The sequence below is a fragment of the Malus domestica genome, chromosome 12, assembly GCF_042453785.1.
Source record: "Malus domestica chromosome 12, GDT2T_hap1".
NCBI classification, from domain to species: domain Eukaryota; kingdom Viridiplantae; phylum Streptophyta; class Magnoliopsida; order Rosales; family Rosaceae; genus Malus; species Malus domestica.
The window spans coordinates 26,439,237-26,509,856 of record NC_091672.1 but is presented as its reverse complement, the minus strand read 5'-3'; the positions used below and the strand labels follow the sequence as shown (position 1 = coordinate 26,509,856).

The window sequence follows — 70,620 nt, the reverse complement described above, 5'->3', positions numbered from 1 at the left end:
TCTGTGCTTCGTGGCAAGGTAGACTAGCAAACATGCCCAACCTTTACTCACATTCGAGAAAACACTCCCAACAAGATTGCTTGCTCCAAAATCGAAGAGGCACCGCCCTCCGAATCTCGAGAGCCACTCTCCCAACATGATTACTTTCTCAAAAATCGAAGAGACACTGCTCCCCGAATCTCGAGAGCCAGACCCCCAGCATGATTGCTTTCTCAAAAATCGGTTAGGCACCGTTCTCCGAATCAATCGAAGAGGCGCTCGCTTTCTCAAAAGCTGGGCTGCTCAGAGACCACGAGGGCCGATCTCAGAAATCGAAGAGGCACCTACTTTTCTAGCCTTGTCAGCACCTGTCACACGCACACTCAGCTTTGCAGAAATTATGGGCATTTTGTCGAAGACTTCTGGTGAAGTAGAAAGCACATGAATCTTACTGTTCAATCACCCACTTCCCACACGCAACAATAACTCATGGGTACCACAGATCACTTTGCCAAAGTTCTCTGCCAAAGTTGAGCACGTGAAGCTTGCAGCTCCCACTACATCGCTCTGACCAAGAAAGGTAAAAGAATAGCAAAGAAACAGCACTAACAAAGTTTAGACACATAAATTTTGAAGGTCTAGCTACCATATTATTACCCACAAGGGTAAAGGAACAGTACCACTGCTGGATAATTGGAAAGTCCCTGTGTGTCAACCTCTGTGCTTCGTGGCAAGGTAGACTAGCAAACATGCCCAACCTTTACTCACATTCGAGAAAACAGTCCCAACAAGATTGCTTGCTCCAAAATCGAAGAGGCACCGTCCTCCGAATCTCGAGAGCCAGACTCCCAACATGACTACTTTCTCAAAATCGAAGAGAGGGTAAAGGAACAGTACCATTGCTGGATAATTGGAAAGTCCCTGTGTGTCAACCTTTGTGCTTCGTGGCAAGGTAGACTAGCAAACATGTCCAACCTTTACTCACATTCGAGACAACACTCCCAACAAGATTGCTTGCTCCAAAATCGAAGAGGCACCGCCTTCCGAATCTCGAGAGCCAGACTCCCAACATGATTACTTCCTCAAAAATCGAAGAGACACTGCTTTCCGAATCTCGAGAGTCAGACCCCCAGCATGATTGCTTTCTCAAAAATCGAAGAGGCATCGCTCTCCGAATCTCGAGAGCCAGATACCACAGACCACTTTTTCAAAGTGCTCTGACAGAGTTAAAACATGTGAAACTGGCAGCTCCCACTACCGTGCTATGACCAAGCAGGGTAAAGGAATAGCATTACTACTTGTTGTTAGGGAGACTCCTATATATGTCGACCTCCATCCCCAACGGACAGGCAGACCTGCAAAAATGCTCAACCCTTCATCATATCTGAGAGGGCACTCCCAACAAAGCCTTTCGAAATATTCAGCTTTCTTTCCCCCCGATAATACCTCTGCAAACAAGCTATACTAGAGCAAGAATATCTCATATCATCAGGGTTAAAAGCAAGAGTATCCCATATCATGCTTTTTCCCTGTTTTTTCTTTTGGCCTTGTTTTTACCTGCAAGACAAGGAGAAAGAGAGCAATCAGTCAGTACTTGGAATCAAGCTTCCAGCCAGGAACTGACTGCCTGGAACCCCTTACCTGATTACTTACCTGGCATTGCTCTCGAGTACTCATCTTCATCATCTTATGTTTCCAGGGAAGATTCCGCATCTGCTTGAGGAACAGATATGGCAAGTGCGAAGGATACAAGGAAGCATGTGGAGACAAGCGTAACAGCACACGTGCCGATACATCCATTACTCTGTCAAAAGCAAAAGTATCCCATATCAGCAGGGTGGAACGTACTCTAGATTTGATGGACTTGTTTTGACCCTCAAATTCTTCAGTCGGCCTTATACTCTGGAGGAAACCAGAAAACCCTCCAGCTCAGTTCAAGAATAAGCCTGTGGAAAGTTACTTCTTCAAAAGCAAAAGTATCTCATATCATCTCTTCTCATTTTTCTTCTCTTTATCCTTCATGCTGCTGCAAGATGGGGAGAAGGTGAACAATCAGTCGGAGCTCTGATTGCTTACCTTGTCTGTCACCTCTTTCAGCAGACCCCCTAGCTCGGCGACTTGGGGGACTCCTACTACATGGTTTGTATCGCGCTTGACCAAGCCTGAAACTACAAGTAAGCTTCAAGTGAAATTGATACATTACCTTGTGCATCTCCACCAGTTAAAGATACCACCCCTGGATGGAGGAAGAGTACTTCCAGAGAAGATGTCACATCTACCTATGAGACAGATAAGGCAAGTCAAGACGACACCACACTCCGATACTTAGAAGTTTCGTGATTACGAGATCATTATCCCACAATATTTCCTAATGTCATTTGTACTAAATCATTCACTCGTACTCACTAAAGGAGAGCTTGAACCTATGTACTTGTGTAAACCCTTCACAATTAATGAGAACTCTTCTATTCCGTGGGCGTAGCCAATCTGGGTGAACCACGTACATCTTGTGTTTGCTTTCCTATCTCTATCCATTTATATACTTATCCACACTAATGACCGGAGCAATCTAGCGAAGATCACAAAAAGCGACCGTTTTCGTTACCTAGGATCTATCTTGCAAGAGAACGGAGAATTAGATGGAGATCTCAACCATAGAATACGAGCTGGATGGAAAGAGTGCATCCGGCGTGTTGTGTGACCGTCGTAGGCCACTGAAGCTCAAGGGAAAATTTTATAGGACGGCAATAAGGCCAGCGATGTTGTATGGCAGAGAATGTTGGGTGGTGAAGCATCAACACGTACACAAAATGGGTGTAGCGGAGATGAGGATGCTTCGTGGGATGTGTGGGCACACGAGAAAGGATAAGATTGGGAATGAGGATATCCGAGGTAAAGTAGGAGTAGCCGAAATTGTAGGAAAGATGAGAGAAAATCGGCTCTGGTGATTTGGACATGTGCAAAGAAGGCCGACTGACGCTCCGGTTCGAAGATGTGACTACGGGACAGAGGTTCAGGGCCGAAGGGGTAGAGGAAGACCTAGGAAAACTTTGGAAGAGACTCTAAGAAAAGACTTAGAGTACTTGGATCTAACGGAGGGCATGACACAAAACCGAGCGCAATGGCGTTCTAGGATTCATATAGCCGACCCCACTTAGTGGGAAAAGGCTTTGTTGTTGTTGTTGTTGTTGTTTCTTTTTTTGCAGGTTGATGAAATTGCCTGTAGATTTTGATTGTTTTTATACAAATTTTCAGTTAAAATAATTAAATAGTGCAATTTTCATGTCATCAATCACCATATCGAGTAAGACTTCCAAGAAATCTAAATGATACAACCCGCTGATAATATCCCATATTCCACTAACCAAGTTGCCAAACTAAACTATTTCTCGAAGAGCAGCTTCATGGCTCTTAAAACCAAAGTTTTAGTATGAAGAGTAAATTGTAGCTATGGTCCCTTAATTTTAACTTAATTGGAGCAATGATCTCTCAACTAAAAATTCATTACCATTGATCTCTCAACTCATCAAAACATGCAGCTATGGTCCCTCAACTAAAAATTCATTACCATTGGTTCCTCAACTTTAATTCAATTGAAAAAATGGTCTCTTAACTTTAACCCAATTGTAGCAATGATCCTTCCAACATAAGTCGTTTTGACAAAAATTTTGACGCAGTTGATGAAAAAGACCATAATTACACACTTCAATGAGTTGAGGGACCCTAATTATATAAATGGTTATTTCAACATAACTTATTTTGACAAAATTTTGACGAAATTGATGAAAATGACTATAGCTACACATTTTGATAAGTTGAGGGACCAATGATAATGAATTTTTAGTTGAGGGACCATTGCTCAAATTTGATTAAAGTTAAGAGATCATTGCTACAATTTACTCTAATATGAACTGCAGTTAGACGACACATGAACAAGACCATGCCTATTTCCGGTTTACATCTTCATCCTAGAAGATAGCAGTTGCATCGATCGTGGCAGTTTGGTGCATAAGCTCTTTGGAATACGATCTCGAGAAGCTGTCGATTGTTCTTTGAAGGATTGGTTGATGCGATGCGAATATTGGAGAGCAGAACAAAAAAAGAAAAGGATTTGATTCTTGTTATTCAATGGAGCTTATGGTGCAACAGGAACAATTTGCTGCTACATATATTTTAGAGTATCACCAAGCAAATGATTTTATCGGAAGCCTAGACAAAACGTTGACGAGGATATTGTTGTCTAAGTCCGTCGAGTTTGTGTTCTTGTTGCTGCATTGCCTTTGCCTCGTCCTCCTCTGTGAAGCAGCACATACAAATTCGAGACTCCTCTGTGAGATTGGCCATTTGTGGCAGAAGAGAAAAAAAAATATATATATATAGACACACACACATATATACATATATATAAGTACAATTCTCATGTGATTTCTTGTATCAAATGAGAATTCATATATTTCAGTCAAAAAGCAATAGTCACGAAGGGGAATTACATGAGGGGTAGCAGCTACATCAGCTAAATATAAAATATTCCACTACACAAAAGATCAAGACACATTTGCAACACATAATTAGGTTTGGATAAACAAGGCATCTACACCATAAAACAAATTAGAATTACAAACTATAAAATAGAGAGAACAAATTGGCACAAAAACTCAGAATGAATTGCTACAACTTATTCCGACTCATAACAAAAAAACTAAACCGAAAAAACAAGTTCCGCAATTAATTATAGGAAGCCATTGTACCTTATTTCTAGCAAGAACCTACTAATATCGCTCATATTTGCCCGTCTTAGATCAGATCCAAACTTGAGAGCCTAAATCGCTAAGAGCTTTACCTATATCGTTGCTAGCCTAGATCGCCTTAATTGTCGCGAGACTAAAATTTCTAGTAAAGAGTTTAACCGACGTAAGCAAACATAACCTATTTAACATAAAAATGGTAAGCTGACATTTTAGACGTTCATGGTTAACAATCCATAAAAATGTAATTTCACAATAGATAAGGAGAATTCTTAATGACACGTCAAAAAAATCATCATACTGTCTTCATACTCTCTTCGATAATAAAAGAATAAAGAAAAAAGGGTAAATCTCAGTTTACTACCCTCATATTTCGTGGTTTTCAATATTTAGTACATCAAATTTTTTTCATCATAAAGTCATACCTAAAGTGTAAATTTTGGGACAGTCTCATACATCCGTTAGTCAAACTGTTAAGTCTCCCGTTAAGTGATGACGTGGCTCTCTTGTGGACAATGACTGAGTGCCACGTGTCATTAAGGAGTCCACGTGGATTTTTTTTCCTTTTCTTCTTCTTTCTTACTTCTCTTCAAAGGAGGGGTTCATTTTTGAAAAAAAAATCAAATTAAATAGGGAAAAAAACCACAACTTTCTATTCCAAATCTACAAATTCAATTCCAAACAAACTTTGAATTCTAAATCTGCAAATTCATCATTTAAATTACCAACTACCAACAAAGTTTCAAGGGTTCACAACAAAGTTCAATTGTCAACAACTTTCAATTCACAACAAAGTTCAATATACACCCTCTAATTCACACTAAAGTATCAAAAGACCACAATTTTAACAACTAACGAGTCAAAGTGTTCTCCAAAAACCAAAAAAAGAGTACCAGAAATTCCAAAGATCTATCCAAAACACTAAACATCTATCGGAAAGTTGTTTAAAAAAAAAACTAAGGGCATATTCAACTATAACAAAATGAAACTTTAAACAACCTAAAGCATTAAAGCAGCATTATGGATTATTCCTCCTCCTTTTCTGACCTCTTACAATAGACTTTCAAGTGGTTTGAGAGGCTTGAGTTGGTTGAGATGCAGGTTGTGAAGCTTCCTGAGTGCATGGTTGTGATGTCTAAGAGGGTTGTGATGCCTTAGATGTTGAGGCCTAAGTAATGAACCCATATAGCATTAGCACTGACATATACTGCACTTCACAAATAACAAATTCACTTAAGAAATAAAAAATCAACAAAAAATATCAAAAGTATACCTCATTTTTCTTGCTTTTTCTTCCTTTTCTAGCAGCTGGAGGAGGATGAGTGGTTGGGCATCTGGCCTTGTTGTGTCCAGAGACCTTGCAAACCCTACACTTCACACTTTTTTGCCCTCTCTTGCTTAACTTGAATTCATTTTCATCACCATCCCTAAGTCTCCTCTTTTTTGGTCTCTCAGGCTGCCTTTTAAAAGTTGGAGGAAGAATGCATTTGTTTTCAGCTGGCTCCCAAAATTTCATACCTTGGACGGGTTGAATCAAGTTTTCATAATCTTTAAAGTACTTCTCCTTCTTGTACCAAGAGGAAACAAATTCTTCAGGCTATCTCCTTGCATAATAGATGGCCGAGCAACCATGTATGCAAGGAAAGCTTATCAAATCCCATCTTCTGCATGAGCAAGTGCACCCATTCAAATCCACCACAAATATATTGCCTCTGCCTTCATCCACTTCAAATTTTTCTCCTCCAAACCATGTAGCTATAGTGTGTGAGCTTTTCAGTTTGTACTCCTCCAACTTCTTCTGGATTTTTGGGAAATAGCTCATTTATCCTTCCTCATTGCATCTCTTCTCAACCATACCATCTTCATCAATAAAACTCTTATGGTTTCCAGCATGGTAATAATAGGCTTGTCCCTAGACCTTAGGATAAAAGAATTGAAGCTTTCACATAGGTTGTTTAAGAGAATGTCACACTGAGTGTGTGTCTCAAAATGTGACCTACTCCAATGCAAGGTTGGTCTCTTCACCAACCATTTATAAGCTTCGACATTCAACTTATTCACCTCAGCCATACTTTCTCTAAAATCAGCGATGGTTGTTGCCTTGGCAGCATTCCACAAAGCATCCTTTAATCTTTTCCCTTTAAACCCATCTGCCTTGTAGTTGGTGTATAAGTGCCTAACACATAACCAACGATTACAATTAGGTAGCACAGTCTCAAAAGCTGGTATTAAAGCTTTTTGTTTGTCAGAAATGAAAGTCCAAGCACGCTGGTTCACAATTTCCAAGTCAGCAGCTAGCAGTTCCAAAAACCAAACCTAACTGTCATTGTTCTCGAACTCTACTATGGCATATGCAATAACCCAAGTTTGGTTATTTGCATCCATTCACACCGCAGACAGTAACTAGCCTTTGAACACTCCCTTCAAGTGACAACCATCCAACCCTACAAGCTGCCTACATCCATTCTTAAATCCATTTTTGCAAGCCCCCAATCAAATATAAATCCTCTGAAATATCACATGAGCATCATCATAGGGCAACACCTTCATCTGAACTGTACTACCCGAGTTTGTCCTCCTAAGCTCACCACAGTACTCCCACAACTTTGTGTACTGATCCACGTTACTCCCCTCAAGGATTTTCAAACACTGAGCTCTCACTCTGTAGGTTGTCTTGAGGTGGATCTAAACCATTCTTTCCTCTTTCACTGTCTCAAAAAATGCAGTGATGGGCATGTTTGGGTTGAGTCTGAACTTGTCCACATTTCTCTTCACAAGCCATGCCATTTTGCAGTTAGGATTTTCTCTCTAAATCCTCGAACATTCATGTTTCCCAACATAGGTTTTCACTTGCATTGAATCTTCATTGTACATCCTGGAAGCATACAATCTCCATTGACAATTTTTCTCACACCTTGCACTAATCTTCCATTTCTCATTCCTTTTTAGCTTAATAGAAGGTGCACCATGCTTAATGGAGTGAGACCACACTGTCTCTCTCAACTGTGCAGCATCTCTGAACTTCAATCCATTTTCAAACTTTGGATCGTCCATGTTGGTTTCTTCATTGAACTTAGGGTAGATGACCTTCTCATCATATTCTGAACCTGAATCGTCCACACTGTGTAGGCCATCTAAGTCTTGGCTCTTATCCTCCAGGGGAACGTCTTCTACATCCCTTGCATCAATAACATCTTCTAGATGTTGGTTCCCAACCCCTTCACCCTATTCAGCATCTCCAATGACACTTTCTACAACTGTATCATCTACTGCATAACGATCATCATCTTCCAAACTGTAGTCATTATCCACAAACTCACTATCTGTACTGTCATCCTTTGCATTTACTGCCATAAACAATGCATATTTGTTAAAAACCTAAACTTTGCAAAAATAATTGAATAATGAAATTAAAATTGCAAAAATAAATGTTTCAAAAATTTTACCTTCATTAGCTTCTACTTCGGCCCCTTCATTAACTTCTTCAGTTTCGTGACCTTCTTCAATTTCATCACCTTCGTCATCTTCATCACCTTCATTATCAGCATTGAGAGAACCATCTTCAGCCTCATGTTCATCATCACCATTGTAGGCTATGCCATTCAAAAGACATAGTCGTTTTGCTAAGTGATCAGCACCCCATTTTGCTTTACCCTTCTTCAGTTTTGATCCACTTCCCTTTGTAATCGAAATCGCCACCCTCGATTCCTCAATATCTTCTATAATGACACCTTTTTTTAAAATGCCACTCTCATCTAGATTCATCAAAAGCTTATGTTTCAAGGCAGCTTGCTTCGGACTTAGATGTTCTAGGTAGATTTCTATTTCCCTAGTCCTTGGAACATACTTGCACATTTCACCCACATCTTGGTCCCCTTCAATAAGCCTTAATCCCTCCCTATAAGACATCCTAAGAATCCTATAGTGATACAATATAAACCCATCATATCCTAACTCCTTAACCATTTCATCAATCTCGAAAAAAGACATGAAGTCTTTGTCTACGTAATCAAACCAAGCCTCGAACCCTCCCGTATATGCATTTTCAGACTACTTCCCACCGTGGTTAATTTTAAGGCTAAATAATTCAGGCATACCTGCGAAGTCAAGGAAAAAGGTTTTAAAACCCAAAACGTTAACCCAAAATACTAGTAAGACGAATGAAGACAAGGTTTTTTAAAGGCTGCAATAGGGAACTAGGGACCATGAATACAGGGTTTTTTAAAGGCTGTAATTGGGAGCACGAATGAAGACAAAACCACGTGCACATTGAAAACAATTAACAATGCAGAAAACCCACTACAAAACACAATTCCATAAACCATAGAGAAAAAAATGGAATTGGTACTCACAAATCCCTAATCCCTAAAATTCAAAATTGAAAAATCGAAAAACCTAAACCCATATTATCTACACTTCAAAAAAGGTAGGTTACTTACAATAAACCCGTGTTTCAGCTATTTCAATCCTCCTTTTTTCCCACCCCATCGCTAGCGATGGCTTCACAACAACCTTGCCCAGAAACGGTGCCCCTTCTTTGATGTGCAAAGGTGTGTGCAACGTACAACTGCGTGCAAGGTCGAGCGACGGCGAGGTAGAGTGACAACGCATTGGTAAGGTTTCAAACGAAGATGGGGGATCGCGATTTCTAGGGGAGTGAAATGGTTTTCACTTTTCACTTTTAACTGTCCCCCTTCTCTGAATTTTGAATTTTGAATTTTTTTATTTTTTTTTATTTTTTATTTTTTTTAACTAAACCCCTTCTTTGAAAATAAGAAGAAAAAAAAATTCCACACATAGCGCCCATTCATTGTCCACATGAGCGCCATGCCATCACTTAATGGGAGACTTTACAGTTTGACTAACAGATGTATAAAACTGTCCCAAAATTTACACTTTAGGTATGACTCTGAGAATAAAAAAAACTTGATGTACTAAATGTTGAAAACCACGAAACATGAGAGTAGTAAACTGATATTTATCCAAGAAAAAAACAGTGCATGATGAATTTTTTAGGAGTGTTGGTAACCATTCCCTTGAATTTTTTTGAAAGTGTAGCAAACAATTCCCTTTTGAAGTGACAGTAACATACCTCACATGTTGAAAGAAATACAGGACTTACATGTAAACATTTTTTACAAAACCAAAAATCCAGTTCTATTGAAATCTACATTAGCAATTTGAAATCATTTTATGATACAATGCGAGAGCACTTTCAAGAAATCTAATGATACAAAGCCACTGACAATATCCCATATCCACTAACAAGCTAGGCTGCCAAACTAGACTATTTCTCTAACAGCAGCTTCATAGCCCTTGAAAGCTAAAAGATAACCTGAACTTCAGTTTGACCACACATGAACAAAACCATGCCTATTTCCTGTATATATCTCGTTGCGATCTTCATCATAGAAGAGAGCAGTTACGTCTTTCAAAGCATCAACGACGGTGCTGCTCACCACTGATGAGTTGCTTTGCTTCCTTGAGGAGCCAGCGTTGCCTTCACAGTTGTCGACCTTGGGACCACCATTGCTTGGATTTATTTTGGCCAGGCATTTTCCGGTTAAGATATTGCTAATATGAATAGATCCAGCTGCGAAAAAACAACCATATATGAGATGACAAAATAATATCCTCCTAACTTTTTTCATAACATCAATGCTTAGTCATCACAAGTAACCAAAGTGATTACTAAGTTCTTGCTTTATGGAGAGATTGGAACATGCAAGGACGGGTATGACTTCCAACAACTGTTAGCATTCATGAAAACAACCAGCTCAGCATATCAAATGAACAAACTTATGCTGTTAGAAAATGTCAACCATCATCTTTTGATCTATGAGCCGTGTGTACAGACGTCTGTATTTACTAGAAAGATGCCAGGGACAGTTGCTCGAGGGAAACATAAGGTAAAGAAGTTCATTATAGTTGCACAGAATATCAAGTTACAGTGTTTTTATGTCCATTTGAAAATAAACCAAATTAAGTTTTGATTTTCAGGTTTCACGGTGCTTTAACTTCATAAGCAGGAAGAGAACAAGGCCAACACTGTGCATAACTTCAAAAAATTAGACATGAAAAGGATGTTCTAGTTTACAATGTATAATTCCGTTATATTTGTTACTATCTAGACAGTGGACACACATGATCATTAAGCAAGATAGTTCTGAGCCCAGCCAAGAACTCTAAAATCACTAGTTGTACAAAAAACTGAAAAGGAAGTGGAAAGAGATACCATTTGCTTCTGACCAATGATCATCAGAATCAGCCTTGCAGTAAGATATGATAAGATCCTGATCGCTTGTTATATAAATGTTATTGGTATTGCAGTCAGGATGCCATAACAAGTGATCCTCAAATGCAGTTACAAGTTCTCCACGAAAGTTCCACACAGACACCAGTCGATTTCTGAACGTCAGGAATAACTGGTTCTCATACAGAAAAATAAATGCTGATGGAGTTATGAAGTCTGTTCTGTTAACTTCCATCATCTCAGCATTTCGAACCTGCAGAAGTTGATTAGGCATGAATAATCAAGGGTGCAAAAGAACTGTTGACATAATTGCTATATTTACTTACATCCAGAATCTGAAGGTTCTCATTTTCTTGCTTGACGAGAAGCTTTTCATTGAACTGTTCTATGAAGTCCACCTTCTTATTTCTATGAAGTAGATGATTGAAGTCTTTGAGAACTGTGCCATCTTCTATTGATAGAATCTTCAGAGGAACATGGCTAGTAGCTCTGTTATAAATCAACAGCATGATGCCTGGACTGTTACAAACAACAGAAATTATGGGGTACAGTGAATATAGAAGAATTGTTTTAAGAACTTAAGCATCATTATTGGTCAACAAACTATGCAAAGTAAGCACAACCGTTTCAAGAGGGGTAGGGAACAAGAAAGAGACATACCTGATTTTGATTTCTTGTACATGTTTGTCTGATATAGAGTACAGCATGGTATAGTTTTTAAGGTCAAACACCTTGTATATACTGCCCAGTACCACAAAAAAGGGATGTCCGTTAGTATCCTAATGGATTTGGTAATTGTATATTAGAAATGTTACACAATGAAAACATACCTATCCTGTGCTGAGTATGTCAGCACCTTGCCATTAACATCATCAAACTCTACAAACCCAGGCCACTTCAAAGACTCAGACTCGAAAAGAGCAAAGCCAGCTTCTGGCTGTCCCCTCCTTATATATCTAGCCAAAGAATAAACAATAACAGAACATAAGAAACAGATAACCAATGAAGGCAATGAAAAAGCTACACATAAATATTGAGTTCAATCTACCCACTCAATCCTTGTGGATCTGCATTTCAAAGAGCTGAAGTTGTCTGATGCATAAACCGAAACTGTGATGAGCGAATCGTTGTTCTTATTATAGAACAAGCTCCGAATGACTTCATCAGGACTAACATTCATGAAACAAATCCTCTCGTTTTTCTCTGCAATATGAATAGCCAACTGGGAATAAGTAAGATTCCATTCACCCACGATTGGGTCTTAATGCTTGGTCACCCAGTCTTGTTTCTACTTTTCTAGTCATTTTAAGTCCAATTATTATATATTGGATCTTCTTCTATTTAAAATGCGTATCTCCTCCTTCAATTGTTGTGATTTATCATTCAAATTGACTAACCTAACCTATTGTAATATTTACTAGACTGGAAATACGGAATATAAAGTTCTGCATTTGGTCAGTACAATATTCAATACCGTTCGGCATGTTATTACCTCTACTAAAAGCTGCGCAAACACCAGAGTGTGCAAGAGCAAAGACGATGTCACGTGCGGCAACTATCTCAATGACCTTTGTCCTTTTCATCAGAAAAGGCAATATGGCCGAAGAATGCCCCTTGGGGTCATGAGTATCATATTCCTCCTGAAGCAGAAATTAACTAATTAGGTACCCAAAAAAAAACAGCATGATATTGATAACCACCATGATATGCTTGACAGATAAAGTAAGGATTACCATGAATATCAACTTTACTGTTCGACAATAAAAGAAAAAATGTTGGGTCACATTTGGTGGAGGTTTTCAGTGTGACCGTCATACCCCCACATGTTACCAATGTTTTACCACTCTAATTGTTTACCCAACACTATGCCCTAGTCCCCTAATATATCAACCCCGTCACCCACTCATATCTTAACACATGGATTGGCAACATCACGTGACTGCCACAATAAAAATTTCTCCATAACTTGAGCTTCTAAGTTCTAATGCTCCGTATTTAGTAGGTAATTAATATGATCACAAGATTTATTCTAAGGCCAGCAGCAGAATCTACAGAAACAAACCCTGGGCAATCAAAAAGTACATAAACCGAGGCTACAATGATATGAGCCGGGTGGGAAACACCAGATCAAAACATCTCTAAAATGTTAGGATTATCACTAAATCCGAATTCGAATTCAGTTTCAAGTATCTTACTTTGCTTACAAGAATTGCTCTAAGTTGAATCCCCAGCAAAACATCAAGCACAAAACAATTTCAACAAACTTTCAGGCGAAAAAAAATTGAAAATTTTCAATTGCATTGGATTAATAATACTAATAGGAAATGAGATAAATGAAATGAAAACGAACCACGAGGTGCATGTTGCGGAACCTCTCCTGGGAATTGCTCATCCCAAAAGCTCTATCACGCTTCGAAGAAATCTCACGCCTCTGAAGCTTCTTCACGCTGTTTACGAACCCATCGGAGCTACCCCTCTTCTTCGCCACCACTCGCCGGACGGAGCACGGCCGAGGACTTGCCGATATTCTCCTTCCCACTTCCATTCTCAACTCTCAGATTCTGGTTTCATACACCACCCAATATATATTCAAATTCAAATTCAAAATACATATATATCCACACACCCAAATCCTCCCTTCCACAACGTTCCACAATTAGGTGAAATGGAAGCCCTTTTGGAATGGGATCACAAGAATCCCCACAAAACCCTAATTTTTGTGAAATTTCATCGTCTGGAAAGAGGGGTTGAAAATTGGGAGAGCTCTGAAAAAGTGTCAGAGCCAGCGATTAGAGAGGAAGAGGTAGAGAATTAATCAGAATAAAATAGCAGACATAATTATCAATAAATAAATAAATAAAAAGATAAAAGGATGGGCACGTTCCAGATATGTAATTATATTATTATTTTAATTTCTATTTCCAGATTCTCCTAAATTTTGAATGGCCCGCCAATCCGCTACCGCCGAATGCTAAGAGCAACTCCATCCTTGGTGGTTGATCGGGGGACAAGCAAAGGGAAAGGGCCCGAGGGCCGGTGGATAAGGCCCCAGTGTTGGGCAGCTCGATTGAAGGTGGGAGTCCGAGGGCTAGGTCCGTGGAGGATTGCCAGCCATGCAGCCCGAGGAGGGTGTGACGTCAGGCTGACGCCAGGCCTGGCGTCGGTCCTTTTTATATTTTTTTTGTGTCAGGCGCGTGCCCCACACTCGCGAGTGGGGGCGCGTCAGCCAACAGCTTTATAGGGCACAAGGCCCGCGCACCAATTTCAACAGGTGATTGTTGGGAAGCCACGTGGCTTCCCATGGTCCGTTTGATCTCAACGGCTCTTTAATATGAGCCGTCCGATTTGAAACAGTAATAAAAAAACTGATTTAATATCAACCGTTCGATCTGAGATCAACGGTTGATATTAATCTACTTTATAAATTAAAAAATAGTTTTAAAATTAAGAAAAGTTATCGTTGTGACAAGTAGCACAATCTGAAGTGTTCGAATTTAATTTTTTTTAAATCCAACGGTAGAGATTAATTATTTGAATAAAAAAAATTTTAAATTGCAAAAAATCAGAAAAAAAAATTTCTGAAAATTTTTAAAAAAATGTTTCTATTTTTCTATAAATACCTTCTCATTATCATCTACCCTACACAACAATTTCATATGTTCTTAACTACTTTCAATCACATTCCTATTTTTCTTTCAAAGTTTCAATCTAATTTTTTTCAACAAAATGACTACTGATGCAGATACGAATTGGACATCTCTTGAAGATGTTGCATTGTGTACTAGCTGGGTTGAAGTTACTTATAGTTCGCGTACGGGTAATGAGATGCAATTGCGAGAAATGTAGAGTCTTATTCATACCAATTATCTTGAGAAAATGGGTGGGAGTAGAACCAAAGAATCGATGTCTAGTCGTTGGAAATTACTTAGCCAATCGTTTACTATTTGGAGAGACGCCTTGGCACAAGCTAGTAGTAATCTTCGAAGTGGGGAAAATTACACGGATTATGTAACAATATATTATTTATTTGTTTGTACTATACCCAAATTTACATTCTAATTATTTGTTTGTATTATTTATTTGTTACCTACTTTAATTATAATTATTTGTTTGTATTATTTATTTGTTACCTACTTTGATTATACTTTTTTGTTTGTATTATTTATTTGTTACCTACTTTAATTATAATTATTTGTTTGTATTATTTATTTGTTACCTACTTTGATTATAATTTTTTGTTTGTATCATTTATTTGTTACCTACTTTAATTATAATTATTTGTTTGTATTATTTATTTGTTACCTACACTGATTATAATTATTTCTTCTCCCCCATTGTGTAGCTAATTCAAGCACAAGCTTGGTATGGTACCAAAACCAAAACCAAAAATAAATCATTTAACCGGTGGGAATGTTGGAATATTGTCAAAGATTGTCCTAAATTTCAGAGTTGTGCATGTCGGTCCAGAAGTTGTCATGAACAGCACCCCTCTACACTCTACACCTGATAATGGCTCGCATGAAGATGATGCAGAAGAAGTGCCCGAAACTCCCATTCCTGAACAAGCGTCGGGTTCGACCCGTTATCCAATTAGGCCTCAAGGTAAGAAGGCTTAAAGAGAAAAGGAAGTGCTTCCAAGCATGATTATGCAAAGTACATGGAAGAACTTACTCGCCATAGTGAATTGACTTTGGCGCGGGAAATGGCAAAATTTGAGGCTGATAAAGCTAGAGAGGAGGCAAAAGCTGCAACTGTTGAGAGAATTTCAAGCTAATGAGAGAGAAAGAGAGCTACTTAGGCAAGAAATGGAACTGGTTAGACAAGAAAGAATGGCTCAACGAGATCGTGAGATTATGAACACGCCTTTAAAAGGGAAGTCTCCAAATTCTAAATATTTTAAGTCGGAGAAAGAGGATGTGGTGCGTAAGAGGCGTGCAAGATAAGCGAGAGCAAGAAGAGATGGTCTTAGCACGACAAGAGAAAATCATCCTAGCACCACAAATTGGTTAAACAATTCTTCCTCTTCTTGATCGATTTCCCACATCATGCTTGAAGAATAAGACATTATAAGTAGAAACTATGAATAATGATAGAGATATTGAGAAAATTGGTGTGAGATTTAAAAGGATGGATGATGGATTATATGGAGGATTCTGAAATGATTAAGTTGTAGATAGTGCCACGTGGCATGCCGTCATTCGTTAAAAATCTGATCGAAATCTATCCTAAAGGATTCTGAAAAGATAACGACACGTGGCACGACGACATTGGATAAAAATCTTATCGAAATACATCACTAATAATTATCTTTTCGGATAATGACATGTGGTGCAACGAGAACGATTTAAAATTTGATCGAAATCTATCCTCAAAGATTCTGAAAAGATAACGACACGTGGCACGATGACATTGGATAAAAATCTTATCGAAATCTATGACTAATAATAGTCGTTTTGGGTACATGACACATGGCGCAACGAAAACGATTTAAAATATCTTATCAGAAATTACAAATAAATTTATTTAGTATTATTTTGTAAAAAAAAATTAATAATATTTTATTGCCTATTGTCAAGGCTATTCAAGTGCAACGGTGGAGATGCAAAAGGTAGTTACTGTTCATTAGGGCAGTTACTGTTCACAGGGTGGATTGAATAGTGGATTGCCTGGGGGGAGGGTTCCAAGGGTGGAGTTGCTCTAAGAGCACCTCCAGCGGGGGAGGTTGCTCGGGGGCCAGTGGGTCAAACAGTAGCAAATTGCTGAGGGGATGACCTCCAGCGTATGGAAGCCCGAGCGACAGGCGACGCCCGAGGAGCAGGCCCGTCGAGGATTGCCAGCCCGAGAGCCCGAGGGCTGCGTCAGGCGCGTGCGTTTCACGCGCGCGTGGGCGCGAGTCGTCCGACAAAAAAACAGGCCAGGGGCCCGCGATTTCAGTTTTGAAAAGTTACCGTTGGGGAAGCCACGTGGCTTCCCCATGTCCGTTTGATTGAAACGGTCCTATTTTATGGGCCGTTGGATTTCCAACGGTAAAAAACATTTAAAAATCTAATTTAATTTCATCCGTTTGATCTAAGATCAACGGTCCACGTTATTAGGCTTTGTAAATTAAAAAAAAAAGAAAAAACAGTTTAAAAATCTAAAATGTTACCGTTGTGACACGTGGCACAATCTGGAGTGTTGGAATTTAAATTTTTTTAAATCCAACGGCAGAGATTAATTAGGTGAATAAAAATTAAAAAAAAATGTAAAAAAATTCTTAAAAATCCGAAAAAAAATTATGAAAAATTATAAAAAATTTTGATTTCACTTCACCTATAAATACCTTCTCATTATCTTCTACCCTACACCACAATTTCATATTTTCTCAACTACTTTCAACCACATTCCTATCTTTCTTTCAAAGTTTCAATCCAATTTTTTTCCAACAAAATGACTACTCAACCAGGTACGAATTGGACGCTTCTTGAAGATGTTGCGTTGTGTACTAGTTGGGTTCAAGTTACTCATGATTCGATTACGGGTAATGAGATGCAGTTGCGAGAAATGTGGAGTCTTATTCATACCAATTATCTTGAGAAAATGGGTGGGCAAAGAACTAAGGAATCGATGTCCAGTCGTTGGAAATTACTTAGTCAATCGTTTAGTACGTGGAGAGACGCCTTGGCACAAGCTAGTGGTAATCTTCGAAGTGGGGAAAATTTAACGGATCAGGTAACAATATATTATTTATTTGTTAGCTACTTTCATTATATTTATTTGTTTGTATTATTTATTTGTTATCTTCTTTCATTATAATTATTTGTTAGCTACTTTCATTATATTTATTTGTTTGTATTATTTGTTACCTACTTTCATTATAATTATTTGTTAGCTACTTTCATTATAATTATTTGTTTGTATTATTTATTTGTTACCTACTTTCATTATAATTATTTGGTTGTATTATTTATTTGTTACCTACTTTCATTATAATTATTTGTTAGCTACTTTCATTATATTTATTTGTTTGTATTATTTATTTGTTACCTACTTTCATTATAATTATTTGTTAGCTACTTTCATTTATAATTATTTGTTTGTATTATTTATTTGTTACATACTTTCATTATAATTATTTATTTGTTACCTATTCTCATTATAATTATTTGTTTGTGTAGGAACTTCAAGCACAAGCTTGGTATGGTGCCAAAACCAAAAGCAAAAACAAAACATTCACCCGGTTTGAATGTTGGAATATTGTCAAAGATTGTCCTAAATTTAGAGTTGTGCATGTCGGTCCAGAAGTTTTCATGAACAGCACCCCTCTACACTCTACACCTGAGCATGCCTCGCATGATCATGATGAAGATGATGAAGAAGTGCCTGAAACGCCCCCCGTTGAACAAGCGTCGGGGTCGACCCGTTATCCAATTAGGCCTCAAGGTAAGAAGGCTTCAAAGAGAAAAGGTAATGCTTCCAAGAATGATTATGCAAAGTATATGGAAGATCTTGCCCGCCAAGGTGAATTGAATTTGGCCCGGGAAATGGCTAAATTTGAGGCTGATAAGGCTAGAGAGGATGCAAAAGCTGCAGCTTTTGAGAGAAAATTTGAAGCTGATGAGAGAGAAAGAGAACTACTTCGGCAAGAAAGGGAACATAGAAGAGAAGAAAGAATGGCTGAACGAGATCGTGACATTATGAAGGAGCCTTTAGAAGGGAAGTCTCCAGACTCTAAATATTTTTGGAAGTCAGAGAAAGCGGATGTGTTGCGAAGGAGGCGTGCAAGAGAAGCGAGAGCAAGAGGAGATGGTCCTAGCACCACAAGAGAAGATTATCCTAGCATGACAAGAGAAGATCATCCTAGCACCACAAATTGGTTAGGTGATGGTTATCATCCATTCACGAACCCATAATTTTCCAATCAATTCGGGTTGTAATTTCTTATTCGGGTTGTAATTTCTTATTCATTGAATAGAGTACTTTATGTTGTTTCCAATTTATTGAACTTAGTACTTTATTCAAAACACATTTAAACACACCAAATAAAATAACATCAACACACCAAATAAACACACCAAATAAAAACAAACACCAAAAAAAATAAAATTACATTTCAACTCACTAAATGAACTAAAAAAACACACCACATAAAATAAAATAAACACACCAAATAAAAACAAACACCAAATAAAATAAAATTACATTTCATCTCACTAAATGAACTAAAAAAACACACCACATAAAATAAAATAAACACACCAAATAAAATAAAATTACATTTCAACTCACTAAATGAACTAAAAAAACACACCACATAAAATAAAATAAACACACCAAATAAAAACAAACACCAAATAAAATAAAATTACATTTCAACTCACTAAATGAACTAAAAAAACACACCACATAAAATAAAATAAACACACCAAATAAAAACAAACACTAATGAACTTAAGTATCGTCGGCACCCCTCAATTCCCACTGGTGCTCTATCAAGTCAAGTTGGCGGGCATTGTGCATATTTGACCTTTGAAGTGCAGTATATCGTTGGATGATCCTTTCATTGTAACGTCCATCCCTTTCTAATGGCTCATGTTGCACGGGCTCATCGGTGGCGTCATGAGCACAATATATACGTGTTCTTGAATTGTTCATCGTGTCTGGCTCATATTCATCAACGGCTTCATAATCGTACTCATCTTCCACAATCATGTTGTGAAGAATGATGCACGTCATCATGATGGATCGAAGCGACTCTACATCAAACAATCTGGCAGCACCCCTGATGATCGCCCAGCGAGCTTGGAGGATACCGAAACAACGCTCCACATCCTTCCTGCACCCTTCTTGACATCTTGCAAAGTGTTTTTCCTTTGCACTGCGCGGACGTGGCACTGTTTTGACAAATGTTGACCACCTTGGGTAAATGCCATCAGCTAGGTAGTATGGCCCGTCGTACATACGTCCATTGACCTCATACGTGACTTTTGGTGCATTTCCTTGCAGGACATCGTTGAACACTGGGGATTGGGCAAGGACGTTGAGGTCATTTTGAGCTCCCGGAACCCCGAAAAAGGCGTGCCAAATCCATGTATCAAAAGATGCCACCGCCTCCAAAATGATACTTTTTGATCCTTTTATGTCCCCATAAGCGCCTTGCCATGCACTTGGACAGTTTTTCCAAGTCCAGTGCATACAATCAATGCTTCCAATCATCCCTGGAAAACCTCGCATCTCGCCTTTCTTCAGAAGCCTTTGCAAGTCCATATGAGTAGGTCTCCGGAGGTACTCTGCGGTGTAGATAGATTCGATTGCCGAACAAAACCTCATGAGGGACTCAAGAATGGTTGATTGTCCCATCCTCGTTATCTCGTCCACTTGGTATGCAGCTGCTCCATATGCAAGCATCCGCAAGGCAGCAGTAATTTTTTGCTGAGGCAGGAGACCCATAGCACCAAAAGCATCCGGCTTTTGCACAAAGTAAGAATCATGGTTGCAAACAGCGCCCATGATTTTGTTGAACAAATGTCGTTCCATTCTAAAACGACGTCGGAAGTATGTTTCAGGGAATACACTGTTACGGACAAAATAATCGTCCAAGAGCTCCTGACCTCGTCGTTGCCTGTTTCTATCAATGTTTACAGCACGGTTGGGCCTGCAGATATGAGCCACAGCTTGGACGACTCGACGGGATTGTGAGGCTCCTGCCATTCTTGATTCGTCATCTCTCCGTCTACGCTCGTCATCCTCTTCCATCTCATTTTGGGCCCAATCCCTAACATTGAACATTCCTTGTGATTGGTTAAACAATTATTCCTCTTCTTGCTCGATTTCCCACATCATCTTTGAAGAAGAAGAAGAAGACATTGTAAAAAGGAAGCAGAAACTATGAATAATGATAGGGATTTTGGTGAAGAAGGAAGCAAAAACTATGAATAATGATAGGGATTTTGGCGAAGAAGGAAGCAGAAACTATGAATAATGATAGAGATCTTGAGAAAATTGGTGTGAGATTTATGAGGATGGATGGGGGATTATATGGAGGATTTAGAAGGGATTAGGTTGTAGATAATGCCACGTGGCATGCCGTCATTCGTTAAAAATCTGGTGGAAATCTATCCTCAAAGATTGTAATCGGATTGTGACACGTGGCACGACGTGATTGGTTAAAAATCTTATCAGAAATCCATCACCAATAATTGTCTTTTCAGATAATGACACGTGCCTTGACACAACGATTAAAAATCTTATCGGAAATCCATCACCAATAATTTTCTTTGCGGATAATGACACGTGGCGCAACGAGAACGATTAAAAATCTTATCCGAAATAACAAATATAATTATTTTGAATTATTTTATAAATACAAAAATACAAAAATTTTATTGCTATTGGCTTTTCGGATAATGACACGTGGTGCAACGAGAACGATTAAAAATCTTATCCGAAATTACAAATAAAATTATTATGTATTATTTTATAAATAAAAAATATTAATATTTTATTGCCAATTGCCAGGGCTATTCAGTGCAGGGGTGGAGATGCAAAAGGCAATTGACAGGGGAATGCACTATTCATTAAGGGCAGTTACTGTTCACTAGGTGGATTAAATAGTGAATTGCCTGGGGGGAGGGCTCCTACACTGGAGTTGCTCTAAGAGTAGTGTCGACACAACATACGAAAGGTATTTCCTTAAACTCTTGGCGAGCACAAAAATGACCTGTATCAAATATTTGAACGGTCCTCGAAAGACTTTTATTTGTATATTGATCCTGGGACCATCTAAGTCCCAATATGCATCCGCCACTACCTGTGGTTACTTGCATGCGATGTAAGAAATTAAAATTCATAATCGAATAACTAATTTAAGAAATTGAATTAACTAGGGTTGTGAATCCAATTTCCTTTCCAGTTCTCTCATCTTGTCTTCCAAAATACAATTAGGTGGAGGGAGAGGGTTTGAATCCAAATAGGTTCAAAATCAACGAGAAAATATCACTATTCTGAAAATCCCCGCCTAACACATCCTAGACGCTAGACGGCTAGTCACCGTCTCGATTAATGTCTAGGAGTTAGAAAATTAAGAAATGGCATCTAGACCTACTGAGACGCTCGCCTAGACCGCTAGGCACCTACCTAGCCCTCTCAGACTTGCCTAGGCACTCGTTAGGTTGCAACTCACTTAGACAGAAAATAGATAACTTTCATTTGCATTTTATTTTTTTTCAATAAATTGTAAGAAACTTGTTGAATACTTAAATGAACACACATTATATGTTTGTTCTCCATATTTTCATCATGTTCCAATACTTCATAATATATATATATATATGTCATTCTATTTTTGTAGTTTATGATGAAATTATATATATTTTAAGTATAAACAAGCATTTATTTACACGAAATATAATAGATTTACTTAAATCTGTCTAGTTCGCCCGACTACCACCTAACATCTTTTAGGACCTTGAAAAATATGTGTATTTTTTTGTTTGGGACAACCACATTGTTATTCAAAATGGATTACGATGTTTAATTTTCTCACTTTGCGCTTCCGTGTTTTAAAATTCTATTAATTTTTTTCATTTTGGACGTTTGACTATTTTTTCATTTGTTAAATTGGCAACATGTTATACATGATGAGACCTTAAATTGACATGAAACCACAACCGCATAAACCAAAAATAATCGTCATAGAGTTTCGGTTCCTCTTTGTGGAATAAGGTTTTATTGTTGTTGTTGTTGTAGTGTTTCGGTTCCCCATCTATCGATGCTTCCAACCCAATACATAATCTAGTTGCACAAGCAATTGTCGAACGATTATGCACTTTGTAATTAGCTCTTTTATTTTATCATGTTCGATGCTCTTTTTTTCTTCCTTGTAAAAAGGTCTACATCTTGAAATGTGTTTGAATTCAGACTCAGTCCAGTACATTTACTACTAATTCGGCGGCAGATCCGACGGCCGAAGCCCCGCCTCTTTCGAGAAGCGAAAGGGCCAGTTCACATTCGTGCCACCCTCTCAGTCCGCCGGCCAATTTCCTCAACGTCTCCACCTTCACTTCTCGTATCCACACCGGAGCAAAGTTCACCATCAAACCCACCAAGCAAGAAACATAAGCTTTCCAAGTAGCTGGATGACAACCAAGCGATATGTTCCCCTCCAATGCCCCTGCCAGAAAGTCCATGTGGATCCCGACAACCCTCACTCGTCTTGAGAGTGCCCATGATGGCAAGTTGTCTCCGATGCCCCATTCGATTGAGCCTGACAGAATCACCAGATATGCCATCGCATACCCCTCCATTACATGGGACACAGCGTTTGCCTCCCCGAGTCTCTCATCCTTTGACGAGAGCAACCAGTTTGGGATGGTTTCCCGGTACAGTTCTTGAACCAGCTGGACTCCGCCTGTGACGCACAAGAGACTTGCACCAAGTGAGGCCACTTCCTTTGTCTTTGCAATGGCTAGGCACTGTGATACCTGACTAGAATTCAAGCGAGGGGAGTCCGTTCTTGCACATCTGGTGGCTAATTTCACAGCATACTCTGCCACTAGTCCTACAATCACATCATTCACAAGTTGGGCAACGTGTATTGTCCGGCAAGAGCGCAGGTATAGAAACCCAGGTGCCACGGAAGGACGAGCATTAATATCTGCGATGGTAAAACCCAACAGACCATTCACATTGCTTTGACTGGACAACGAAGAGGTTGAAGCATGGGGCGTGCCAAGAAATGAGGAGAAGCAACTTCTCAGAAGCTGTGCAACAGCATCTTTGTTTTGTCTAAATACGGAGCGAGAAGTTGATACAACAATGAAATTATGCCAGCGGCGGACCTTTTGAGCCCACAAACAGCCTACAATAGGCATGCTAGGCCAACAACAACCTGATGCACAGTTCTCCAAGGCCAGCCCAGCAACAGCATGGATGTATTCAAAGCTCTTCTCGAGTTTAAAAGTAATGGTTAAACTCACAAGAGCAGCCAGTGGAAGTGGGAGCATTGCGGTTGAAATCCCTGCAAGGCATTAAAAGGGTTTTAGTATTGGAAATGCAAAAGATATTCTTCGGTGAGTATGACATTATGTAAATTGAACAATCATTATCAATCTCTATGAGCATCTGTGAATTCTACTAAGAAGACGAAGACAAATGAAGTTTAGTTACCAGAGGTACAGCTCGGAACATTGACACCAACAGCACCGAGTATTTCTTTTATTTCAGACTCAACTGACTGAAGAATCACTGCTGGACTAGGCCAGTCTATTCCATTCATAGGCACGGGTTTCCATATACCACGAGTAACTTCTGCAGAGAAGTAACTAATAATGGCAGCAAGAGAAGCGGGCAGAAACTCAACGAGGTCTCTCAGGCCTGCAAAAGCATTGAAGGGATAATTAGAAGGAATTTCATCTAAAATTTAAAAAGTAAACTAAACACCCTAATTTTTTTTCCCAGTATCCATAAAGTTACATATTCATCAGCTGATGAAAGAAGCAGAGTTCAGAAACAAAAGCTAAAACCATATAATGAGCGTCAACTGACAAGTGCAGTAGCATTCGACTAACCTGTTGTCAGGTCCCGGGATGAAAGCCTGCCATGGGCACAAGCAGTTAAAATGGCATCAAGGACAAAAGGAATGGCTTCCAATACCTCCCAAGCGGGAAGCATTGGTCTCTGACACGAATCTTCTCCAGTATCTGCAGGGGAGCCACTAATACTGGCGCTTGATGGTCCAGAAGAGTTACTTGGTGGGGCCCCACTTCTAGTTATTTTCCAGTAAATCATACTTAATATCTTATTAGCAACTTCATGGACAGAATTTCCACTAGAGAGACTGGTAAGTGTTGAAGTCATACAAGATTTGTTTTGACGGTACCAGGCTTGTAATTTTGGATAAGAATCAATGTACATAGGTTCCATAGATGATGATTCAAGCTGATCCCCACTGCCGTTCGTCTCATTCCAGGCAGGTGCAATGTGGCCATTGCGCAATAACAAAAGATACTCCAACGTCAGCACACCTCCAACTGGTCCTCCCCTGTCCGTAATGTATTGCTCGAGAGGTGGTCTATAAAATTTCCATAACCGAAGTAGAAAAAGAAATGCCAAAGAAAAGACCATGTAAATGGAGGACTCATCACCCATGCTTGATTTGTTATTTGATGTAGGCTTAAGTGATCCAAAGACCTCACAAAGCGGGATTAAAGAAGCTGCAACTTCAGGGACCTGGATGAACAGAGTTTTTTTGGAGCCATAAGAACGCTGGAACTTCAACTTCATGTGAATTAATTGAATCAAATAGGAAGAAGAGCTTTACGAGAAGAAACGCGTGCCAAGTTTAAATAATTCTTTGATACCAATTTCTACACCATGAGACTATTTCACTCACCTTACCATGCAAAGAAAGAATGTGAACTGTATCAATATAGGAAGCTCCGAAAAGGAGGGCACTCAGCATTGACATATAATCAGTTAAGTGACTTCTTGGTCCAGTATAATTGGGAGGTACGGGAGGAGAAAGAAGCTTCACCACAAAGTGCACAACATGTTCCTGAAAGCAGCAAAGTTCAGGGATCCATATGTAATTCTCTTAATAATAATTTTCTTAAATACCATAACATTGTCAAAATTTGAAGAACGACATGAGATAAAAGGCACCATTAGGCTCTTCGAGAAACATAGGACTTGAAAAATAGTCAAATGTAAAATCTCCAGTATTACTGCATGGTTTTTCAACCTGAATGTTCCATCCACTTCTGAGAGATGCACCACATAGGATCTTTGCAGCAGCTGACTTCTCCTCCTCAGACCCATTTAGTGCAACATGATATAACTTCTCTATCTCTTCTAAACTTGAACAAGAGAAAAAGGAGAAAATAATCAGCTGAAGATCAGCTCGTATTACAACTAATTTCAGATGTTTTTCATTGTACCTTGAAGCTGGTGTCGTGATAAGGGAGTTTATTACGGAATCCCTCAGTGGTTCTCCTTCCATGAATGTTGACCAAGGGGATTTTTGAATTGGTAATGTGTCTGACGGTGACATCGTGGATGCAGACACATAACTGGGCCAATAATATGCTGATGTGTCAATTAAATTTCTTGCAATGCAAGCTTCCACAATAAGGTGCCTCATGTCACCACCTGAAAACATTTGAGCCAATTACAAAATTATTACCAGAACCAAATTCAGAGACAGTAGCAGGATGCATGTTTACACCTTTTCTTTAATATGAGATCCACGACTAAAATAAACATGCATTAATCATGATCAAATCAAAATGAGTGGTGAGACAGATTTCTAAAATAAACCTGCTTTGATACAGACGTCACCACCACTGCCTGCACCTGATGTATCCTTTTCATTCTTGGAATTATGTACAAAGCGAGCTGCTTTTGTTGCTGCAATATTAGCTGAATCCACGACCGATGAAGGAGGGCATAAGAGGCCAGAGAAATTTCCAAGGACCTGGAGAGATGAAATCAGGCCCTGTTTCCTTGAAGTATTAGCTTTACCATCCATTTGGTGTCCATATCCATTCTCCGTGTTCCCAGACACAGTATCTCCCTGAATAGAAGAGGAATCCAACTTGGTCTCATCCTTCAAAACGTTAGCAATGGCCAAGGGGACAATAGACAGAAGAACACAAAGACGGGACTCAAGATGCGGAATAGGGCCTTCAAGAGGGTCACGTTCCTGCAAAAGAAGAATGAAGGAGAAATTAACTATCCATGCTATTTTTTTTTTCCTTTCTAAAATATATGCTGACATGGAGTAGTCTCAACTCGTTGCACAAGTCGAAGAGCTGAGAGCCAGAGTGCTAGGAAGGTTTCTTGCCAGCTTGCCTGGTTAAATACTTGCAGCGTCATGATTCCTTCTGCGTTAGGTCAGTGAAATTAAGAATTAGTCGAATTTTTTGCGGTTTTCTTTTCTTTATTCAATCGGAACTAAAGTCAGACATGCATGCATGCATACATATATTCATTTGAGAGTCTTCAAAAGGACTATACCTGCAAGTATATCAACGACTGATTTAATAGAAAGTTGCTTTCCATCCATTGCATTTTCCATGTATATATCGAAACGAACCCAACAAGTGGAATGACCAAATCCTGGGTTGCAGTGGAATACTGGCTTCTGAGACCCACTATCAAGAAGCACCCCAATGAGCTTGTGCTTATTTAACTGGTATTTAAAACCTGAGACTCTTTGAATGTTGGCAGATAATCTTGCCAGCGGTTCCACTGCAGAACTCAAATCTGAGGACGCAAGTTGACGTCCTTCAAGAAATCGTAGCCTCTTCAGGAGGCCATTGAATATTTCAGGCCTATGAATAGAAATGGATTAGACAAAAAATTAATTATTAGTCTCTCGTTGACAATCAACATGCATCCTTTTTCATATAAATGTTTTTAGTGTACTGACAGAACAATTAAGAAAATTAATAAATAACATGAACTGTCAATATTGCATGGTTGGATTCTGACAGCATCAGCAAATTGAAGGTGAGAAATATTATGAATGAGAAGCTTACATATTCAAGTGAACAAGTCGAAGCAGAACCAAAGCTTTTCTGCTTTCAGTTAGTTTCGCCAGCACCTCTATGGCCAAAAAAGAATTCATTTTCCTTATCCGTTGATGATGTTCTTTAATTTTGAAATTCTTACTTTCCCTGGAATCAATTTCCATATCACTGTAGTCTGCACCTCCAAAATCTGATCTTGGCCTCTTTCGGGATGTCATTTTGAATCCCCAATCATCCAACGTACTGCCAATCAAGCAACTGATTACACTGAAAAAGAACAAGACCAATGCATGTCCAAACTCCACAACACGAACCTTATAAGTCTGAGAAAGGTCAAGGGCAACATCAATGGATTCCATTATCCTGAAAGACAGAAGAATTAAAGTTTCAGCACTTCATCCAATTGATTGAGTGCAAAAACCATGCTAACAATGTCGGTATTCCTTTTCCCAAACATTTTGACTCGTGTTCACAAAACCAAACTAAACCATCTAAACCAAGAAGCAAACTTTCCACCAAGTTCGAAAATGAATAGAGATTAAGCCATCTGAACCACAATAGCATTAGACAAACAGAAAGCTAATCAAAATAGAGCATAATAAAATGAAACAAAATTAAACCATCTAAGCCAAGACAGGAAATGTTGATCAAGTTTCGAAACTGCATAGAGATTAAACCATCTAAACCAACCATAACGCAAACACTTCCACCAAATCAAACCATCTAAACCACAACGGCGTTAGACAAACAAAAGTTAATCAAAACAGAGCATAATACAAAGAAACAAAACTAAACCGTCCAAATCAAGATTGAAAATTTCCAACAAATACGACAATGCATCGAGACTAAACATCTAAACCAACCAAGATGCAAACTTTTCCACCAACTAAAACCATCTAAAGTTCTAAACCACAATGGCATCAGGCAAACATGAAATTAATCAAAAATGGGCACAACATGAGATTCGTAAACTCACTTTTCTTTGGAAACATGACCAGAAAGTGGACCAAATGAAAATGCATATCTTCTCAGGAGTTCAAGATAGAGTCTATAAGCTTCTGGTTGAGACCATCTATTGGGAATCACACTGTGACACAAAAAATACACAAAATCATTCAATCAAACAAAACCATTGTCAATGTGTTAATTGGGTAGCGAATTTCAACCCCTTCAGCCGTCTTCGAGGCTAAAAGATGAGTGTCAAAATCGCGAAAATAATTTTAAAAAATGCAGTGAGTGGGGAAGTGTAGAGTACCTGGAAGACAAAATGGAGAGGACATGGGGAGGGGAGAGGAGGCCGGAGGAGAGAGCAATGTCAAGAAACTTCCAAAGGGAAGGTCGGTTGTGTTGGAAGCAGAGTTGGGATACCAACACTTCCCCCAACTCAATGCTCGGAGCTGCCTCGACCCATTTCCCCACTTTCACCGCCCACTCCACCGGGCTCTCCGTTCCCCTCTGCTTCCCCGCCGACACCAGCTCCGCCACCCGCCGCTGCAGTTCACTCCCCATTCCAATGGACCCCACCTGCAAAGTTCCACCCTTTCTTATCAAATCCATTTTGTTTTGGAGTTTCTCAAATTTATAATTAAAAATTGCCCATGTATACAGTCCTGCTGCTGCCGCTCACACAACATAACTGTGTGATTATTTTTGTGGGAAGGGAAGGGTTGTTAGGTGTTTATAATTTTGTATGTAGGAGCACCTACCACAACCACGCACTCCTCACCTCAAACTCAAATGTTCGTTGTGACGAAAATACAGTGCTAACAGGAAACGTTATCATACAAGAGCACTAGAAAAATTATTATTTTTAATTGTATAGTAATATGTGGTATACTAGCTGTGTTTAAGACATATTGAAAAATCTATCTTCTTCATATATGAAAAAGACTTTTATCTTGTCATTTTGTGTTGGTAATATAATATTTAAAATAAGGCTTTTAGCTAAATGGTTACTGAGATTGACATAATTTCTCACTTTAATCTTCACTTTAGTCCTTAATGGTCCCTGAGTTTGTCTACCATCAATTATTTTAGTCATTCCGTGAAAATCTCTATTAAATAAAGACCAAAATGACAAAAATATCCTTAATTTTTGTCAAATCATATTGGTTATTCCGTAAAAAAAAATATTTTAAATAAGAATCAAATGACAAAAATAGCCTTAATTTTGGTCAAATCATTTTGGTTCGTTGTTTATTATATTGAGAGTGTTTTTGTCATTTTGCTCTTTATTTAAGACAACTTTTCACGAAATGACTAAAATGATTGATGGTAAACAAATTCAATGATCCCTTCTATTGATTTTAAATATCAAAGACCAAGGTGAAGAGTTGTTCCAATTTCAAAGATCATTTTGACTAAAAAGTCTAAAATTTAATTTGTAGTCATAGATCATCGTATCATCAACATTAATTTGTAGTCATAAATCACCGTATCATCAACATAAAAATTAATTTGTAGTTATAGATCACCGTATCATCAACATAAAAGTTGCTCAAAAATGCATCATTTGATTCAATTTTCAAGCCCAAATGCCAATGAATCAAAAATTTCTCACCAATCTACTAAAAAAACTTCTTACCAATCTACTGCTACCAACTCTCTCTTTTGCTTTGCCTACTGCATCCAACGCTTCAACCTGCCCGCCATGAAAATTGAGAGCATCGAGATTTTGTTTTTGCCCAACTGCAATTAACTGAGCAAAATGCAAAGGTAATGGCATCGAGTTGAATGGAGAGTTCGAGAGGTCGGTGTCCTCATGGCTCCCGCGATGGAATAACGGTTGCAATTTGCGTTACATGTCGTGCATGTGTGTTGTTATGTGTCCTTGTCCTCTGTCGATGTCTTTATCTCTTTATGTGCAGGTAAGGGTTAGGTATCAACAGCAAAAGAAGCCTTGTAGTCCAGCAAATAGAAGCCCAAGAAAGACATGGGTTTTTTTGTTTCTATCCAATTAGGCCCAAAACGATCTAAAAGCATTTGAAAGTCCTTTATGAATAAGAGCATGTTGCATGTTGATAAAGTAGCTAAAAACACTTCTAGGAAATGAAAAACGTTTCTAATAACATTTGTCATAAGAAGTTGTGAGTATTTATTTCAAATTGTTTTTTTTTTTTTTTGGAAAAAGCATTTGAATTTTTAACCACGACAAGTGGGTCAATAGAAAAGTGCAAACAACAGCTTTCTAAAGAAAAAAAGCGAGAGGTCCTACGTTCAATACTTTGTAAGCTGTGAATGTGCTTGATTGTGGCCACATATAGGGTGAAATTCCCAACTAGCCTCCTATGTGCCCGGAAATGATTGATAACCGTGATTTGACACCAGTTGTCCTCCTTTTAATAAGGAAAAAAAACATTTGAATTTTCATTAATTTTTTGGACATTTTTAATAGAAGCACTTATGAACAGAGGTGATGCTCAATATATATTAAAAGTACTTCTAAACAAGTATTAAGGGTTGGTTTGAGATCGTAGTGATTTGGGGAAAAAAAACTTATTAAAAAATCTGGAACATTAAATGTGTGTGGTAAAAAAGTAAAAAAATAAAATAAAACTGCTATCAATGAAAGTAAAAAAACATAGAAAAGCATAAGCATGGTCTATCATGCTTCTAAAAAAAGTGTTTTTTTTTCTTCAAAACATAGTAATCAATGCTCATTTAATGAAATTTTCAAATGGTAAGCATACCCCCAGATCTTTTACAAAATTACAGCATTTGCCCTACATTATTGTCTTTAACAATTATTATATCACATTAAATACTATATCATTTTTAGTCATTTAACATATTCAAAGCAATTTATATAAAAGTTTACCAATCACTCTTTTTTTTTATCAAAAGTTATTAAAAGCACTTTTACAAAAAAAAAAAAAAAAAAGTTTACCAAACACTCAGTAACTTTATTTTACGGTTATTTATTCTCCCACCACAACCGAAGTAGTTTTTCTTAAAAAACACAGCAATACCAAACTAGTTCTTAAGTATTTTATATAATATTAAGAATTGTTGGTTAGGGTTTTAATCCTTTTTAAAATAGTTCAAAAGGAGGCATGACGAGTTAAACCACATATGCAAATCAGTGGTGGATCCAGGAAATATTATTAGGGGGGTTAGTAAGAATAGCGTGTGCAGCGTGCAAATTTTTTTTAACAGAAATAGCATGCATATCGTCATTTCATCAAGTCTTGATAGGCCTGAAGTCATTTGGAAATGCATACTACACACTTGTTAATGCCTCATTTGCGTGGATAACTAACATGTTCTAAAGCTGCTCCCATATGAATACTTAACAAAGAAACACACTTATTTTGAACACACTAACAATGTTTGATATCATTGCATCCCATTAATATGTTTGTCCAAAAATGATGATGTTTTGTTATTCTCTGAGATCATCATTTCATTTACTTTGCATTTTTGGATAGTTTTTTACTTGGTTCTTTTTTTTTCTGCCTACAATTGTAATCACAACCAACAAACAAGTCATAGGTAAATAATTATAGGACTAGACTGTAAAGGGGCAACACCTCTCTAATGCATTTTATCAAGCAGTTAAACAGCATATATGAAAGGCAACTCCAACCTTTAAAGGGGCAGCACCTAAGTCATCCGTGGACATTCACCGAAGTTCGGAAAGTCAACACACAAGTTATCCCTAGACATTTACTTAAATTCAGGGGGTCAGCTGACCCCCCATGCCCCTTAATGCATCCGTCAATGATGCAAATATCCCATTATCCCATGAAGTTGGTATTTTGGAAGCTTTCAGACAACAATGCATTGTGTGTGAATTGACAATTAACGAATGAAAAAAAAAAAAAACCACTGTTAGACACGCAACTTCAAGAAACAAATTTCGAGTGGAAATCTTTCATCTTGAAAAGCAATTTTGTTATTCTTCATATTTTTCAACAATGAATAAATCCCTTCAAATATGTGGTTTGCTTTATCTTATCTTCCGAAATATGGACATCTAAGCCGATGGTCAGGAACTAACAGTGGGTGTGTGGCGTTTTCACTGCTTGGTGGCATTACTAGTTGGTACAACCATTTTAAAGTGTTTTAGTGTAAGTGAATAGAATCGTTTACGTCAATAACTATGACCCAGAATATCAACACGATATGCAAAACCAACTCCTAGCAGTGAATGATTTTATATCGACATGACAGAGGCCACCAACAAATCTAATTGTTTCACTCAATTAAACAAAAACGATAATGAAAAGAAAAATCTAATTGTGTTATGTTGCAAATATAACCAAAATTTGAAGTTTAAACATGTTAGAGCCTACTCCGGATGGCCTACTCACATACTCTAAACATAAATATTAAGATCACGATCATGATATCATCCCCCTACTTACAAGTTAATGCATTGATACAAGTTAATCCTAGCTTCAATCGTTAAAGATATAGCTTTCAATCAGACAACGCTTTTACATAATATCTTCATAATTATTTATTTTATATTGAATAATTTGGTCTTGCACTTTGAGTCAACTTAATGTATTGCAAATTTCTATAATCTTTCTTTTTTTAAGATATGAAACAACGAATAACGAACATATCATCTCAAACGTAACCAAGAGGCCATATACATCAACAAATATATTCAAAAGAAAAAATAGCAAATACTAATTACGCAACATGAATCAAATAGGTTGTAATTGATTAATGCTTGAATGATTTAATTGATACATCCAATGACTTAAATAAAGAATTACAATAGCCTGGAACCACTCAAAGATTTTTGATAACTAAAACGACATTATTTGTCATTAATCGAACGGAAATTGAAAAGTCTGATTATATTACGTAGATTAAAACTGTGATTTGAAGGCTGAAACGACATCGAATGACTAAAATTCATTTTATATCACAACAAAATTGTGAGTTTGACCCGTAACGTCATTCATTTTCTAAAATTGTATAATGGACCCGACAATAAAATGAACTTAAACTAATGAAACCCAATTTATAAGCATTAACCAATTAGGCTAGGTGGCTCTGAAAGCGTCCCCAACCCCCCATTAACAAGTCTTGGAGCTATTGTGGGCTCCAACCGCTATATTAGTCGGCTCTCAAGACTGAAAGCATCATCCCCCAATCAACCCACCACCAAAAGCTTCCACCTTTAAACAAAAGACGATCACAAAAAGATCCTATCTTTTGGCAATCGAGCAATTTCAGAGAGATCAATGAAAGCCGCGTACGGCGGAGATGCCTCCCCACGCCGCCGGACGTGCAGAAACGTCTGCCTGGCGGCGACAGCTGCCGTCTTCGTCGCAACGATCGTACTCGTGATCCTCTGCCTGACGGTGTTCAAGGCAAAGAATCCCACGACGACGGTCAACTCCGCCGTTCTGAAGGACCTCGACGTGTCACTCAACATTCCACGTGTCAGCGTGGACATGAACTTGACCCTGGGCGTGGATCTATCCGTGAAAAATCCGAATAAAGTCGGGTTCAAGTACAAAAACAGCACCGCTTCTTTGAACTACAGGGGGACCCAGGTAGGCGAGGCCCAAATCGGGTCGGGCAAGATATCCGCGGACCAGACGAAGCCCATGAACGTGACGCTGACCATCATGGCGGATCGGCTGCTGGGGAAATCATCGGAGCTCTTTTCGGACGTGCGGGCCGGAACGCTGCCGTTGAATACTTTTACCAAAATCTCCGGGAAGGTCATCGTTTTGGGGATCTTTAAGATTCATGTCGTTTCGACCTCCTCCTGCGACTTCAGTATCGATGTCGGTAACCGCACTGTTGGACAGCAACGCTGCACACACAAGACGAAGTTATGATTTTTTTTTATTTGTTTTGCTTGCCGTATCGGATGTTCTTATTCACCGGAATTTTTATGGTTGTCTGCTTGTGCGAGGTTAATTTACTGATTTGCCCCTCACCGGTTGCTGCTACACCTATATTTTAGTGCACTTTGTAGTATGATTTTGAATTTATTCATAGTTTTTGGTACTAGGCTACATGATATTACTGATTACCGAATAAAATAATCCATTTCAATATCTTTCGAGAAATATTAGGATGAGTCGTGCACACGAGTGAGTTAATTCTAAGGAAAACTAATTAACACGAGTGAATTAATTAAAAGAGCTTGAAAACTTTGAATTTTAATGTTAAGGACAAAATAAAGGATAAAGTGAATAGTATCATGATTGACTTTTTAGTGTAAAAATATGATTTTTCGTTCAAACTATTTATGTTTGTGGAACTTATAAAATTCGTTCGAGTTATTCATGTTTGTAGAATTCATAAAGTATGAACAAGTATAAATGGTCAGGATCAACCTTGTTCGATTTGATACTCGCCCTTGCAATCTTTGCCGTTCCTTTAATTTCTTCGTGAGTCCGTTAAAAAATGAAACAAGTTGCTCAAAAATTGCTCATAAGAGTTGTGACCAGATTTGCCCTCTCTCTCTCTCTCTCTTGCTAAAAAATTGCTCATAAGAGTTGTAACCAGATTTGCCCTCTCTCTCTCTCTCTCTCTCTCTCTCTCTCTCTCTCTCTTCAAGTCTTAAACTTTACTTCCCGTTTTAAAAGGACCAAACATATCTTTACAAAATGAGATAATTATATGTGCTGACCCTAAATTATAAAAGTCTACATGGTACACATGTCGATTGACTATGAATTAATTACGTTATTTTTGTGAATGTGAGTGTGCCAACTCGCAACCGAACTTGGTTGGGCAAGTAGAATAGATGTGGTGGTGTTGGTGTTGTCGAATGTGTTGCTGAATTCTGCACTTGAGTGACTACGGGGAAGGAACACCTCTCAGCCTAGGGTTCTAGAACCTGAAGACTAAGTTGCTAGATATTGCAAAGTTTAATAAATTGTTCGGCTTTCAATGTGTTGCAAATGAAGTAACCTAGTAACACCTCACTTAGTTGGGAAGATAATTAATGAAGTGACCTTTTTAGGCAAAAGAAATAGAAACTCTTTGCTTGCCGAAACTTGGATAGATAACCAACTAAAACAAAAACAGTAATGTTAATCCAAACTGAAGATGTTTCTCGATCGCTTGATTCTAGGGTTCCAGTGTTAATCCAAACCAAAGATGTCGCCGGTTGTCAACACAGTGCTGTTAATCCAAACTGAATGTTGATGAGAAGGGAATGTTGATGAGAAGGTTAGGATGGTTAGTATTTTTCTCAGTGGTGTGAAATGGGTTTCGCGTAGAGCATTTTAGTTGTTTGTTGAGTTGAAGGGGCTCTCTACGTTGCTAACCCTCTTGTATTTATAGGGATGAATTTCGTGATGGTCAAATCTACCGAATAGTATAATTTTGATGATATTTCAATTCTTTGAAAATACTTAGAATTATTCTCAGCTTAAACTCTATCACCGTCAAGTCACGCCGTCTTTGATTAGGACTCTGAACCTAGATTGATTATACTATTGATTCAACTTTTATTCGAAAATCAGTCATGATCTTTAATATTTCTTTCATCCAACATCTTAAAGTATATGGGCCAAGTGCGTGCAAAATCGGGTCCAAACAATATGTAAGCTCAATCCTACATGAAAAGAAGTTGTGAGCTTTTGATAGCAAGTTCAGAAATTCTTTACCCTGCTGCATTGACACATCGAGCAGAACGATATTTACCCGTCTCTTCAATAATGTCTTCAAGCTCGATCGGAAGCATGCCGAATCCAAGATATCGTGGGATTTGAGAAATTAATGATAGAGGAAGAGGTTGGGCATGCCGAAATTAAGAAAGACATGCGAGCCAAATGAGAGAAAAGTATATAAGAAAAAGGTTGAAACCACATAAAAGTCGCTCTGAAAATATTGCAAGAACAAGAACAATGTATGGAGCTATCCAAGCTAAAAACGATGCTGAAACAAAAGCCGTTACTCGCCGCTGCCCTGGCAGTGCTCGGAGTTCTTCTGGCCATATTTTTTATAATGCTGATCCTAGGGCTTACGAAGTACAAGCCAAAGGACCCCATAACGCGTGTGGATGCAGTGGTCTTAAGAAACCTAGACATTTCTCACCAGGCGCCTAAACTCATCACTGTGGATATGTCTCTCTCCATCAAGAACCAGAACAAGGTGGTCTTCAAGCCCACCAAGGGCACTGCAGTCTTGTTCTACAAGGGCGTGAACGTCGGTGAGGCAGCCATAGAGATAGGAAAGATGGCGCCGGGAGCCACCATCAACACGAATGTTACATTCACCCCTTTGGCTGATCATTTTCAAAGAAACCCCGAGGTTAGTTTTGATCTGTTGGCGGGTAGGATGCCCTTCAACACTTTCACCAAAGTCCCCGGAAAAGTGAAGGTTTTTGGAATGGCTAAGGTTGGTATGATCTCCACCAGGTTGTGCGGTTTTGAAATCGATATCCGTAGCAAGACTATTGGGGACCATAGGTGCGCATAGCACACTTAAAAAGCTACAATTCTTTTTTATTGTTCTCCTGGGTTCAGAAAATGTGTTTAGTGTTCTAATTTGTTCTTTTTCTTCAAATTTGATAGAGAAATAATTGTAGTTTTCAGTTCTTGTCGCTCTTATCATTAAATAAGATTATAAGATCTAGAAATTATTACATCAAACACAACTTTTGCTCTTCTTTTTTATTTTATTTTTAAAAGTTCTTTTAAGCATATGAAATATGTTTTTGGAAAGAGCACTTTAAACAATGTTAAGTGCGGACACACTATTCTAACCAACTGACATAATCCACATATATGCTACAACAATGCGATTTAAGCATGCGGCATTATTCAAGCTACAGTTATAGTTGAACGATTTGATAACAATTAGCGAGAAAGGTTATGCAGAAGTTTAGGAAGACATGCAAGGCAAATGAGAGAAATTTAAGCATTTAAATTAAGCCGTCTTGTTCAAGATGAGTCTCCAACTAAAAATGTTCAACGTATAGTATGTAAGAAGTGATTGAAAAACAAAATGGTCCGACTCATAGAGAGAGACAATGCCCCGGCAGTGGGCTTAGTTCTTGTTCTAATATCAGCTACAATGCTGATCTTTTCATGACAGTGTACATGGAAACAGCCCTTAACCATGGTGGACTCCGTGGATTATGACATCTCGACATGTCGCACTATAACATTTCCAAGTTAGTCTCGATGTGAATCTATCCTTCATCAACCATAAGTTAACAATGTGGCCTTCAATTACGCCAACAGCACTTCATTGTTGGTGTACGAGAGCGTAGTGGTGGGAGAGGCTCTTATAGAGGGAGGAAGGTGTCGAGGGGTGTGAACAAATCCATGAAATATCTAAGCGAACTATAGTTCGTTCAGATGTGTTGGCTGGTACCTTGCCCTTCAACATGTACATCAAAATATGTGGCAGATTAAAACCTTTGCTCATCAAATTGTTCAAGTTTCATATGGATGTGGTCTCCATCTGCTCCTGCTATTTTAACATCAATGTTTACCTAAATGTATAATCTTCGAGTTTCTTAATATTTGTTCCTTTTGGAAAGATTCTGAATATATTTTGACATTGGCCTTGTGTGTCTTTGCTGCGTTACACAAGTTACAAGGAAAACATAATTCCAACACATAAGACAAAAGAGTGGAGGCATCGCAGTCCAACCAACACCGCAAGTAACACTAAACTTGTGTCAAGCGTCGTTTTTCACACTCCAACAAAATTCATTAGATTGGTTCAATTTGGGTTTTTTTTTTAATTTTTTTTTATCAAACGATATTATCTACACTAAGGGAAATGGGGGCTTAGCCTCACAATAAGCTAATAATAATGTGATTCAAATTTGTCTTTGGCGAGAATCGAACCTAAGATCTCTCACTTACAAGTGAAGAGAAATACCACTAAACCATAATACTAAGTGACTTGTGAATTGTGGTATGTCTGATGCACATCAGATGGCAAGTAGATCGACAATCAGATTGAAAGGCTTAAATTTGTCAGCAAAGTTTTGCAAATTTGGACTTTGGTGTCCGATTTGGTTACATGACATGTTGTTTCGAAGAGAACCGCGGCGTCATGAGCAAGACTCAGTGCTTTTCCCTAACACAAACATTTTTTGCCGAGTTACATTGTTTCTAGCTAAAAACAACATTTTAAGTTTTGAGGATATTTTCTTTTAAAATAAATAAATAACTTTGAGAATATCACTTTTATCGTTCATGATTTTTAATAAACAATTTTGAGATTTTCGTAAATTTTCTGATGGATTCTTGTTCTATATGCTTTAAAAACGTCATTTTCTTCTCTTTGTCACGCTACGTCAAAATCATCCATTTTGTAGAGCTGGCCACATTGTGTGATAACATAAACGATTTGATATCAATTGTTAAGATTCTATCAACTCAAATTGTCCCTACAAACCACCCTTTAAAAATGAGAGTTTTAACGAAAAACCCGCGATACTGTTCACTTTATTGAAAAATCAACCTGGTACTATTCATTTTACCCTTTATTTTGTCCTTATCGTTAAAACTCAAAGTTTTTCAAGCTATTTTCATTAGTTTTCCTTTTAAAAATAATGTTAAAGACTTTAAACCATCCTAAAATATGCTATTTTGGAACATCGGATATATATAGATGTCTAAATTGCTTAGGTGGACTTTGTTACAAAATTGCACACTCACCCCCCCCCCCCCCAAAAAAAAGTCCTCATTGCTTACGTGGTTTACATATTATGTAATGTGAACCAATGCATGACATGCACTTGTCGTTTTTTCATATCAAATAAGATCGTGTGAAGTTTTTTCACTTCTTTGCATTGCATTGCTCACAATCTTTACCCTTGTCTTTGAAATCGCCTTAAAATTCTTTAAGATATGCAATATGTGCTGCCGTTATAACCAATAACAGTTAGATTTCAGAAATTTAATAACAAATTAAGAGGCATTGCATGCACAATTTAAGGAAAACATGCGAAGCCTCTGAGATAAATTAAAGGGGCTTAACAAAATTGCAGAACAGAAAATTTGGTTTGTTGATGCAGATGTTGATTAGCTGGTTAGGTATGTTGGTCATAGACCTGCAACAAAAAATTTGGTTTGTTGACAAGATATCGGTTAGGCATGTTGGTCAAGACAAAGCACTATGTTCTCATTTTCATCTTAATATGAATCTCTATCTCCGTAAATTTAAAAAAAAATTGATAAGCCATTACATATGTTAGTCAAGATATAATTGTGCTGGCTCCGAGATTGAATTCCTCTTCCCATAAATTAAAGATGGGTGGTGCTATCCACATACTCATTTTCACCTTTCACACACCTCTTATTAATTTTTATCATTTGATTTTGTCCAAATTATTTGATCAGACAACAGAAAGTAAGATGTGTGTGGAAGGTAAAAGAGTTTGTGGATTGCAAACCCATTAAAAATATGGAACTTTAATGAAAAACACCTGGTACTGTTCACTCTACCGAAAAACCATATTTTTACACTAAAAAGTCAATCCTGGTACTATTCACTTTACCCTTTATTTTGTCTTTATCATTAAAACTCAAAGTTTTCAAGCCATTTTCATTAGTTTTCCTTTAAAAATATGATAAAAGTAAAACATAAGTTGTGTGGGGAAATGTCACTTAGTACTACGGTTTAATGATATTACTTTTTACTTATAAGTGAAAGATCTTAGGTTCGTTTTTTCATATTATTGCTAGTTCATTGTTAGGATAAACTCAAGGTGGTTTGTTAAAAAATAAAAAAGTTTGTGTGGGAAAGCGTTTAAAAGACGGTGACCTGAGGGAAGCTCAAGGTAGTTGTTAGATATACAATCAAATTGTGTTTAGCTGGCCGTTGGATTCGAGCATTAAATCAAGTCACCATCCCCAACTACCTTGAAACCCTAAATACTCCTCTCTATAAGTCACTCTCTCCCACTCTTACCGTCTCCTGATCTCTCTAGCTATCTCTCTCTTTTAAGAAATATCGAACACCATGATAGAAAATAGCAACCACAACAAACCCAACAAGCGAAAACGCTTATGTCTCATTACCATTGGTGTTATCCTGTTCGTGAACTTCCTACTCTTCCTCATCGCCCTGATTCTTGCCCTAACAGTTTTCAAGTCCAAACAGCCGAAAACTGAAATCCTCACCGCCTCCGTGGATGGCGTGGCTCCTCGCGTCACCTTCCCCGCTGTTCGGATCGAACTCAACATCACCGTCGACCTCACGATCAACGTCCAGAACCGAAACCACGCAAGCTTCAAGCACGGCGCGGGAAAGGCTTTGCTTCTTTACCGAGGCACACAGGTCGGGGATGTGGATTTGTACCCGGGTAACATTCCGGCGAGGGGCAACGCCACGCTGCCCTGCCGGCTTACTTTGCAGGTGGACCGGGTGGCGAACGACATAAGCAAATTGATCAGTGATGTGCTGGGGGGTGAGATTATGCTCCAAACGAAAACCCGGATTCCAGGTAGGGTTACGTTCTTGGGGTTCATCAAGAAGCATGCTGTCGCTGTATCGGCGTGCCAGTTGACGATTGGGTTTCCGAACATGAAGGTGAAAAAACAAGATTGCAAGACCAAGGCCAAGTTGTGATAGAACTTGTGAGTTGTGTGAATTTTTATTTCTTGTTTCTGCTTCTGAATGATTCATGAGAAGAAGGTGCAGATTGTAGCAAAATCACGGAGAGAATAGCATGTAAATGTTTAGATTTTTTATTAGGAGTTAATTGGGAGTGATTAGTATCGGATTATCTACAATTTTTAGAAGTTTCTCTCTTAATCATAGATTTTGATGTATGAAAACAGAATAAACCATATGGAAATTCGTATTTTGTTATAGGGGTGTGGTATCTACACACCCCATTTTACTTCTCACACACCCCTGATAATTTCTGTCTGTTGATTTTCTTCAATTCATCTGATCCGACGGCCGAAAATTAAAAAGGTGTATAAGAAGTAAAATGGGGTGTGTGGATATCACACCCCTTGTTATATTATATTTGATTTCCCAACTTAGACTTTTATTCCGGAAAAAAATGAGTGATACTAATATATTGAACTCATATATAAATCACGCTCTTCTAATATATTGGAAAATTTGAGTGTGATACTAATTTACTGAACTCATGTTTTCAATATATTAAATTCATAAGTTGAATAACTCATTAATGTGATACCTATTTTTTTATACAAGTTTCACTCCCACTCAAGTTCATGTGGAATGTGGTAGCAACTTCACGGGCACAATCTGCTGTGCCTACATGCTTACAGGCTTACAGCCGACAAACTTTCTAGTTTCTAAAGCTACCCACAGACAGATTTTTCTGTGTTGGAAACAGAATTCGGAACGCTCAGCGATGGTTAGATACTCGGAAAAAAAAAAAGTTCTAATCAATTATAATATAACGATGTATCAGTATGTAATTCCGGCACATTAAAAAAAAATTTCCTACCCACCGGCCTGAACATAAAACACTAGTGTGACCTTTTTTTGTCCACAACCTGATAAACTTATGCATGAGTTATTGGATTTGTGCATTAATGTATAAAACAGAAAGGGAACCGGGTATCCAAGGCGGTGGCGGTATCCAAGCCTATTACACGTCATCACATGCTATAATTTGCCCACATGACATCGCTTATTGATTTAGAATACCACTACCTTGACATCTCTGTCGACATTGGATTTGACTACCTTGACATCTCTGTCGACATTGGATTTGAGATGAAGATACTGATTTTAACCCAAATCCTTCATAGCAATCACTTATAATCATTCAAGTAACAGATTTTATTAATGCTGATAAAATTCTCCAAGATTTCATCAGAACGTGAGCAGAAAAGAATACATAAACTCAGATATGTTTCATTCGAAAGAACATTCGTTTTGTAACAGAGATTCGAAAAATAACAGTTGTGCTTTCTTTTGAGGAGAACAACCAGATTTAGGGCTGGTTTGGTATTGCTGTGCTTTGAAAAAAAACTGCTGTGAGAATAAGCGGCTGTGAAATAAAGCCAGTAGAGTGTTTGGTAAACTTTTTTGTGAAAGTGCTTTTGGAAAAAAAAAGCAGGATGATAGTGTGTCTTTTCATTAAAGGAGCACTGTAGCTCCGTGTGCTTTGAAAAAACTGGCTTTTTTTCAAAGCAGCAAATAGAAGCTTCAGCTTTTCCTTTGATTTTCAGCTTATTCTCACAGCAACTTCCAAAATAAGCCCTTTTTTTTCAGTTTACCAAACACAAAAAATGACCCTCAGCTTTTTTTCACAGTGGCTTTTTTTAAAATCACCTCAATTCCAAACGGGGCCTTATAAAGTCAAGTGAAAGCGGTGTCTCATAGAGGTTTGTTTCCATTCACATAAACTCAAATGCTGCAAACAAGAATCACAATTTAAGCCATGGGGAACAAATTCCTCATAATCTCTGTTACACTGGCCCTATGTAAAAGAATTCAAATCCTCTTCAAATCTTTGTTTCCAGAGCCAGCGGATCTAGAGAGCCGGACCGCTCATTTTAAATCCTATAGCCCCTATTAGCCTATCGTGTTGGCCCACCTTACACAAACCAAAGGTCCGGATCTTTCTCTCCCTCCTTTGAACACCCTGGATCTTAAGGTCCGCTTTCTCCAGACTTCAAGATCCGGAGAGGATCTAAATTCCATGTAAAAAGGCCATTTTATCATACTCCTCCATTTCACCTCTCCTGTTTTCTCCTTCCACGCTTCTCCCTTTGTTTATGTCCCTCAATTCTCCGTTGGTTTATTCAATCCAAAGGCTAGAAAGAAACAAGGGAGAGTGTGCAAGGGTGAAAAGGGGGTGCGACAATCAATTCTCCACGCGAAAATATACAGAGTAGCCTTGTTTATAGTTGGCATCCTCGATATATAACAAACTACCTGTTTCAGACTTCTATAAACTAAAATTACCAAGAAGAAAACAACTGCATTCAATCAGTTTCACCAATTCTTATCATCCAACAACATTCAAAGAAGTGCAAAATACACAGACAGACATTCCCAATCATCAAATTATATAGCTCCAAATCGTAAAGTGCAGAGAGTTCACGCATATGGAAATTTGATAAAATAGCCATTGAACATGAATAAGTTCAGTACATGATCAACGAGGTTGGAAGAATTTACTATTTCATTTCTTCCCTGTCTCTAAAATTCTGACTAAAACCAAAAGAGCACTAGCCGATGCTAACTTAAGATAAAAAACGATGTCTTTCGCTGTGTCTAAAAGCATAAATAATGTCAACAACTACTATACAATGCTAGCACTACTGTGTCTAATCTAGGTCACCTGTTGGAAAGAAGTACCGGAGTTCTAGCAAATTCACCGCACATAACCCGCATGAGTCAACTGGAATTAGAACTCGAGCTTTCTGATTAACCCCACATCAATGTTCCTTGACTTCCCTGATGGCCTCAGGGGAGCACCAGGACAAGAATCAGCTGCTCCAGTTTGACGCGGTTCTGGAGGAGGTGTTGCGCAGCCATCAGAACCGCAATCTTTCCTCGAGCATTCAGCAATAACTCCCTCAGTTTGCTCAGACACGATGGCTTCCAATAGGTTTTCATACACAACTTCAAACATTTCTTCGTCTGAAATGGATTCCACATCAGTCCAAACCTCATCTTCCGAAGTTTGAACTGGAGAATCAAAGTTAAGCTGATGAGCAACCATGCCCCCGCACTTGCTGACATATTTTTTGCACTGCGGTGCCTTAACTAGGTCTTCCCGACCAGGGACAAAGGGATCGAAGACATCATCCACCGGTGTCCTGGGGCTGCTATCATCAGAGCAACCAAATGGGTTGTCCCCATTTTGGATGGCATTCGAATCCAAGCAAGTTACAATGGATGACTTCTTGCAAACTGACGGCGGAGATTTCAGATCAACGAGCAAGTCCCCGTTCTCTCGGCCTGCATTAGGAGTAACAGGCCCTAGAGAAGCCACCCCATTAGCAATCAATTCCACCGGTGGCTCCGGAGCGTCCTTATGAAGCCCCAAAACACTAGCTTTATCAGATTCTTCCAAAGATTTCGAAGGCTGCAGTTTGGATTCCTCCAGTCCATTGGTACAACCTCCAAAACCCATTAATTCAAACAAAGGGTAGCAGCTGAAGTGGCAAATTAACCATTAAAAATAGCAATTGGCAGCAAAATTCAGATAAACCCCACGTTAAAGAATCGAACTTTGCATTTAAAACTGGTTAAAAAAAAACAGAAATTAACAAACTAATGGGTTGCGGAGAAGAAATTAAAGATAAGAATCTAAAAAGATAAACCATATTGCTCTGAACATGATATACAATAAAAATAATCTCACATGATAATTAAAGATTGGAACTTTGAATTAAATTCCTAATAAAAACTCAAGATTTCAATTTTCCCAGCCAAAAGGGAACAGGGCAATCCTGATTTCAAGAAACTAAAACCCCTAAAACAACAGAAACTCTGAATCAAAATCAACAAAACGAATAAAAACCCAAAACAGTAGCCAAGCAAGACTCATCGAGTTTCCAGTTCAGAACCAAAACGAGTAAAAGTAGAGAGAGAAAGTTGGAGTTACCAGAGAGAGAGAGAGAGCTGAGAGTTGGAGAACAGCAGAAGCAGAAGAGAGAGTGTTCTGTGAAATGAGGAACTGAGCCAGTGGCGTCGCTTGTGTTTCGAGTCATGGGGTTTGGTTCTTCCAGTTTTGAATAGATCTGAGTGGCTCGACTCGTTCTTCTTATATACATACATCGGATTGCGGGCCCAACTTTCCGCGCAACTCACTCCCCCCATATTTTTGGCGGTTTGCAAAACTCACTCCTTGAACTTTCCTTATTTGCCTAATTATAAAATTAAAATTAAATCCTCCTAAAAAAACATAAAAATAAACATTTTGTCCACTTTTTTTGTTTATCTGAGATAATGTTATGATACGATCGTCATGTAGAAACGTAAAACTTTATAGCTTATAATAATTTATGTTTATGATTTTAAATACACATCATTTATCATCAATTTCTTCTTCTTTTTTTTATCATCAATTTCTTATGATTAGAGGATGAGTTTGAATATTAAACCCCATTTTGGAAAGAAAACTAATGTGGTGGGAAATATATTTTGGAGGGAAACATATAAGGAAAATATATTTTGGAGGGAAAAATATGGTGGGAAATTGTTTTGGAGGTAAAAATATGGTGCGAAAACATACATAGTAATAATAATATGGCGCGAATGAATATATGGTAATAGAATTAAAGTGAAAATAAAAAATATGGCACGGAATAATACATGGTAATTTGGAAATTATTAGAAAGATAATTAGGAAAAAAGACAAAACATTACCGTATATGAGCACTCTTTCCTTGATTGATTAATTCCTCAAACTTATCTTGTGGAATAGTAAGGAAATGCTTATTAGTTGGTGCTCACTTGTTAATCTTACCGATTCAAGTGATAACACCATCCTTATCCACTGACTCGAGCCCTTAGTGGTCATGACCCAAGTACATAAACGTAAGGCCCATTTAGGAAGAGAATCTCAGTTTATGACCCATGTACATAAAAGAATAAGGTGATACTATCCATTAAAGAAGTTGAGATACCTCCATAAAACTAATCAGTAACATGAAAAGTCTAACTAATTATATGGACATGCAAGGTCCATTTTTCTCTGTTGTGGGATTCACTCTCAACACACTCCTCACGTGTGGCGAATTTTCAAGTCTAACATGTGAACAACACAAACCGGATGACGTGGAACACTTGTGGCCTTTAGGGCTTCATACATGAGACAACTTACTCAGATACCATGAAGAATTTGAGATTCCATCATTAAACCAATTAGTAACATGGTTAGTAGGCCAACTACTTATAAGTACATGCCAGATCCCTTATTTCTCTAATGTGAGATTCACTCTCAATAGACACACCACCTTTTGTTTTTCTCACGCCTTTCTCAAATTTTAAACATTAAATCGAATAAATTAAAGATGATCAAATAATAGAAATTAACAAATAATGTATAAAAGGTACAACGAAATGTATGAATAATATGAAGAATATTGATTATGACTGGTCAAATATAAACCCCGCCTGACATAAATGGCCAGAGCGTGTGAGGTATGGCCAAGGGGTACGCCGGTACGGGTTTCCAATTGGGCCACTACATGCATCTTCAACCCATATCTTTCATTAATGAGCGCCATGTTGCCCATCTAATCAACTAGGTTGGTTGTCCACTATATTTCTTTGAGAAATGCGAGTAACATTTTTTAACACTCGAGTTTTTTTTTTTTTTTTTTTTCTTGCAACGCTACATCAAGATTTGAATGTTTTTTTTTTCTTTTTTTAACTTTGGCAGTACACAAAATTTTATTGATATGAAAAAAAAGATGTTACATCTAGTTAGAGAGACAAACTTTATTCCTCTTAGGACTGATAAAAAATAATTTATTTATTAGATTGGTATCTAAAGATTGATTGCGTTAAAATTCAAATAAATTTATAATTGTTTTGTTGTCCACAATTATTCTGTAAATAAAATAGATAAACTATGTTACTCAGTTAAATAAGAAGATTTTGATAATTTTAATTGAACAGTTAAAAGTTTTTTATTTGCTTATTTATTTAAAGTATAAACTAAAAAATAAACAATTTCTATCATTGTGAAACATAATAAAATGAAAATAAAAAAGTCTAACTAAGAAAGTCGATTTAAACACTCAAAATTTCATATTCAAAGCGAGTTTTCAAGAAACTGATTAATTTTCTTTTCATTTTAAAATTTTATTGGTAGTCGACTACCAACTTTTATTTTTTCTTTGGGTCAACGACGACCGACTTTTAGCTGGAGAATTTGTTACGCAGTTGTTTTTTCTACCATGTAAATGCAATGGCAAATAACTTGAAGTTGTACCGAGAATTAGTCACTGGCAACGGAAAATTCATGTAATAGTACAAATTTACAAAGTCCAAACAAACACATCAACTAAAATAACCCGAAAATTCACAACAAAGACTTCCCAAAACGACCGCCAAATGCTCACCATCCCTCTATAATAATAAAGCACCACTTATTCATCCCACCACCATACCAAACTTCTCTTGTACATTTTGTTCTCTGCATCCTCTTCGTCGCCATCGTCGGAGTTGTCGTCATCATCGTAGTTATCTATGGATTACTACATAGTTAGTTAATTACTCAGTTAAATATGGCCTCTACAGTTTCAGGGACTGGCGTTCCTTCGTTAAAACGGCCTTCGCGGTCGTTTCGCCTCCGCTGCTCAAGTCTCAACTCTCTCCGGCTCCGCCGCATCTTCGATATGTACGACAAGAACAAGGACGGCTTCATCAGCGTCCACGAGATTAGCCAAGCCCTAGCCCTTCTCGGGTTGGACACTGAAATCTCCGACCTCCGTTCCACGATAAAATCCTTCATCCAACCCTCAAACGACGGCCTCAACTTCGACGACTTCGTCTCTCTCCACCAATCCCTCTATGACACCTATTTGGACAATAACAACGGCGATGAAGAAGCTGTCGCTGCCGCTGCTGAGGCAGCATCACCAGCTGCATGCGACAAGGAGAGTATGTTGTCGCAGGAGGAGTCTGATCTTTCGGAGGCGTTCAAGGTGTTTGATGAGGACGGCGACGGGTACATATCGGCTAAAGAGTTGCAGGTGGTGCTTGCCAAGCTCGGATTCCAGGAAGGCAACGAGATCGATAGAGTTGAGAAGATGATTACCTCCGTTGACCAGAACCACGACGGCCTCGTTGACTTGTTCGAGTTTAAGAACATGATGCGCACTGTTCTTGTTCCCAGCTCTTGAAAGTTCTTAATCAAATCGATATTTGATATGCAACATGCATTTGCTTGTGATATATGTTAATTAATAAGTACTCCGCTTTGATTTTTTTAGTTAGTAATTAGGGTGTATCCTAATTGGTATTATTATTGGCTATTGTGCTCAATCTCTGATGACTTTTTTTTAAGTGTCCATCCACTTATAACATAGGTCTGTATTTTGGGTGCATTAAAAAATCTCTCATGTATGTACATGCATGATGAACTTTAAGGAGGATGCTAGCTCTCTTTTTCGTTTGTTTTTTTTTTATAATTTTTTATGTTATCCGTAAATTCAATGCAAGTTAGATCAATTAATATATCTAGAAAAAATAGCTCCCAATTTTTTAACATATTAAATAGATAGTTTTTTAAGTGTCATATAGTGACATTTTGAGTTGGTGAGTCTGCTTGATTGTGGCGGGCAAGGTAAAATTCTTCATAGCTTCTCTTGGCCCAGAAGAGGTGGATAATCGTGGTTTGCCACAAATTGTCCCTTTTTTTTTGCAAAAAAAAAAAAGAAAGAAAGAAAAAAGAAGTCATATAGTGAAATACACGTGCCAATTGAAGAGTGAAATGTTGGAATAGAAAAACGTATGTGTCATTAATTTGAGCTCGGGAAAAATTATTACATTCGTTGCACTACTTAATATTACAGTTTAATTGTATTACTCTTTATTTGTAAGTGAGAATTCTTAAGTTTGAATCTCGAGAATTGTAAACTACAACCAATTATTATGTCAACTCTTAATTAATTTATATTGTATGAGAAATTTTTTAGAGGGGTAATATTGTGACAGCCCGTCCTAGAAATAAATTACGGATGGCTTGAAAAGACGATGTTGCCCTTGGACGTTGAATTTTTCGTGGTAAGTGTGTGTGGTTAAAATTATGGAAGTGGACCAAATAGATAAGTTCCTATTAATTTGGAACCATTTGCAAGTGAGGAGATAATTGGTTTTGATTGGGTGTACAATTTTGGACCACACAACCCTATCATTTCTCTCTCACTCCCGTACTCTCTCTCTCTCTCACAGAACTCTCTCTCTCTCATTCCTCACGACTTTCTCAGTCTCTCTCTCACCCTCGGGTGTTTCATCTTAGTAATTGTATTTTTAAAGCTTCCGAAATGTGTAAATGGTTACGTCACTCTCACGTGACGGCCAACATGCCTTCCTTCGGGACAGGGTGTGTCAGTTGGTATCAAAGCCTAGGTTGCAATTCTGGACATCTTGAGAATTTCTGAGTGTCTTCTGTCAGAACTATACCGCCTCGTAGCGAGCCACGTAGTTAGGATGAGCCTAGTTTCCCTGATATTGTAGTTTGGGGGAAACTATTGCTATTGTGATTCAGTCCATTATCTAAATGAACCTTTTGAGACTGGTTATAAGTTGAATTTGAATCACTTTATGGAAGTGAAGAACCTAAGGGAGTAGCGTGATGGCTTAATCATTTAGGAAAGACGTTTCGGATTGTGCAAAGTCAAGGGAATCTTCCTCCTGACAGGTGGGTCGAGATGACTACCAAATTTCTGAGTGTTGAATCTGCATTCTGATGGAGATAGGAATGTTATCCGATGTTATCGGAAGGACAGTTGTTTGGAAGTCGTTTAAAGAATGGTTTAAGAAAAAGTTCATTCCTCCGGCATATTAATATAGAGAGTTTACAGACTTGCCTTGTTCCCATTCAGATGTAGTTGCTAATCCGATCAAGGTGTTATGTCGTTTTTGGTTGGATAATAAGAAGAAGTGGCATTCTTTGGCGACCACTATCCATTGTACTTTTTACCAGGAGTTTACGAGATGTTGTTGAACATTGAGGACTCTGAGAACATGATCAGCGTGAGTAAAGAGGAATAAGAAAAGAATGAGAATCAGAATAAAGACGATAAAGTTAAAGATCCGTCATATCAAAGACCTCGGAAGACTCAGAGCTTCAAAAGAAGTGAAACTAAAGCTAATTTTCCCAGCTGAGGTTTTAGTGCCACTGGTCAGAGGCAAAGTGATAGATTTTCTAGTGATCCCAGATTTCAGAGACAAGGTGACTCTGGTAGAGGAAATGTATCTTTGTACCGTAAGTACAATATTAGGCACTTTGGAGAGTGTGGGAAGTCGTGAATGTGTTCATGTGGTTAGATGAGACATAGAGGTATGAATTGTCCCTGGGATCAGTTGTTACCCAGCAGTCTTCCTCGACATATTACTTGGAAAATTGATGAGTAAGTCATACAGGTCACTATATATGACTCCGACTTATGCGCTAATATGGATGGTCGAGCTGCAGACTCAGCCGTACAGGTCATTCTAGCTGACTCCGGCTGATATAATTCTTATTATTGACGATGTTGCCAAAGGAAGTAGTGAATGAGCACGATCGAGGAGTGTATATGTATTTTTTTTATGAAGAGCAAGATGATAATATTGCACCCTTAAGAATTGTTGCTTACTTATCGAGACGACATTGAGTTATCGTTATTGCGGGCTGCAGACCGTAATACCCATAACTTATTTGTTGGATTCATTAAGTAAGTAAGCAGGTAGGTCATTCTATGTCAGTTATGATTATTTAGGGTGTCCAGTGATGGTGGAAGAAGTAGTTATGCCAGCGAATCGCATCCCTTAGACATTGTGGATTTCGATGTGATTTTAGGCACAAATTGGTTACATTAATCATGCCAATATGGATTGCTACGGGAAATCAGTTACTTTCCATTGTTTTGGATTATCAAAGGTTACTTTTGTGATTAAGCAAAGTGGAGTGAGGCATGCCGTTATTTTTGTTGTGAGAGCAAAGAAATTATTATCAAAAAGGTTGCCAATGATACCTAACTCATGTGGGTTGCAGGATCGTACTCCTAGTATTGTGGATGATGTACGAGTGGTAGACATTTCCCTGATGTGTTTCCGGAATGATTTACATGGATTGCCATCAGACAGAGATTTGGTGTTCATTATTGAATTGTCTCCAAGTACAGACTTTATGCTATAGATTGGTTCCTACAAAGTTAAAGGAATTGAAAATTCAGTCACAGGAATTGGTTGATAAAGATTTCAGTCAACCTGGTACGTTACTTTGGAAAACCCCAACTTTGTTTATAAGGAAGAAAGATGGGACCTTAAGAATATGTATGGACATTAGGTAATTGAATCGGGTAACGAGTAAGAACCGTTATCCATTGCCGCGCACTGATGATTGTTTGATCAGATTAGAGGTGCCTATGTGTTTCCTAGGAAAGAGTTGAAGTCTGATATACTCTTAAGTGAAAGTAAAGCATGCTAGTCAGTTTGACTTGGTGTTGCAATGTTTGAGGGAACATTGGTTGTATGCAAAGTTTGACAAATGTCAATTTTGGACGAATCAAGTGGCATTTTTTTAGACATATTTTATATACTTAAGGTATTCAAGTGGATTCTTAAAAGGGTAGCAGCGATTGAGAATTTGGAACAATTGTGAACCGTGACTGAGATTCAGAGTTTTCTCAGCTTAGCAGGTTATTATTGATAGTTCGTCCAAGATTTTTCAATCATTGCTTTGCCCTTGGCGAGATTGATGAGAAAAGAGGTTAAGTTTAAGTGGGATGAAAAAAAAAAAATTGTGAGTAAAGCTTCAGCAAGTAAAATATTCCCTTACTCATGCATCTGTTTTCGCACCCCCAGACGATAGTGGTAATTATGTGGTCTATAGTGATACTTCTTTGAATGTTCTTGGATGCGTGTTGATGCAACATGGTAGGATGATTGCCTATGCTTCACGGCCATTGAGATCTCATGGGATGAATTACCCTACTTGTGATTCGGAATTGGCGGCTATCATCTTTTGCTTTGAAGATTTGGAGACATTGTCTTTATGGGAAGAAAAGTGTAAGATTTTTACGAATCAAAAGAGTATCCAATATCTGTTTATTTAGAGGTATCTTAATCTTAGGCAACGAAGGTGGATTGAGTTGCTTAGTGATTATGATTGCATGACCAAAGTGATTGTGCAAATGTTGGCCAATGCTTTTAGTAGGAAGACCCCAGCAAGAATTAATGCTTGGTACGATTGCCATGTTCATCTTCTTGTGGATTTAAGATCTACTGGAGTAAAGTTGGGAATGGGAGATCGAAAAGAAAACGTACTTGCTAAATTTCAAGTTAGGCCTATTTGGTAGGTCGTACTCGAGACTCAAGCGTTTGACGAAGAAATTCAAGAATTTATTTAAAGCAAGGAACGACGAGAAAAAGAAGACCTCAGGGTTAGAGAATCAGATGACATGCGTATGTAAGAGAACAAGATGTATGTACTTATTGATATGGAATTAAAGAAAGTAATTTTGGATGAAGCACATTGTTCGGCTTATGCGATGCACCCAGGAGGAACCAAGATGTATCATACCATTCGTCCATTTTATTATTGGCCGGGTATGAAGAGGGAAATTGCAGAGTATGTAAGTAGATGTATTGTTGTCAGCAAGTCAAAGCTGAAAGAAAGAAGCCTTTTGATCGGGTACAACCACTTCCCGTTCCTCAGTGGAAATGGGAAAATATAACTATGGATTTTGGGTATAAGCTTCCACGTACTCAGAATGGATTTTGATGGCGTTGGGTGATTGTAGATCGGCTTACCAAGTCAGCACACTTCATTCCAGTGAGAGAAAACTATCCTTTGAATAAATTGACTAAGTTGTTCATCACAAAGATTGTGAAGTATCATGGAGTTCCAGTGAACATTATTTCTGGTCGAGATCCAAGGTTTACTTCTAAGTTTTGGATAGCTTTTTAGGAAACCCTTGGTATGAAATTGCTTTACAGTACTGCTTATCATCCTCAGACAGATGGACAATCAGAGAGGACTATTCAGACGTTGGAGGATATGTTGAGATCTTCAGTGTTGCGGTTGGTGATTCTTGGCATGATCGCATAGATTTGATGGAATTTGCCTATAATAATAATTTTCATTCGAGCATTGGTATGTCACCATTTGAGGCACTTTATGGTAGGGTGTGTCGTACGCCATTGTGTTGGTCTGAGGTTGGTGAAAGAGTGTTAGAAGGCCCAGAGATTGTAGATGAGACTACTCAAAATATTCAAGTAATTAAGTCTAACCTGGAAGTGAGCCAGGATCGGCTGAAGAGCTTAGTAGACAATCATGCCAATAACCGGACGTGTAATGCAGGAGATTGGGTATTTTTGAAATTGTCACCTTGGAGAGGTGTGGTACGATTTGGAAAAAGAGGAAAGCTAAGTCCGAGATACATTGGACCTTATGAGATCACTGAAAGAATTGGTGAAGTTGCCTACCGGTTGGAGTTGCCTTCGGAGTTGTCTAAGGTCCATAATGTGTTCCACATCTCTATGCTTCGACGTTATATTGCTGATCCTTCTCATGTGATCCCTCCTCAACCGCTAGAGATTAATCCGGATTTGACATATGATGAGGAACCAGCCACTATCTTGGATTGGAAAGATAAGGTTATGAGGAACAAAGCATTGAGGTTGGTGAAAGTTTTATGGAGGAATCATTTAGCGAAAAAAGTTACGTGGGAGACAAAGAATCGGATGAGAGAAATGTATCCCAGATTATTGTATGTTTATTGGTGGATTATGATTATATGAAATTTCGAGGACGAAATTTTATAAGGTGGGTAGATTGTGACAGCCCGTCCCAGAAATAAATTACGGATGGCGTGAAAAGACGATGTTGCCCTTGGACGTTGAATTTTTCGTGGTAAGTGTGTGTGGTTAAAATTATGGAAGTGGACCAAATAGATAAGTTCCTATTAATTTGGAACCATTTGCAAGTGAGGAGATAATTGGTTTTGATTCGATGTACAATTTTGGACCACACAACCCTATCATTTCTCTCTTACTCCCGTACCCTCTCTCTCTCACAGAACTCTCTCTCTCTCTCCTTCCTCACGACTTTCTCAGTCTCTCTCTCACCCTCGGGTGTTTCATCTTAGTAATTGTATTTTTAAAGCTTCCGAATTGTGTAAATGGTTACGTCACTCTCACGTAACGGCCAGCATGCCCTCCTTGGAGACGGGGTGTGTCAAATATTAGGGCGACCAAATTAACCAAAATTTTGCAAATCAAATAATGTGGATATGGATGATTGGATTATTATTTAAAATGTTGATTAACATGCTTATTCTCATTGGTGACATATCATTTAGTTTGTAAATTTGGTTTAAAAATTTGATCTCCCTAGCATTATCTTTTTTAGCCTGTCCAGTATAGGGGTGCTACGCCACATGTTGTTATACAATTAGAGGAAATAATTTTTTTTCACAAGTGTTCCACCAATTATATAATGACATGTGTTATGCTTCATGTTCTAGACACACTGAAAAATCTCTTGTCTAATAGATCAATTAAAAAATCAAGTCAACAAATGTTAGTTGCAACTTAAACAATTCATTTTCTTTTTATATGAATGCACGGAAACTTCCATGTAAGTGAAAGGTGGTTTGATCACTAAAATGAAATGTAATGCTAGAGAGACTAAATTTGTTGATAAAATTTTATAAATTAAATACCGTTGTGACATTCTGAATCACTAACACAAAGTCGTGGAAAGAGTCTTAGAACATGTTTACCACCGTTGTGACGTTCGGAATCACTAATAAAAGGCCACGTGAGAACTAAGAAGAGTCTTACTCATAACTTCATATTAATTACCAAAGTTAATACGATGATGGTGAACCTGCTGCACCCAAGCGTACTCCCTACCAATCTTTGACTACTGATTCCATGGATATATATCCCTTGGCTGTAACATAACTGACTTGTCACACATGGCTACACCTCCTGTTTTGGAGAGATTTTTTTTCAATGTGCCGGGAAACACGACTTCATACACTAAATGTAATAATACAATTGATTGTAAACTTGAAAAAAGAAATTCAAACAATTGTATAATAACACTTAATATACCGAACCATGTTTTCAACTCACTGAAAATTTTCTCCCCTTTTTGTATCTCCTTGTCCTTCCAGAATTTTTGCTCCCTGTGACAATAGAATGTCACCTGTCTGTTAAATACCAATCGCAACTCCTTACTTTGAGGAATAATATATTATGATGCAATCGCAAGGTCATATTTTCTCTCAGGATTGTATGCCAATTGGTCGACTCCGGAATTTGTTCCAACCATTATTTCACACACAGGTACATACAAATATATTTGGATGATAAAATCCTCGAATCAAGGGGTTAATTAATTTCGTTTTAATTAGATTAGATAAATCTTAGACTAAATAATATTGTAGGTCCAAAATTGTTGTTTAAATGCCGTTTTCATCGTTAATATTAATTCATTACAAAATACACTTGATAATGCATTCAGTCGTCATTGCTGGCTGCTTATGAAACTTATAAGATTGGACAAGAATTGTATGCCCTCCTGTTTTGTGTGGTCACGGTTAAGCCACGTCAACATTTTATATTATTTTTTTATAGAGATAATAAGACAAAAATGAATAATAATATAAAATGTTGACGTGACTTAACTGTAACCACATAAACAGGAGGACACGGGAGGGCAGACAATCCTTGTCCTTTAAGATTAAAGATGACAAGACGCTGAGTTTTTAGATTGGAGAAAGGGCGCGTCATGTGTAAGCAAGATATAAATGTACAAGGCAATAATACAAATTAATACAATACGATTTGGAAGGAAGAGGATTATCTCCGGATCTACTTTGTGAGGATCCTAGGAATTCTCACATTCTAACCGTTCATCATATATTGTTCGGTCAGTTTTCATCAGGTACAATTTGTGTTTAATTTTAAATAAAAAAAAAGTCAAATGATTTCTGACCGTATGATGCACGATAAATGATTAAGATATGAAGAACCCTAGGATCTCCACAATTTGGATCCGGATGGGATCCAAATCCATTTTGAAAAATACTTGTGTTTGTTTATGATTAATGCGTCTTTATTCTACGAACATAATAATCTAAACTATTCATTTTTTTAACATTAAATAAAACGGGGAGAACAAGTAAAATCCCCGTGGAGAAACACGAGCATTATCCATAGATTTCCATCTTATATATAACCAAGATTTTGTATTGGGATTATACTTACATCCACTTCATGGGTACGCCACTTTGTTCATCTACTACGATTAGCATATTTTATCATAAAAATTGATTAATTATTATTTAAAGATCATATTTAAAAAAAAATTAAATTAGAAATCGTTTTAGTCATTCATGTACATCCACTTCATGATAAACCTTTCATTTATTCGAAAATATAAATGACTAAACATTCTCTAGTTTGATTGATTTTTTTTAAATAAATGAACTACAGAGGACATACAAGAAAATAAATGGGTAATGTTAGATAGACTAAATTTATAAACAAAATTTTGTAGATTAAATGATATGAAAGTTGATGATTGGATTATTACTTAAACGTTGATAAACGTGTTTATTTTTATTGGTGACATATCATTTAATTTACTAATTTTGTCAACAAATATAGTTTTCCTAACATTATCCAAAATAAATGGCTTTCAATATGAAGTTGTAATCTCAATTGGTGGACATTGTGTTGTCCCATAGGGCTACTGGCTCAAATTTCGAAAGCTGCTCAAGATTTCTTATAACCATGATTAGAAAAGATCTGGATTGTCTGCCATCCCCCATCCCCATCCCATACATTTTTCATCCCCTCTTATTTATGTGGTTACTGTTAAGCCACGTCAATATTTTATATTCCTACTGCTTTTTGTCTTATTATTTATATAAAAAAAATCAATATAAAATATTAACGTGGTTTAATCGTGATCACATAAATATAAGGGAATGAAAATAGTATGGGACGGGGAGGATAGACAATCCAGGTTGGATTAGAAAAGCTTCCAATCGGTTTCTTCTTATGTCATTTATTTGACGAACCAAAAAGTGGTGTCATCGTAGTTTTCATAATCTCTCGTGAACAACAACCTAAAATCTTTAGGAGCAATTCAAGGGCTAAGAACTTAAACTTGCATGAATTTGTGGATTGATTCGTCAGGTTCTGATCGATCTACTGATCACAATCAACCAACTTTTGGACCACTCGCCAATCGTTTTCTGGTATATGCATGGGTTTGAATTTTCAAAATTAAACAAGAAATTGGACGGTCCACGTCGATGACTTGTAAAATGTGACCGGCTATAGCACTAGTGTACATATTTGAGTAAATTATAGCAATGATCTCTAAACTTTTATCAAATTGAAGCAATGGTCCTTCAACTAAAAATCCATTACCATTGGTCCCTCAATTTATCAAAATATGTAAATATAATCATTTTCATCAATTTCATCAAAATTTTGTCAAAATAAGTTATGTTGGAATGATCATTTATACAATTAGGATCCCTCAACTCATCAAAATGTGTAATTATTGTCATTTTTGTCAACTACGTCAAAACTTTTGTTAAAGCGAGTTATGTTGGAAAGACCATTGCTACAATTGGGTTAAAGTTAAGGGACAATTTCTCCAGTTGAATTAAAGTTGAGGGACTATAGCTACACGTTTTGATGAGTTGAGGGATCAATAGTAATTGATTTTTAGTTAAGGGACTATTGCTCCAATTGAGTTAAAGTTAAGGGACCATAGTTATAATTTACTCTACTTATTTGGGAGAAAATTTTAATTGTGACGGGAACACGGATGGTACACCGCGTGTTTTTACGCAAGTGGTGGAAAATTTTAGTTATTAAAGCGGGAGCCTTGTGCACTGGGTACGACCTTTTTTTAACCTTTTAACACTCATAACTCACCATTTATATAAGGACACATGGTGTACCATCTCGTGTGACGGTCACACTAAAAAATCTCTTCTTATTTGGACCCTTCTTAATTACTTGTAAATTTTATTTCCTTGCTTAATTTGTGGATTTGGGAGTGAGACTTTCCAACCTCCTCTCTCTTTGGCTTCGCCATGCACATGCAATAGATCATATATATATATATATATATATATATAGATCTCTATGCTGATATTATTCTTCTATATATATGATCCGTGATCCCAATATATATAATTATTATATATGTATATACATATATATATATATATATATATATATATATATATGTATATATATTGTACGTAACGTTTGACCTTAGCTAGCAGCTACATGCGATGGAAAGCATGAACCGTGGAGGAAGTTTCTCCTTCAGCTGCTCCGAGTCTGACTTGAACTTTTCTTCCCTCTCACATTTCACCAACGACGACGACGAAGACGATGAATCTTACATCGAAATAGAACTTGACCATCACCATGATCACCCTAAACCATCAAGCCAAGAGGATGATGAGGAGGAGGATGAAGATCTTGGTCGTGGAGGACTAGACCGTGCGGATTATTTGCGCATATCGTTTTCGTCTAGTCTTCTCCAGGAGCTCTCCGCCACCAACCTCCCTCCCAATCACGACTCTGAGGCAGCTGATCACCCAGTAAACCAGATTCCGTCGTCGCCAACGGTGTCATATTCTTGCCCTCTGAGCTCTTCTTCCATGGAAGGCAGCTGTAGGAATCCGATAGGATTGGATGAGCCTTCAAGGCTCCGCAGAAGTACTAGCGCAAAAGGAAGATTACCCAGAGTCAACCGGCTAGTCAACACGCTGCTGTTTGGTCTCCGGTCATCATCAGAGTCGCCTACCCCCGCAGACGACGCTGACCTGGCACGTAGCAGGTATGCTATACTAAGAAACAACTAAACCATGTTTTTGTTATAATAGTAGTTAGTCTTGTTGAAAATTATGCACCAAAACTATAATATATGTACTTGTTAGTATAATATTATGTAACAGTCATATCATAATAGCATATGGACATGGTGTTACAAGGACTTACGATACTTGAACATTTTTCTTGAAAGTAAGCGTTCTTACATTTTTGTCAATCTTATTTTGATATGTGTATATAAATTTTTTTGTTGTTGTCTGCATATGTATCAAAATATGATTTGCAAAAGTGAATAATAACTTAATCGTAAAAAGAAGCTAGATAATATATATGCCTATATATGTGTAAACTATGATTTGTAGTAGTTATATCTGGAAGTTTAGAAGTTTTTATATATGTGTTAAGGTGTTAGTTTTATAATTTCTTTGAGTTCGTAACACCAGGTCTTCGCTGGAAAATGAATGATATTTGATAAATAATTTAACTAAAAAAACAAAAACTAATATCATACATAGATTTAATATCTTTGACTAATTATTATATGGCATGTGTTTGCATGAAATTAAAAAAGGAAAGCATCAAACATCAAAACCTCAATAAACGGTGGCCTCATGAAGTTTCTCTTCAAGTTCCGAGCCATGAATCTTGGAGCACTGGTAGCTTCATTTGTAAAGCCCCGCCAAGTTGCTTGTGACGATGACGATCCTCATCAATCCCAAAACATTAATTGTCGATGCAAGAACAAGAAATCGAAGGAGAGTAGTAGCAGTACTCTTCAATGGTTGGTTCCAAAGAAGCAAGGGAAAAGCAGCAGGACCAAGAACTCTTCAGAAGCAGTAGGAGGAGGTGACAAGTCCAGAGTGTTATTGGAGACAAACTTGAGCGCAGTTAGAGGGGTTTTAGAAACAATAGGAACTAGCATGAGCACAGGCATTGGTCGCAAAGAAAGAAGAACAAGGAGCTGCCAAAGTTCAATTAAGTCTTCCCCAATTCACCAAGGATTTACAAGTGATGACCATAGTAATAAGGTATATCTTTATACAAGAGAAACCTCAATTCAGGCTGCAATTTCCCACTGCAAAACTTCATTTGAACAAACATCCATATCCTGATTAATTTTGGCTTTTAACGTGTATATATGTGTTCGTTTCAGTATTGGTTTTAGTTTGGTTCACATGAATATTTTGTTGTACAAACGCTTCTAACAAGATCTTATTGTCGATGGTTCTTCCTTGACAAGGTTAAGGCATAGAGAATGTACCCTTTTCACTATATATATGATGCACGTCTATTCTAAAGTTTTTCTTAAATTTTAGTAATGCCTCGTGAATTTTGAACCTTACACAATTCATTTGCTCTTGGACTTTCAATTTGGTTTTGAGCCCCACTGTTTCTTTTTTCCTCGTAGGGTAATCTTTTGAAATTGTCCATTTTTTCCCTAGTTACCATCAAATATGTAAACTTTAAGTTCAAGGAGGCCCCTCAAACGTGCAAGTAGGCACATTCATAAAAAAATTTGGTAAATTAGATTTTCAGGAGAAATCCACTTTTAGTAAGACTTGATATGAAGCACGTTTTAAAATGTCAAGGGAGATCAAAACAAAATTGAAAGGCGATAGAGGTACATTAGATGAAGTCCATAACCATAACCCATAGGGCATAAATTGATGGGCATTACTAAACTTTTCCCTAATGTGCGGTAGTAGAAATGGTGAAGAGTTGTACGGTATGGTGGGAAATAAACAAAAAGGTAAGGAGTTTAAGAAAAGAGGGTGGATTCTTTGTTGCTCAAATTAGCGAGGGGTCGCCGAAAGAAAATCCAATTGGGTGGTGCATCTGAAAAGGATCTATTACAAATGATACTTGAAAGTGTTAACTATAGTGGCGGATCCAGGAAATAATGTTTGGGGGGTCAACAAGAATAGGGCGCGCAGTGCGAAATTTTTTTTTAACAAAAACGACATGCATATCGTCATTTCATCGGGTCTTGGTAGGATAGCGTGATCAGCCTCTCGCCGATAGTTACCATACTAAAAGGTGCCTTCACTTTCCCTGACAACCAAAAATAAACATAAAATTGGGTTGGATGGTTCATAATAAACATAAAATTCTGATGTCAATATGGTGGTTCATAATAATATTTTTTAGAGATCATATTAATTTATGTTGAATATAAAGAGAAATAAAGTTGTTAAATATGTGGATGTGAAAAGGGCACACACATCATTACCATTAATTTATGTCAAATATGTGGATGTGGACGCATGGGAACTTTGCAATCTGCACCAAGACTTAATGGTGACATCTTCAACTTGACACACGAACCGAACTGACAGGCTATGGCTTTTTACACAAAGCAAGCAATTTGATGCTAGCTGTACAAATTTGATTGGAGAGAAACTAAGAAAAAAAATTAAATAAGAAGAGTGTGTGGTCACGTGGTGTGAAAGGAAGAGAGAGAACGTCTTCGTCTTCCTCTTCCGCCAAACCGAACGAAAACCAGAAGAAACCCAGAAAAATGCAGCAGCTCCAAGAGGTCGCACCAGCAGCTTTAAGGGGTCGCACCAGCAGCTCCAAGGGACCTCTAAGATTATTTCCATGGCTTCCAAGGGGTCGTGCGACCCCATTGACCCCACTGTGGCTCCGCCTCTGGTTGACTACATTGCAAAGATGAAGGATTTGTACAGAGAAAGAGGAAGAAGGCAGAGAGAAACAAGAGAGATTCTAGAGAGAGAGAGAGTGTTTAGAGAGAATAGGAATTGTATTGATTGAATGAATATTTACAACTATGAGACAACAGTTTATATAGCCACATTCTCAACTGTCTAACTAACTATTGTTGAGCTAGAATGATATATTCAACATCCCCCCTCAATCTCAACTGGGATCCCCAGGTTGAGATTGAATGAATGCTGCAGAACAATGAAATCCTTCTTGTCGATGTACTCCTAGCCCTGCTCCCATCATCAATTAATCCTCCATGGCTGCAAGCATTGAAAAATTACTCAAGAGCAGTGTTATTTCATACTCATCAATCAACGTCCCAAAGAATTTCAGCCCCTCAAACTGATTCACCGCTGTAGCTACCAATGCCCTTTCAACCAACTGGTTCAGGTTTACATCTGTCAAATCATATCCAACTATGGCAGCAGATAGTTCCACAACAGCCGTGGCAGCAGCAAGGATATATCCCAAAACTTGTCCAATCTCCACTTCTATGGTGAAATCACATCCATCTAGTCTTCAACAGAATCAACAATCTCCCATTCATCAGTCAACACAATCTATGCTTCAGCAGCATCCACAGTCATAAAACAACAAGCTTTACAATCACAGAAATCAAGAAACACAACCCTCTTCGGCAACCGGCCTTTAATGAAGAAAGGGAACAAGAACTGCACTCTGGCAATCGACCTTAATGGAGTTGCACACAATAACGACAAACAAAAACTATTTAAGAACGTTACTCCGGCTATCGGCCTTTAAGGAGTAACACACAATATCTGAAACATAACTTTTCACTCCGGCTATCGGCCTTGTGGAGGAAACAAACAACTTACACACACTTCTGGCTATCGGCCTTTCTGAAGTGGGTCATAAAAGGGAAATGGCTATTGGCCTCTCTATCCCAACAAACACCTCATTTGTCTACAATTTTCATGATTTCAACACTTATGGCTATCGGCCTCTAACAATTATGCAATTTGAAGCAAAGAACTTTGACTGCGACATTCCATCAAACACATAGAGTGCAAGATAAAAGAATATGACATTCTGCGAACCTTGAATCTGTACCCCAACTAGAGAAGATATGAACGAAGATATTCACCTCTGTTTCGATCAGAAATCAAACATTTTCTTACTGAAACATTTAATCAAATAGATGATGTGCACTGTGAAAACCAGAAATCAAGAACCTGATAAGAACTTCAATCTTGAACAACAACTAGACTCTAAGAACTTCAATAACCATACCCAAATCCAGTGCAAGTTCAGTGAAACATTATGAAAAGAAGAAGCAGAGAACCATACCAAAATCTGCAGAAAGAGCAGAGAGTGAGACCTTTCTGCTCACATTGCGAAAAGGCATGGAACCCGAGCAGTGTCGTCGTAAGTTCCATGGTACCCTTCCAGATCATCTTTGGTAATTAAAACTGCATCTCCTGAGGGAGAACATGCTTCGAACCCACCAATGGCTTGCACCCAGCAAACCCAGCACTTCTATTTTGACCTGAAGGATCAAGATCCATGCACGAGGTTGCAGAACCATATCCTGAGGAAAATCCGAACTCCGACGAAGCAGCACCAAATTCTGAGGAAAACCCAGATGCACTTTATTTCTGAAATCACCGACTACGCATGGAAGATGAAAAATCCAGATATCACCGACAATTTTTTTTTTTTATAGCCCAAACGAAAAATCAACCAAGAAGTGACAGGACAATCGCGGAAGCACCGAAGAACTTTGACAAAATTTCTATGAAAAATTTGAGTAGAAAATTAAAAAAAAAAACTAGAAAACGATGAAAACTAATGAAACCCAGAACCACCATAATCCAAGGCGTAAGCTTGGTGGCTCTGATACCATGTTAACTACATTGCAAAGATGAAGGATTTGTACAGAGAAAGAGGAAGAAGGCAGAGAGAAACAAGAGAGATTCTAGAGAGAGAGAGTGTTTAGAGAGAATAGGAATTGTATTGATTGAATGAATATTTACAACTATGAGACAACAATTTATATAGCCACATTCTCAACTGTCTAACTAACTATTGTTGAGCTAGAATGATATATTCAACAGAAAGTGCTACTACTAGCACTGAAATGCCTAGCCATAAAACAGACCAATTTTTATTCTGGATAATGGCAGAACTATCAACTTTGCAGATATGAGACCACTGCACTTGCAGCATCCTAGACCTTAATGCTATTGGCATTACAATTCGAATGGCAAGAACACATTCGTGCTGAAATTGTTGAGGTCTGAAGGGATGTTGATTAGCTGCATCATTGCTTGCAAGACGTGGATAAATTGGGGTTGCTAATGAGTTTAAGCCGGAGAGGTTTGCAAATGGGGTCTCAGAAGCATGCAAGTATCCCAAGCATACGTAATCCATTTGGTTATGGAAGTCGGTTGTGCATAGGCCTGACTTTTGCCATGGTACAACTGACGATAGTTCTCTCCCACATTCTGTCCAAGTTCTCCTTTTTCCTTTTCTCCAAATTATCAACACCCACCAGTTTATAAAATGTTGTTGCTGCCGGAACATGGAATCAAACTGTTCGTGGCTAGAATTTCTGTCGGGAATGTCTCCTAGCCGACGAGCACACAACTTCCCGAGAGGTTGGCGCCGGTTGATGCTTTCTGTCGGGCTTCTGCTTTACTGGCGGGCTTGTCGAGTAAGGCTGCAAGAGAAGGACATAGTTAACTTTGAAAGGTGCCTTTGTGGGGCCTTAGGTGTAGGCCTTAAGGCTCACAATCAAGATTAACTTTTAAGTGCTCAGGCGTGCCACTGCTATCTTTAGCATGGCCGATGTAAAATGGATGTTGAATTTTAGTTGCACATATACCCGAGCGACCGTGTTAGTTATGACGGGTGCCTTTGTGGGGCCTTAGATGTAGGCCTTGAGGCTTCCGATCAAGAACTAACCCAGTACTCGAATATACGATGCCTGTTTTATTGTTTGCAGAAGTGTTATAACCATTATACTTCTGATTATCTGAACCCGTAGAGCAGAATGAATACAAATAGATGCCTTTGTATGGCCTCAGATATAGGCCTTGAGGCTTCCCATCAGAATTCCTTCTATACTCAAACGTTCTACTATAATCATAATGTAATAGAAATAAAACTAAGAAATAAATCGATTACTTGCACCCCAAGTAACTTCGGACTTCTTGTTATCAAAGCTTGTCGTGGATGGGTTAAGTCCACATAAGGTTTTTTTTCTGCCTTGAGACCAAGGACTTTTAAATGATCAATTTTACATGCCCGAGAGCTTAGAACTTAGATCTGGTTTGAACTGTGAAGACATATTCAAATTGGATTCCAGCACTGAGAGAGTCTTTTAATAGTCATCTTACGAGAAATAACTTGAATACAACTGGAAGTATACAACATATTGCTAGGCTAATGAATGACAAGACAAAAACAAAGAGGTTCAGGCAAGGTTTAACCTTGTCGGGTAAGGCTAATCGTCTTGCAATTTCCTATCTTTGTGGTTTATCAAGGGGTTTGAGCTTTTAGAAATGGGGGTAGGGAGATGAGTTTACAGAAAGAAATCGATACTACAGCAAGCTTAGGACAAGGTAGCAGAGCTATCACAAAGGGTTTTGAGCAGAGTTTGTGCTTGTATTTGTTTGTTTGATTGAGTGTCCTTAACTCTGATTTCTCTTTCTTCTTTTATAGACACTTCGGCTTGGCCTCCTGTAGCAGTAATCCTGCCCGAATGCATCTTGAAGGGTAGTGACTCATCAGCTATTTACTTGTACTGTCATTGTAAAGTACTTTTGGGCTGATTAGCTGGCTGGTCTATACCATTTGGTCTTTGGGTAGGTGAGCAAGTGGTTCACATGGTCTGCACCTAGTCAGAAAAGGGCCTCTTCGGCCTCCTGGGATTCGGCTAGGCTTCGGGCTTCTCTCCTCCTTTTGGGCCAACTCCCTTTTAAGCCCAAAGTTTAAGTTTTAACCCAAACACAAACTACTTGTTCGGCGGTGAGAACATAAAAAACCACATCTGTAATGGAGGCAGAACTCATCTGCAATACGATATGCGATCAATTTTTGTGATAGATGTAGATAGATGTACATACTCATATGGTTATCCATCTCATACATATTTGAACTGATGAATAACAAATGTTAATTCCTTGGTCTCTCACATTAGTATATGCTTATAACTCCTCCCCTGAAATTGTTTTTCAAGGCTTGGGCTAGAACCCAATTATTAGTATGTACTGGATTGGGCTTCGCTATATGCCAATTTATGCAGCACAATTACTATTCTTTTGGGTGGGATTGGACATAGAATCCACATACTATAATAAGCAAAAGCCGAAAACATGATTAAAGGCAAAAATGAAAAAAAAGGTATCAATTTTCATGTTTTCATTCTCCTCTGATTGGTTCAATTTATACCAAAGCGTAGAGATAAGTTAAAAAGGATACGTATCAATATCATGTAGTTAATTAAATACATATCAATATTCCATGTTAAAAAAAGCAAAGCAAATCTTTCCTGGGTTATAAACAAGGCAAAATTTACAACATTTTTTTACGCTTAATCTTTCTCCTAATCATAGTTAGCTGTAAAAATCCGACACAGCCTAATCAATTACACTTGTGGCAGTAAAAAGCAAGAAACCCTAGAAGCCGCAAAGTAAACGTAAAACCGAAACCCGCTAAAATAGTAAAATTGAAAACCACTTTTTAGTCAAAACTGGAATGGCTTCTACACTTTGCCACTTGTAAAAGCTAAACGCCGAAAAAGGAAGCTTCCAGTTGCAGAAAAGCAGTTTGGCCCAACTCAGAGGCGAAGATTGTGTTGTTTGACGTACATCCGACTTTGGCAGATCGCATTGAGCAGAAGCAACTACACAAATCTGACGTCACTACTCCCATTTCTTTTGGTAAAACTTGTAAGAACACATATATATTTTTTGATCTTTTGATGATATGACGGTAATAAAATATACAGCACGTATTCCTGGCCCCATGGAAGTGTAGAGAAGAAGCTCAAATCCTTCACGCACTTTCCAATGACGCCAAATCAAATAAAAATGTATTACAATTATTTTATGAAATGTGTTACTCTAATAAAATAAGTAATAGATTAAGTAGACAAAATTTTATTTACTATTTTTTTCATCTTTTATATTTTAATTTTATCTTCTTCGTCCACATGAAATACTCTACTATAAATAGAGACGTTAAACCCAATTTACCTATAATGTTGAAAGTAGGGCAGTGTTGAAGTGGGTAAAATTTGCCTACCCAATTAACTACACCCAGTTGAGCATGTTTTTGCCTACATGACATAAAAAATTGGCCTATTTTACTAAGATGCTCTTATCATATGGGGCGTTATTTGTGTGGAATATCATGTTCACATTCTTATGCTAAGAAACAATATATCTAGCTGGAGAAGAATATTAGGCTCTGTCTTATTGCAATCTCTGACAACTCTTAACAGTTGATGCATGTAAAAAACTTTTGCCAATTAATACATGTCACTAGCATTAATTACATTTGCTTGTATTAGTTCATGAAATATATATCAACTATATATATTCTCCACTTATATGATTAGCAGTATTAGGTTACGGGAATTCATTCATATAAGCTTTTATACCACTACCACCAAAGAGAAACCTAATCATATTAATTAGTATCTCATATAGTCATAAGGCACTATCATATATATGTGGTTTAGGCGCAATTAATATAAACTTGATAATAATTTAATTAAGAAAAATGAGAGATGGATCAAAACATGACTCTACTAAGACAAGAAACATATCATATCAGAAGATAGAAAAATAAACAACCAATCAAAGTGGGACTCACATGGTCTTCTTAATTAAATTAGTCATATTCCATATGCCTTGATTGGTGACTTAGCTAGTGATTGTTGAAAAGTAAATTGCTTACTAATTTCAAGTTAGTAAATGATTTACTTATCTATTTTATCTTTGTTCTATTGAGTAGCTGTTTTATGATGTGATAACTTGTGCTCATATGCCAAGTGTATGGTCTTAGATCAAGACTCTTTTTCAATGGCTCATATGCTTTGTTCTGCCATGTGTCAAAATCACATTGACTCGTGTAATTGAACGGATATGATGTCTGATGTAAAAGAAAGGAATGTATATGAATGAAATGTTGCTCTCTGCATAGTAACAGAGTTGCAGTTGTGAAAAACCTTGCCTCTCACCCTCTCTGTCTTTTCAGCTTCCTTTAAAATCCAATTCCTGAATATATCAGCTTACTAAAAACTTAACATGGTATCTAGAGCACAGGTTCTATCTGGAATCGGGGCGTAAGATCTGTGAGTGCTGTGCTTGGAAATCCAACGTGAAATTTCCAACTCAGTTTGTCGATTCAAGTCTCAAATGGCTGGATCTGGTGGTAGTGATCTTCGGGCTCCAATATTCAATGGTGACAACTATGAATTTTGGAAGATTCGAATGAGAACTATTTTCAAATCACATGGAATCTGGGATTTAGTTGAAAAGGGGTTTGAAATTTCATAATCGAAGGATAAGAAGATTGGAGATGAAGGCTCATCGGAGTCAGAGAGAGTTTCTCTGAGCGACAAGCTAATGAAGGATGCTAAGGCACTGGGTATAATCCAAGGAGCTGTCTCGGATGACATCTTTCCCAGAATCTCAAACGAAGAGACCTCAAAGGGTGCTTGGGATATCCTACATCAGGAATTTCATGGTGATAAGCAAGTGAGATCCATCAAGTTGCAGGGTCTACGCCGTGATTTCGAGTACACAAGGATGAAGGATGATGAAACTCTGTCTATGTATCTCACTCGTCTTCTCGAGTTGGTAAATCAGATGAAGGGTTATGGGGAAGATTTACCCAGAGAACGATTAGTTCAGAAATTGCTCATAAGCTTAACTAAGGAGTTTGATCCTGTTTGTTATGTAATTGAACAAACCAAGGATATTGAAACTATTGAGGTACAAGAGGTGATTGCAGCATTAAGAGGGTTTGCACAACGCCTTGATAGGCATGCTGAGAGTACCATTGAAAGAGCTTTCAGTACTCTGAATCTGAATTCAAAAGGAACCCAACCAAATCTCTCGTTTGGTAATTCTAAACCAAAGAAGGATTGGAAATCAAAAGGAAAGAAATGGGATCCTAAACCTCAGAATCTTGCTAATCGAGGTGGCAAATATGATCAAGGAGGAAAATCTGATCAGTCTAAGGGAAAATACAAGCATTGTGATAAACTGCACTATGGTGAGTGCTGGTTTAAAGGGAAGCCGAAATGTCATGGATGCAATCGTTTCGGTCATTTCATCAAGGATTGTGATCAACCAAACAAGTCTGGAAAACTTGTAAACTATGTGAATCAGGTAATAGAATATGCAACCATGTTTTATGCCTGCCATTCTGCTACTATTGGAAGAAGTATGAATATATGGTATGTAGATAGTGCATGTAGCAATCATATGACCTCCCATGAATCCTTGCTTATTGATGTTGATAAGAATGTGAAGTGTAGAGTTAAAATGGGCACTGGAGATTTAGTGCAGTCAATAGGCAAAGGCACATTGGTGATTGAGATGAAAGGTGTGACTAGGTATATTAAAGAAGTTATGATTGTACCTAGATTGGATGAAAACTTATTGAGTGTAAGGCAGATGGTAGAACATGGACATTGGCTTGTGTTTGGTGATTACATGGTTGATATTTATGGAGATAGACAGATGGAAGATCTGATTGCAAGTGTTCCAATGAAAGGAAACAGATGCTTTCCATTAAGTTTGGAATATGTTAATCCTCACATGGCTAATAGAGCAACTGTTGAAGAGTCATCTCAGTTGTGGCATAGAAGATATGGACATCTAAACTACATTAGTTTGATGCTTCTGTAAGAGAAGGAAATGGTGCAGGGCTTACCTAGACTACAAGTCTCTGAGCATGTTTGCTATGGATGTGCTACAGGAAAGGGTCACAGGGAATCATTTGACAAGGGAAAAGTTTGGAGGGCATCACAACCTCTAGAACTTATTCATTCTGATATATGCGGCCCAATGCAGATAACTACTCTAGGAGGCAACAAATTCTTTCTCACATTTATTGATGACCACACTAGGATGTGTTGGGTATTTTTCTTGCAACACAAGTCTCAAGTCTTCAACATTTTCAAAAGGTTTAAATCCATGGTTGAGCTACATAGTGGCTATCAAATCAAGAAACTCAGAAGTGATAGGGGTGGAGAATATACATCTCTAGAGTTTTCAAGGTTCTGTGAAGATATGGGATTAGAAAGGCAATTGACTGTTGCCTACTCTCCGCAACAAAATGGTGTTGCAGAGAGAAAGAATAGGACAATAATTGAAATGGCAAGAACTATGATGATTGAAAAGAAGATTCCCTTGAAGTTTTGGGCTGAAGCTGTCAACACAATTGTGTATCTGCAAAACCGATGTCCAACAAGTGCTCTGAACAAGATAACTCCATTTGAGGCATTTAGTGGGAGGAAGCCAGGTGTCAAACATTTGAAGATATTTGGTTCCATGTGTTATATTCACATTCCTTCACAGAAAAGACATAAACTGGAGGAAACTGGTGAGAATGGAGTATTCGTTGGATATGGAAATTGTGAAAAAGGATATAGAATCTTCAACTTGAGAACTCAAAAGGTTGAACTATCAAGAAGTGTAATCTTTGATGAGAAAGTAATATGGGACTGGGAAACTAATGAATCAGTTCAAGTTCCTAGTCCTTGGAATGATGAAAGAAGCTCAAGGATATCTGAATTTGATCCAGATTCAAGTGATTCACCTCAGTCAATGCAGTCTCCTCTGAGATCACAATCAACTGGAGATCTGCAAGTATCTCAAGAACCTGGTTGACTTGGTTCTCCAGTTCCAATCTCTAGAAGTTATGATCATACTCCATAGAAATGGAAGAGTTTGAGTGAAGTATATGCTCAATGCAACATGACCATCATTGAACC

General features: G+C 37.9%; 9 protein-coding genes and 1 long non-coding RNA gene across 12 annotated transcripts; 6 read left to right on the top strand and 4 right to left on the bottom strand.

Annotated features, from left to right (window-relative positions):
* Nucleotides 1–10,014: 10,014 nt before the first annotated feature.
* LOC103450795 (uncharacterized) lies at nt 10,015–13,956 on the bottom strand. The gene is made up of 8 exons (XM_008390184.4): nt 13,328–13,956; nt 12,470–12,617; nt 12,030–12,180; nt 11,808–11,933; nt 11,638–11,718; nt 11,304–11,496; nt 10,960–11,230; nt 10,015–10,317 (listed from the first exon to the last, which is right to left on the bottom strand). The coding sequence occupies exons 1-8, from the start codon at nt 13,520–13,522 to the stop codon at nt 10,067–10,069; spliced, it is 1,416 nt and encodes a 471-aa protein (XP_008388406.2). The 5' UTR covers nt 13,523–13,956; the 3' UTR covers nt 10,015–10,066.
* Nucleotides 13,957–15,342: 1,386 nt separating this feature from the next.
* Nucleotides 15,343–15,810, bottom strand: LOC139190165 (uncharacterized). The gene is made up of 2 exons (XR_011574214.1): nt 15,649–15,810; nt 15,343–15,534 (listed from the first exon to the last, which is right to left on the bottom strand). It is a non-coding gene; the product is annotated as an uncharacterized lncRNA (long non-coding RNA).
* A 1,459-nt stretch (nt 15,811–17,269) lies between these two features.
* Nucleotides 17,270–18,952, top strand: LOC139190233 (uncharacterized). The gene is made up of 2 exons (XM_070810184.1): nt 17,270–17,688; nt 18,135–18,952. Exons 1-2 carry the CDS (start codon nt 17,407–17,409, stop codon nt 18,867–18,869), a joined length of 1,017 nt encoding a protein of 338 aa, XP_070666285.1. The 5' UTR covers nt 17,270–17,406; the 3' UTR covers nt 18,870–18,952.
* Nucleotides 18,953–22,765: 3,813 nt separating this feature from the next.
* On the bottom strand, nt 22,766–30,273 carry LOC103450791 (mediator of RNA polymerase II transcription subunit 33A-like). 3 transcript variants are annotated; one of them, XM_008390180.4, is made up of 13 exons: nt 30,070–30,273; nt 28,741–29,009; nt 28,462–28,572; nt 27,495–27,848; nt 26,971–27,287; nt 26,746–26,837; nt 26,272–26,656; nt 25,893–26,103; nt 25,697–25,811; nt 25,349–25,510; nt 24,525–25,185; nt 24,124–24,330; nt 22,766–23,974 (listed from the first exon to the last, which is right to left on the bottom strand). In XM_008390180.4, the coding sequence occupies exons 1-13, from the start codon at nt 30,208–30,210 to the stop codon at nt 22,878–22,880; spliced, it is 4,122 nt and encodes a 1,373-aa protein (XP_008388402.3). In that variant the 5' UTR covers nt 30,211–30,273; the 3' UTR covers nt 22,766–22,877. The 3 variants fall into 3 exon arrangements, with proteins under 3 accessions (XP_008388402.3, XP_070665483.1, XP_017192048.2); XM_070809382.1 differs by lacking the exon at nt 30,070–30,273 and adding an exon at nt 29,192–29,241; XM_017336559.3 differs by lacking the exon at nt 30,070–30,273 and having other exon boundaries at nt 27,495–27,728; nt 27,800–27,848; nt 28,741–29,161.
* A 3,012-nt stretch (nt 30,274–33,285) lies between these two features.
* Nucleotides 33,286–34,513, top strand: LOC103450790 (late embryogenesis abundant protein At1g64065-like). Its single transcript, XM_008390178.4, has one exon. It carries the CDS (start codon nt 33,686–33,688, stop codon nt 34,289–34,291), a length of 606 nt encoding a protein of 201 aa, XP_008388400.2. The 5' UTR covers nt 33,286–33,685; the 3' UTR covers nt 34,292–34,513.
* A 1,831-nt stretch (nt 34,514–36,344) lies between these two features.
* Nucleotides 36,345–36,890, top strand: LOC139189908 (uncharacterized). Its single transcript, XM_070809175.1, has one exon. It carries the CDS (start codon nt 36,345–36,347, stop codon nt 36,888–36,890), a length of 546 nt encoding a protein of 181 aa, XP_070665276.1.
* Nucleotides 36,891–40,397: 3,507 nt separating this feature from the next.
* Nucleotides 40,398–41,006, top strand: LOC103414089 (uncharacterized). The gene has a single exon (XM_008352501.1). The coding sequence runs from the start codon at nt 40,398–40,400 to the stop codon at nt 41,004–41,006; it is 609 nt and encodes a 202-aa protein (XP_008350723.1).
* Nucleotides 41,007–43,476: 2,470 nt separating this feature from the next.
* On the bottom strand, nt 43,477–45,191 carry LOC103413929 (uncharacterized). Its single transcript, XM_008352359.4, has 2 exons — nt 44,986–45,191; nt 43,477–44,533 (listed from the first exon to the last, which is right to left on the bottom strand). The coding sequence occupies exons 1-2, from the start codon at nt 45,156–45,158 to the stop codon at nt 43,780–43,782; spliced, it is 927 nt and encodes a 308-aa protein (XP_008350581.4). The 5' UTR covers nt 45,159–45,191; the 3' UTR covers nt 43,477–43,779.
* A 2,142-nt stretch (nt 45,192–47,333) lies between these two features.
* LOC103423533 (calcium-binding protein CML42-like) lies at nt 47,334–48,377 on the top strand. Its single transcript, XM_008361619.4, has one exon. The coding sequence runs from the start codon at nt 47,618–47,620 to the stop codon at nt 48,233–48,235; it is 618 nt and encodes a 205-aa protein (XP_008359841.1). The 5' UTR covers nt 47,334–47,617; the 3' UTR covers nt 48,236–48,377.
* Nucleotides 48,378–58,307: 9,930 nt separating this feature from the next.
* LOC103413931 (uncharacterized) lies at nt 58,308–60,237 on the top strand. Its single transcript, XM_008352362.4, has 2 exons — nt 58,308–58,929; nt 59,494–60,237. The coding sequence occupies exons 1-2, from the start codon at nt 58,376–58,378 to the stop codon at nt 60,032–60,034; spliced, it is 1,095 nt and encodes a 364-aa protein (XP_008350584.3). The 5' UTR covers nt 58,308–58,375; the 3' UTR covers nt 60,035–60,237.
* The last annotated feature ends 10,383 nt before the right edge of the window (nt 60,238–70,620 follow it).

Excerpts from the sequence above, each read along its gene's own strand:
- LOC103450795 (XM_008390184.4), bottom strand. The coding sequence starts at position 13,522 with ATGGAAGTGGGAAGGAGAATATCGGCAAGTCCTCGGCCGTGCTCCGTC. Across the intron at positions 11,934-12,029 it reads TGCAGATCCACAAGGATTGA|ATATATAAGGAGGGGACAGC; the intron begins GTGGGTAGATTG and ends TTCTTTGGCTAG. Across the intron at positions 11,231-11,303 it reads AGAACCTTCAGATTCTGGAT|GTTCGAAATGCTGAGATGAT; the intron begins GTAAGTAAATAT and ends CAACTTCTGCAG.
- LOC139190233 (XM_070810184.1), top strand. The coding sequence starts at position 17,407 with ATGACTACTCAACCAGGTACGAATTGGACGCTTCTTGAAGATGTTGCG. Across the intron at positions 17,689-18,134 it reads GGGAAAATTTAACGGATCAG|GAACTTCAAGCACAAGCTTG; the intron begins GTAACAATATAT and ends TTGTTTGTGTAG.
- LOC103450791 (XM_008390180.4), bottom strand. The coding sequence starts at position 30,210 with ATGCCATTACCTTTGCATTTTGCTCAGTTAATTGCAGTTGGGCAAAAA. Across the intron at positions 29,010-30,069 it reads GAGTTGGTAGCAGTAGATTG|GTGGGGTCCATTGGAATGGG; the intron begins GTAAGAAGTTTT and ends GGAACTTTGCAG. Across the intron at positions 27,849-28,461 it reads GGTCATGTTTCCAAAGAAAA|GATAATGGAATCCATTGATG; the intron begins GTGAGTTTACGA and ends TCTGTCTTTCAG.
- LOC103450790 (XM_008390178.4), top strand. The coding sequence starts at position 33,686 with ATGAAAGCCGCGTACGGCGGAGATGCCTCCCCACGCCGCCGGACGTGC.
- LOC139189908 (XM_070809175.1), top strand. The coding sequence starts at position 36,345 with ATGCTGAAACAAAAGCCGTTACTCGCCGCTGCCCTGGCAGTGCTCGGA.
- LOC103414089 (XM_008352501.1), top strand. The coding sequence starts at position 40,398 with ATGATAGAAAATAGCAACCACAACAAACCCAACAAGCGAAAACGCTTA.
- LOC103413929 (XM_008352359.4), bottom strand. The coding sequence starts at position 45,158 with ATGTATGTATATAAGAAGAACGAGTCGAGCCACTCAGATCTATTCAAA. Across the intron at positions 44,534-44,985 it reads CAGCTCTCTCTCTCTCTCTG|CTGCTACCCTTTGTTTGAAT; the intron begins GTAACTCCAACT and ends TTGCCACTTCAG.
- LOC103423533 (XM_008361619.4), top strand. The coding sequence starts at position 47,618 with ATGGCCTCTACAGTTTCAGGGACTGGCGTTCCTTCGTTAAAACGGCCT.
- LOC103413931 (XM_008352362.4), top strand. The coding sequence starts at position 58,376 with ATGGAAAGCATGAACCGTGGAGGAAGTTTCTCCTTCAGCTGCTCCGAG. Across the intron at positions 58,930-59,493 it reads GCTGACCTGGCACGTAGCAG|GAAAGCATCAAACATCAAAA; the intron begins GTATGCTATACT and ends AAATTAAAAAAG.